We start from the raw sequence: 51647 nt of genomic DNA, 5'->3' as shown, positions 1-51647 counted from the left end.
AGGGATCGTGCGAGTTTTCTCCCACGATGCGTCTCAAACTGTCCTCCTTGGACAATTTTCCTCCTCCCCAAACAGATTTACAGCGGATCTCGACTGGACAAACAAAAACAAATATAAGGCGGCCCTATGCCAAAACAAACGCAGTAATCAACAACACCTTGAAGTCGAAAACAGAACGCTCGCGCCCTATCTGCATGCCCCTCACCCCGTGCCTATGAGCGTTTTTTAATACCCGATACTCGTAGAGTAAAGGGATATACTAGATTCGTCGGAAAGTATGTAACAGGTAGAAGAAAGCGTTTCCGACCCTATAAAGTATGTGTATTCTTGATCAGCATCACTAGCCGAGTCGATCCGTCTGTTCGTTCGGAAGCTACAAAAGCTAGAAAGTTGGGATTAAGCATGCAGATTCTAAAGATTATTACGCAGCGCAAGTTTATTTTAGAAATGTGCCACGCCCACTCTACCGCCCATAACTGCGCAAAGCTGAGGCGCCCACAGTTTTGATGCTAGAAAAAAAATTCAACTTTGTCAATACCTTTCGAATGGCCAAAAACAAAGTTGCCCACAAACCTCCCAAGAAGAAAAGGAAAGACGTCAGAGCCAGACAATAAAGAATGTATTTATGCATGTGTGTGTGTAAATAGTTGCATGCCGAACTGCGCGGCAAAGCGAAAAGCGCTGACTGCGCTAAGAGCGGTCGTTTTAACATTTTAGCTTAATTTTAATAATTTTCAATTTAAAAGCTTAGTAACGGGTATCTGATAGTCGAGACACTCGACTATAGCGTTCTCTCTTGGTTTTCTAATTGCTTTGATAAGGCATTGTGCAAATTGGAACGGCCTTCTATTTACATAATATTTGGCCTAACATTTACATTTTCTTAATTTAAAGTTTTGATTAAATCTTCAGCACAACTTCGAATGGGCTTGTGCTTTGTAAACCATTTCTTAAGTCTCCCTGATCTAACTCTATCCCTCCCATATCTTCCTGATTAACAGGGTTAAGTTCAACATTATCCTAACATTCTCCGAAATTTTCTCGACCTACTTCCAAATTTTCGTGAACTTCTAAATTATCCTGACCTCCTATAACTTTTTCTGACCTCCATCTAAATTTTCGTAAACTTCTAAAGTATCTAAATTTTCGTGACCTTCATTTAAGGTTTTTCTGGTTAGCTTCTATTTCCTCCTGATTCGTAATGTGTATTCAAAAAATATTTAAAAGGAGAAACATCGATAAGTAAATACAAAATAAATAAAGTCAATCTAAGTACTACAGCCGGAGAAACAGATGTTAAACAAAGGGTATAATTTCTAAGAAAATAAATATTTAATTAGTAGTAGTACTTGTACATCTAAAAACATTTCCGCCAAATAAAAAATGTGACCAAAAAACGGTGTATTACATACTAAATACCAAATATTATAAATACTCATTTCTAAATACCAAATATACCGAATCCCACTATTCGGTATTTTAGGGATTTTGCGACAGGTCACGCTAAAGTTTTTCATTGGTGAATAGCCACTCATTCAACCTGCTCTCATCTGAGTAGTTGGAATCGGACCATTCCCGAGAAGTGGCTTAGACCGAAAATGCGCCGGCGGAACTGAAATGGTATTCGATTATATTTTATTGTACTTAAATCGCAGACTTTTATTTAAAACTTAAACTAAAATATAATTATGAATAGAAATAATTTATTTTAATTTTTTTTTTTAAGAATGACTAATATGTAGCATTCAACCTTGCAAGCACTGCTGCATGACCCGATGAGTAGTTCTTAGTTCGACTCAAGGCGCCGGAGCAAGTCCCATATAAATGGGCCGCTGATTGACCCCTGCGGACAGCCTCTCTTCTATCTGAGAAAAAGCTCTGCCACAAGCCCATCTCTCGGCATCCCAGTTCGGCTAATCGGCGCAGTGCAGCACTCCACTCCACATTGTCGAAGGCTCTTTTGAAGTCCACGAAGATTCCGAGCACGTATCTCGCCGAGCTGGCTTCAACGCTGCTCTTCACGTGTCTTCAAGCATCCTCCACACAACGTCCTTGCGGTTCGCATTTATCCTTGTCGGGCCCCTTGAGCAGAGCCACGACACGTGGGCATTTCCACTCTGCAGGGAAATACCCCGACCGGATGCAGCTTGAATACAGCGCCGTCAGATGCTGAGGTATAGCGCGCCACACAGCCTTGCAAATCGTCCCGTTGATACCGTCCATGCCAGGCGAGCGTTTGCTCTTCAACCTGGCGACACAAGCATCCACTTCTGAGACATTCAGGGGCGGTGGGATTTCCTCCACGAAGACAATCGGTGCGTCAGACTCCGCAGCTGGGAAAAAGTTGCGGAGGAGCACTCGCGCACAGTCACCCCAATTGGTGACCAGCTCGCCATTCACGCGGAGGATCCCAATCTCCGTCCGTCTCTTGCGACCTCGGCACATCTTGTAGACGCGCCCCCACGATGCGTCTCCAACTGTCCTCCTTGGTCTTCACGATGAGCTTCTTGTAGTCGGCTGTGGCATGCCTCAGCTCGACCACAATCTGCTCGGCCACGTCATCATCGTGATGGCGTCTGGCATCCTGAAGACGGCGCCTGAGTCTCCTGACTTGGCGGCGCTTTGCGCAGAGGTCAGCGGTCCACCAACCTACCCTCGTTCTCGGCGGTCCGGGCGTTCTCCTACCCAACGCAAGGTCGCACACATCGTGCACCATCCTGCGAAGTGTGGAGACTTGTTGGTCCAGCGGCGATACTTGGAAGTCTTCCGGAATTTCGGCTGCCCTATTCACCAATTCCTGTTCGGACGGTACCGGAGATAATCTCCCAACGGCACTAGTGGTCGAGGTGTTGGCCACAACAGAAATAATGTTGTGGTCACTCAACTCCCACTCGTCCACTCTCCATTCATATGTGGCTAGCATATCTCCTGCGAAGTTGGCGAGTGTCACGTCGATATCGCTGTGCGATCTGTTGTTGTCGAACGTGTAGCTCCGACTGGGTTGGTTCAAGACCACCGCTCCCTTCGTCAGTATCCACTCGGACAGCAGCTCACCCCGGGAGTAGTTAGCTAGTCCCTCCGCGTGGAGGATGCCACATGGGGGATGCTGCGTTCGCATCGAGTCCAAGGATTGCTGGAGTACTGCTGGCCAGCAGCGGGACAGCATCCAAGTAAGCTACATACGACTGGAGGCTATAATCATCATCGCTTTCGAACTGGCAGTATGCGGCGCAAAGAAGATTGAGCCAAAACTCCCCTTTATGTGCACACACACTCCGTAGTTGTTGGTGAGCGGCTCTACTGGCATGCAGATGACATCCTGGTGGTTCACATAAATGGCTGCCTTCCCTCGTTGATCAACGAAACTCCTCACTCCATCCGGCAACACATTTATCCTCTCGACGCCCACGTAAGGCTCCTGCACCAGTGCGAACAGACTCTTGCTTTCAAGCAACCGGACTCCGAGCTCTACGGTCGCAGCTCGTCCTCGACCACAGTTAGCTTGGATGAACCTAAACATTAATGTCTTGAGTTCACCCTTGCAAGCACCGCCGCGTATACAGGACATCCAGGGGACAGCATGTGGTGCCCCGACTGGTAGCCCTTAAATCGGCAATTCCGGTATCCAATATAGGCCTTTCCGCCATCGAGTACGTCGAGGGCCGTGGTGCTGAATTCCAGCGTCACAATAACTGTGGCGCCGTCCGCCTGCGGCCACTACTTCTCCAGTCGCACCTGCTTTTTAAACAACTCCAGACTCATTTTATCAGCGAAGTTGTTTTTATACAACTCGCTCATAAATTCATCCGGCGGCGTTGCAGTGTCCATGTTGCTGACCACAATTTTCGGCGTTTGCGCTGGGCTTTGCTTCACCTTTAGGCCAGCTTCTACAAACTTTTTGTTGGCGACCACCTTTTGGATCTCGCCGGACGATGGGATGCGGATGATGGCACCGCCACGCGCCAACCCTCTCACCTCGTGCAGACGCACTCCTAGCGAGGGAGCAATCTCCTTCCTGACTTTATCCGCCAGCTCCTTACCCGAGATTTTCGGGTCGGAGCTGTGGACTATGGCCAACCAGGACTCGCGCGGCTTTCGCGGCATCGGGACCGGAACGGCAGATGGCATCGGGAGGCTGGGGTATGCAGAGGCATACGCAGAGGACATCCGTGGGGGAGCAGGTTGAGTAGTCGGCGGCGGCGGTGGTGCCTTCTTGGACTGCCGATGTCGGTCCTCCAGGACCGCGTTACGCAGCGTGAGCGCCGAGATCAGGGTCTCATACTTGGCCACGACGAATAGCAGCTCCCTGGTGGAGCTCCTCACAATGACTCCGGTATCCAGTATCACCTCGGTCCGAATCTTTGCGACTTCCGCGGAAATCCGGCCTAGGCCACCCCTCACCACCTCCATTGCGTGGTCGTACTTCGCGGCGTCTCCAGCAGCGGCGACAGCAGCGGCGTCAGCGCTAGCAGCGACGTCAGCGTCGGCAGAGGCAGCGGTAGCGGCGGGAGCACCGCGACCAGCGGGAGCGGGCGGCGGCGGCATCTCCAGAGAAGAGAGCGTCTCCTCTACAAGGGGCTCCGGCCCGCCTCCAACTCCATCGACGGCAACAATTTTGGCCTGCGAGGCATCCCGTGCGGCAGCACCTCGTCCTCGCTTCCCCTTCGGGTGGCCTTTCGGCCAACACTTACGCTACCGCGACTGCTCGCAGATTCGCTGCCCGAGCACCCACCTTCCGTCTCCTTCGGAGACGGAGCCATCGCCCATCTACCCTCTAAACTTTCTCGAGCAAGTTCACTTACCCGATAACCGAAAGCTTAGGCGGTACACGCACAGCTGATGCGCGAGAGAAATCCCGCGCGGGAGAGGGAACACCTAACGCCAAGCGCTCTCGCGAAAGCTCTCTCACGAAAGCGCTCTCTCGAAAGCGCTCTCCTAAGCACACGCGGCGCGCTCACGTGTGGAATTTTCCAAAAAGGAAAACACCGATTACACCGCTCACCGCTGACTTTTCCAAAATGTTTTTGCACCACCGTATTCCTTTCACTTAGGCACGAATATTAACGCAAATTTAAGCTTTGTACACCAAGTACTTCCCGAGATATGACGAAATGATTGGGACCACGATAAAACACACGTCCGTCGTTAATCCATTCATACGCGTCACTAATTAGATGACAAGGCATTTGGCTATTTTATTTTACTTTTTTTTTTTATCGCTAAGTCATGGAAACCTTCCAAAGATACTAGATCTGCCATCACCTTGTGTAATCAGTATGTCTAGCATGCACGATTCATTGCTCTATCTGAACCTTCTTCACATTGAGGGTTCCACAACGCATACGTACTAAAACCATCCTTATATGTTGTTATTGTGCGATGCTTATGCCTTCTTGATGTTATGCCAAGGCCACCGGCATTTAATATTCTGAACCAAGAGCATAAGCTACGTCCAGCCTCTTGAGTATCCACTTAAGTACGAGATCTGTCTAAAGCAGCCATGACTTCCTCTCATTACCTGAATACTTATGATATGGCTATCATATTTGTTAAGAAGACCCTTTGCAATCAACCGTTTGACCGATTGACCACTCCAGATCCCCCTTCAGTTAATAGTGGCAAAGTGAAACTCAATGTCACTTGTAGCTACGAATTTGCGCCGCCATTCACGACTTATTTTTGGTGTATCGTATCTTTGGATCTTGCGCTGGTGCGCATTGTCCAAAGAGTGTCCGTCTGTTGTCACCTGAACGTCAATCACATCCATGTGATTTGGTCGGAGTACCACCAGGCCAGATGCGCCCTGCAGATTTGGCTCAACAATGTCTACGCAGCCTCTCTTCTCAATTCATGCCTTCCCCTCGAAGTACGAGACTTCGTGGGTAGGGCATTTATTCGCAGTTTGATTCCGTCTATGTATTCCTTTCCTGTTAGCAAACGCTTGGGTTAACTAACACATCCGTGTTGTGGGCCATAATGACCCGCTTCACGGAGACTGTTACCATCTACAGACCAATGTCCTCAGCCGCACTGCACTTCACTCTCCCGTTTGCATTGAAAATTATGCCTAAATACTTCCACTCGTTAGTACGCTTCAATGCCGGACACCCGTATAAGCCTACGGAGAAGGTCTGTGCATCTAACACAGTACACTTCTGTTTCTGCTGACTGTTAATACCGATGGTTAAACAATTGTCGGCGTTAAGACCAATAGTAGCTAGATAGCTAACTGCCTTGTCCGGCAATGTTTGGGGCCCCATTCGAGTTTCCGCATTTGCATGAGACAAAGAGCCAAATGCCTTGCGTACATCCAGATTGGCTCTGTACCACGATCTAATGCTGTTATGGCTACTTCTCAGGACTATCGGCGCATCCGTCTGTAGCTGAATTGAGCTGAATTTATTTACTTTGCCAATCAGAGCACTGAGAAATCACATTGTGTCAACACGCACTAGGTCCATCACTAGCTTTGTTTGTTTCACCCAAAATTCAAGGCTACTGAGACGGAAACTATAAAAGTTAAAAAATTGGGATTTTGCATACAGATTCTTAAGCTTCTTGCGCAGCACAAATTTATTTCAGCATAACGCTAAAACCTGTCTAGCTCCTACATTTTTGAAGATTTTGGACCTGCCACCGTCCAAATCAAACTATTCATTAACAAATCATAAGCAAATAAAGTGCGCAATCTAGGGAACAGTCGCTTTGTTTATATTTTTTAAAACTTTAAATGAGAGTTTGTTTTTTTATACCCGTTACTCGTAGAGTAAAAGGGTATACTAGATTCGTCGGAAAGTATGTAGCAGGCAGAAGGAAGCGTTTCCGACCCCATAAAGTATATATATTCTTGATCAGGATCACTAGCCCAGTCGATCTAGCCATGTCCGTCTGTCTGTCCGGATGAACGCTGAGATCTCGGAAACTATGAGAGCTAGGCTATTGAGATTTGGCGTGCAGATTCCTGAGCTTCTTACGCAGCGCAAGTTTGTTTCAGTAGAGTGCCACGCCCACTCTAACGCCCACAAACCGCCCAAAACTGTGGCTCCTACAGTTTTGATGTTAGAATAAAAATTTTAACTGAAATGTATTAGTCTCATCAATACCTATCGATTGACTCAAAATTTGCCACGCCCACTTTTACGCCCACAAACTTCAAGAAATCGTAAGTATGAACGTGGATATCTCGGAAACTATCAAGGATAGAGAATTGGGATCTCAGATTTAGATTCCGTAGGCTTGTGCGCAGCGCAAGTTTGTTACGCAAATATGCCACGCCCACTCTAACGCCCACAAACCGCCCAAGCCTGTGGCGCCCACAATTTTCATGCTAGATACAAAATTTTAACTGAACTGTATTGGTCTCGTCAATACCTATCGATTGACCCAAAAAAAAAAAAAAAACTCTAACGCCCATAACGCTTAAATCTGTCTACCGCCGATAGGTTTCGCATTTCAATCTCGCTTTGCTGCTTGCATATCTCCATTTCCCTTTGGTCCCTTTAGCTGAGTAACGGGTATCTAATAGTCGAGGTACTCGACTATAGCGTTCTTCCTTGTTTTTAATATCAATTCCTATCTACATGCGAAATATTATTGAAATCGGACAACTCATTAAAACGTTATAAAAAAATAATAATCAATATTTGGCAATTCAATCGAGATTGCACACTACATGCAGAAAATTAGCTGCTTTCACTAATACGCCACCAATCCGCTAAAGGCGCTATTGGCTAGTTGGCGCTGTAGGCCAAGTGGCGCTATAGAAAAAGTAGATATATAGGTGGCGCTATAGGCTAGGTGTGTTAGTGAAAAAAGCATAGTTGCTTTAAGTATATCTTCATCCCTCTCCCACTCCTTTAAGCTGAGTAACGGGTATCTAATAGTCGAGGTCATCGACTATAGCGTTTTCTCTTGTTTGAGTTTAGCTTCGTCTAAGCGAGGATGCTTCGGCGCATGCGCGTCTGTTAGCGTATCTGATGCCGTCCGGTTGCGGCGCGCTCGGTAGCTTCTGCAAAGCTTAGCAAAAACAATTTAAGAGATGCACTCTCAAGCGCACCAATAGTTCGGGTTGTTTACTTTTTCTGAAGTGCAGCTGCTTGTTTAAAAGCTTTTCGTTTAGTCTATTTGTTAATTATCATAATCATAAATTATTAGACTCGGAACATCGAAAGCAAACCTAAATCGAGTTCATAATTAACAAATAGACTAAACGAAAATGTCCCTTTTAATTATCGTATCTTTATGTTTCGTGTACCTTGTAGATTTTAAGTAATAAATATTATAATGTTTAGCAAATAAATTATTCACGTTAAACTCAATGCTGTCTCCGTCCGGTTGATATGTTCGTGTCTAGGTGTACTTAGTACCTTCATCGTACCTTTAGTTGTCGCAAGCACCCTCAATGTATAGCGTGCGCTGCTACTAGATAACATCAGCCCAAAGGTTATTGCTTGGCATAACCAAAAATTTAAAACATAATTTCTTATAATGGCGCCCAACGCGGGGCTCAATGGTGGAAAAATTTATTCTTCGTTAAACTATGAGACTCACCAACGATAGTCAAACAATTTCATTATTTCATTTTTATTTTTCTCAAACCCAGAATTAATATGGTCGTTTTGGAATACAGATTTGAGAAATTTTCGATTGATCTTCTGGCCATTATCATAGTAAGTTTATGGTTTGCCTAAACGTGTATTCAGACAAATTTATATTGACATTTGGAATTTCTAACATAACGCCCCAGAGCCCAGGTTTGAACCAGGTCATACTAGTTGTCTGGTGCACGAACGTTGGCCACTTCATGTTTTCAGATAACCTGGAATTTTGGCAATCATTTCAGAATTTTACCATACCAGCATTCTGATAGAAAATGATGAGTTCATCGTAAAATGCTTTTGTAGGGTGGCGGAGTTTGTGCATAGGTTTACAAGCCTTAGCAACCACACTATACAATAGCATATTCTTTTCTAAGCTTTATAGATACTTTTTTTTCAGATATGCAAATGTTTTAGGGGTAAAGTCATGCATTGAGTTTAACGGTTTTTAATTTGATTAAATTTTTTTTGGAATTTTTAATATTATATATATAAAACATTTTTTTTATTTTTTCCCCTTTTTATTATTTTTTACCTTATTTGTGTCATTTATTATTTAACCATTTTCTAAATTGCGTCAGAATGGGGCTTGATAGTACTGATGATGAGGCTGGCGGCAAAATCACATGCACGCTGTGCAAAACTGTGATTAAAAGCGAAGGGGATGCCTACCATACAGTTTGTGTGCATTCTTTTCATGATGGCGAAAACAACATGTCCCAATTGTGCCACCGTTTGCATTAGCAAGCTGATAGAAAGAAGTTCGTCAGTCGGATTAAACACAAGATCGCAAAGCCAGTTTAGCTTACAGCCAGGACCGGAAATTGAAATTTCGGGTACATCCACTCCCACTTCCAGTAATACGGATAATTCTATTGGTCTAGATAAACTCAACAGTATGGAAACCAGAATGTTGACCACCTTGACGGATAAATTGGCCCATTTAATAGAGAACAAGGAAGAACGCTATAGTCGAGTGCGTCGAATATCATATACCCGTTACTTGTGGGCGTTAGAGTGGGCGTAGCAAACTTTGTTTTGGTCAATCGATAGGTATTGACGAGACTAATACATTTCAGTTAAAATTTGTTATCTAGCATGAAAATTGTGGGCGCCACAGGTTTGGGCGGTTTGTGGGCGTTAGAGTGGGCGTGGCAAACTATTTTTTGGATCGATCGATAGGTATTGACGAGACTAATACATTTCAGTTAAAATTTGTTATCTAGCATGAAAATTATGGGAGCCACAGATTTGGGCGGTTTGTGGGCGTTAAAGTGGGCGTGGCATATTCGCGTAACAAACTTGCGCTGCGTACAAGGCTACGGAATCTAAATATGAAATCTTAATTCTCTATCTTTGATGGTTTCCGAGATATCCGCGTTCATATTTACGATTTCTTGAAGTTTGTGGGCGGTTTGTGGGCATTGGGCGTCGCACCGTGCTGAGACAAACTTGCGCTGCGTAAGAAGCTCAGGAATCTGCATGCCAAATCCCAATAGTCTAGCTCTTATAGCTTCCGAGATCTCAGCATTCATTCGGATGGACAGACGGACGGACATGGCTAGATCGACTCGGCTAGTGATCCTGATCAAGAATATGTATGGGGTCGGAAAGCAATACCCTTATGCTCTATCAGCTTCAAATTTTGTAAATTCTGAAATAAGTCAAATGCTAAAAGAACAAATTATAAGGCCAAGTAGAAGTCCTTATAATTCCCCTGTACTAGTGGTACCAAAAAAGGGTTTCAATGAAGACGGAACTCCAAAGCTCAGACTCGTAATAGATTATACAAAACTTAATGAAAATACTATACCTGATAGATATTCAATCCAGGACCCTTCAGTGATTTTGTTAAATATTGGAAAAGCCAAATACTTTTCAACAATTGACTTGGAATCTGTATTTCATCAAATTCTCATGAATGAACCAGATATTCAAAAAACCTCATTTTCAATTAACAATGGGAAATACGAATTTATAAGAATGCCTTTCGGTTTGACCAATGCTCCAAGAATATTCCAACGAGCGATGGAAAAATCAAAGTTCTTTAAATTAGAAACAAATTTTCTCGGTTGTTTCTCACAATGGGATCAAAACCGATCCCGAAAAAAATTCGGGAAACTTAATTGCACAAGTAGAACTAGTACAACCGGACTATAATAAAAAATTTACCCTAACAACTGACGCATCTGACTTAGCAATTGGTGCTGTTCTTTCTCAGGAAGGAAAACCAATAACATTTATTTCAAAAACTCTGACCAAAACACAACAATTATACGCAACAAATAAAAAGGAACTTTTAGCCATTGTATGGGCTTTTACAAATTTTCGAAATTACTTATATGGGGTTAACAACATCGAGATCTATACCGATCACCAACCTCTTTCATTTTCCATTTCTCAAAAAAATCCAAATGAAAAGATGGTATTCCTTTATTGAAAGCAACAAAAACAAATGTTGTTGCGAACGTGTTAGCACGGATCCAAATTAATAACTTAACGGAAAGTAATGAATCGGTCTCAGATCAAAATACTCAGCAGACAGTAGTTTTGAGAATGTTATACAAGAAACCCGAAAACCCTTAAACCAGTTTAAGCAACAATTGCTAATAGCAACGGGGAGGTATACAATACATGAGTCGATTAATGTATTCGAAAATACTAGACATATAATAGAGTATGACACTCCAGAAAATTTAGTATCAATCTTAAGGGAATATAATCCACCCAATATAACAATAGGAGTTCGCTGTACTCTAGAAGATTTTACAGAAGATTTTACAGAATTCAAAAACCACTTAAGACAATTTTATAAATACATTTTTATACACTAAGACATTTGTCCAGGATGTCGAAAACGCAGATCTCTCATTATCACAGAAACTCATTGTTGTAGAGCTCATAGAGGGCTTGATGAAAATTTTAAACAAATAACTAGACTTTATTATTGGCCTAATTTATACAAAAAGCTTAAGGATTTTATAAAGAATTGCACAATCTGCAATCAAAACAAATACAACAGACACCCAGTACAGATTACTATCGGTCAAGCACCTATTCCAGAAAGAGAAGGTGAAAATTTGCATCTTGACATATATTACGCCCAAAATCTTATATTCATTACCTGTATAGATTCCTATTCGAAATACTTAGTCGTAAAAGAAATCCCTAATAAACTTAATATAGAAAATAAAGTTTCAGACATTTTACAACAATTTCCATTAGCCAAATCTTTGATGGTAGATAACGAACCAAGTTTTTCTTCATCCCAATTGAAATCTTTTGAAAAAAGAAATGGGATATCTCTATTCTTTGCAGATCCTCGACATAGTACGTCCAACGGACAAATAGAAAGGGCACACTCTACCTTAACAGAAATTGCTCGCTGCATTAAAGATTAGCTTAATTTAATTGATTATTCCGAAATTATATTTAGAGCAGCACAAAAATACAATTTAACAATTCACTCAATAACCAACCATCGACCTTTTGATATATTATTTAATAAAATCAAACACGATGATATTCCTAAATTATTGCAACAAGCTCAAGAGAAAATGTTGCACTTTCACAATAAAGATAGACAAAATAAGAATTATCGCGTAGGAGAGGTAATTTACGAAAAGAAACACGGGGAAAGAAACAAGGAAGAACGCTATAGTCGAGTACCTCGACTATTAGATACCCGTTACTCAGCTAAAGGGACCAAAAGGAAATGGAAATATGCAAGCAGCAAAGCGAGATTGAAATGCGCCACCTACCGGCGGTAGACAGACTTTATCTAGCATGAAAATTGTGGCGCCACAGGCTTGGACGGTTTGTGGACGTTAGAGTGGGCGTGGCATATTTGCGTAACAAACTTGCGCTGCGTACAAGGCTACGGAATCTAAATCTGAGATCCCAATTCTCTATCTTTGATAGTTTCCGAGATATTCACGTAAATAACAGAAACCGTACGATTCATAAAGATAATATTAAACAATTTGTTTCAAATTACAGATAATGATTTCAATAATGTACTTATTATTGCTGGTAGCTACGACCAAATCCGAAATTATGGATTACACTAACCATGATTTCCTTCTTTATAAGGATACCAAAGATGTTCTTAGTTATGAATCATACGCAGATTTATTTCATATAACTAATATAAGCCTTTATAGAGATATAATTAATCTTGAAACAGAATTTCTAAAGAGTCACGACAGCAAGAATTTTCTTTGGGAAATATCCCACGATTTAAAAATTATCAAAATACTTATCTCTCAAATTATACCCAGTAGATCGAAAAGAGGCATTGATGAAATAGGCACTATTTGGAAATGGATAGCGGGAACACCAGATCATGACGATTTCATATCAGTCCAAAATAAAATCGATGATTTAATACAAAATAATAACGATCAATTCGTTATTAATTCTAAAATATTTAAAGAGATAAAATCTTTATCTGAAGAATTCAAAACAGCCTTTAAAGATCAAGAAATTTCACTCAGAAAATATAGTCCGCGCTTGCTTACTTACGATCTTATGAATTTAATAAACACAATTACACTCGCCAAAATTGATGTATTTAATACTAAAATTCTAAACAATGATGATATACAAGAAATTTATAAGCACGAAGATAGACCTGTAATCATAACAGACCTTTTAGATATATCTGAATTTAAAATCGCTTTGCATCAAGATCTTATTATAATTTACATAAAATACCCTATTATTACCGATCGTTGTGACGTTTACAATTCAAGATCCATTTCACATAATGATGGAAAATTTTAATTGATAATCACGTCGCAAAATGTAGAAATAAGTACTATGTAATGTCTAATTTTAAGACAGAAATATTTAATAATTATTGCGCATTTAACCCAGAAGGTTCTTGTTTCACCAGATTACTAAATGGAGAAAAATCCTTTTGTAACAAAATCCGAGAAAAAAATAAAAATGTAGATGTAATCCAAGATGGAGCCATTTTTGTAAATGCAGAAAATACAGTTAATGACACTCATTTAAATGGGTCATATTTAATAACTTTTAATGGCACCACTAAAATTAGTCAAATTTCCTACACCAATGTAGACAATAAGATATTGGAATACATCACAGCTCGAAAATATACAGATTTTATAGTAAAAAGTAGTGGCGAACGCGCCTTTAACAAAAATTTCTGATATCAACAGTTGTGACGAAAAATGATATTACATTCGATAAAATAAATAAACTATATTAAATTTATGATTTCGGCCCGCAACAGTAAATATTTATTAACCTACACGTAAATTTTCTGTTGTAGCGTGCCGAATACATAAATTTAATATAGTTTATTTATTTTATCGAATGTAATATCATTTTTCGTCACAATTGTTGATATCAGAAATTTTTGTTAAAGGCGCGTTCGCCACTACTTTTCACCTCGTTAAGATGTGTTTTTGTTTGATATCAGAAGTTTTTTTTGCACAAGAGTTTAAGAACCTCAACACTATGACTAGGATTCGTCCCCATATGGCTTGGCTAATCTTAGCTGAACGCCACCTTAAATTAGGCATAACAAGTTTTATCGCTTCAATTACCTATTTTAATAGCACATGTTTGGAATCTCAAGGGTTGTATAGTTTCAGATTCCAGGAGAAATCTGTCGTTTCTTACATTTCCCGCCGAACTATCGGGTGTTTCCAAAGTGGTAGAACAAATAGATCAAGTTTCCTATTTCGATTAGCTTCTTGCAAGTAAAGGACCCTAAAACCATAACAGATTTTCCGTTTGAAAAAATCGAATAAGAATATTTTTCATCAAATTGGGTTTTTTCTCGTTTACTCGAATAAGTATGAAATATTATGTATACGGAGCTGAAACGAGTTGCACTTTTTATCGCTTAATATCTTCCAAACGGTAATTTTCAGGGCGAAAAGTGTTATAAATTAAAAGTTGAGGAATCTCAAGAACTATATGATTTGAAATTGAAAAAGAAATCGTTTGACTCAATTTTGAGAAAATAGTCAAAAAGTGGTTCTAAAAAATAACTTTTTATCAAAACTCTAAATCTATTATATTCAGACAATTTTACTATATGAAGGTTATATAGCAAATTAAATTATCTTTTCAGAAATATATTGCACGTTTCTCTAGCATTAGTTGTTTAGATACTATAAGCATTTTAAATCTGGCTTTATTTTTTGATTTTCCGCTAAACTAGCGGGTTTTTCCAAAAGTCATAGAACAAACATTTTCATATTTCAAACTACTTTATACACCCATAGGGTTTCCAAAACCCTAAAACTAAGATGGGATGCATACAAACCCACAAACAAAGGGACAAACATTTGCATTTTGGGAAGAAGAAGAAGAAAATCTTGTTTTTTGAATTACTTTTGAACGGAACATCGGATTTCAACAAATGAGATGTCATTCGACGCGTATTCTCAGTAAGAATAAAACTAGCTAAACAGACGGGGGCTTTTATCCCCACCGTATCCAGAAGCTTCAATTTTCTAAATTTTTATTTTTACACTTTCACCGCTTTTACTCCCAAACAAATCTATATTTCGAAAGTCTTGGTATGCAATCTTCTTAGTTTTTGCAATACCTTTCGATTGGTGTATCACTCGTTGCAATCGGATTTTCAATTCTGCGGCTATATATAGTAGTTGTCTTCGCACGCTCTCTTGCGCGCTTCGCCACTACGTGTACTGCCGTCCACAGTGATCTAATGATTCGGAACTCTCATTTGATAATATTAACATACTAAATCCATTTATTCAAATTAAACAAACTCAAATACGAGTTACGCTAATATTAATCATATTTACATTTATATATTTAACTATTATGGTTATAATCAAATTCAGAAAATTTTTAATATTCAAGCCATGGCAAATTCATATAGAAATTGAACCAGAAAGCAATATTTTAGATAATGAAATAAATAATATCCCCGACAATAAAAAACCCTAGAAGAAAATATCATTGTCGAATTAACCAATCAATTACATTCAATATAACCATCAGTTCCAATGAATGGGGACGATTCAATTTAGAATGGGGGGAGTCATATGACACATTATTTAGGGGCTCTTACCCAATTTATAAACAACTTTGAGCCGAGAGCTAATTTCCAAATAACTCAGACCCGAGATAAATCCGTGGTCAGCTATTTCTGTCAACCAGGCCTCCGAATCATTCCTACCCAGATCAATTTCACGCAGCCCAAATCAAACGGATGCTGTAAACATCCAAAACGATATTGTAAACATCGGAGTCCGAAGCGAGCCCTGAGTCCGCTAACGTAAGCAAAAGATCCCCAAAGCGAGCCCCGAGTCCGCTAACGTAAACAAGAGAAAAAGTAAACGAGCAGTGAATAAAATAAGTTCGACATATTAAAAAATTGTAATAGTGAGTAAGTGATCAAAAAATAAAAATAAATTTTTTTAATTAATTCACAAAAGAGAAACTCAATTTGCATATCTCCATTTCCCTTTGGTCCCTTTAGCTGAGTAACGGGTATCTGATAGTCGAGGTACACGCCTATAGCGTTCTTCCTTGTTTAATTATAAATAAACTTACAAATGGCGATTACTTTCACTTGTTTTTATTCTTGTCGCGTTCTATTTTTAAAACAAATTTTTTTTGTAATACTAAATGCAATCGCTCTGGTGGAGCTCTCGGAGCCTCCCGAAAAGGCACTGCAGAAGGCAATGCGGTGCGTAAAGAACCTAAGCTGCATTAAAAAGAAGGCAACGCAGACCCCAGATGATGGCGAAGAGGTGCCAACGACTCCGACAGGACCGGGAACCCCCGAGCAAACATTTTAAAATCATGACATAAATAAATACAAAACATGAAAGGAAGTTAACTTCGGCAAGCCGAAGTATACAAACGTATACCCTTGCAGTTATAATTATTAAATTTAAAAGTACAAAAAATGATATTCCCAATAGTATAAGATAATATGTCAAAAAACATCGAAGCCATAATTTGTTTTATATTATTTTCCCACCAATATTCCGATCTTTCCTATGGCAGCTATATGATATTGTCCTCCGATTTTGATAAAATTAGATTCGAAATTCAGAACTAATTAAAAAATGTTATTTCCAAGCGTAGGAGGTTATATGTTAAAAAACACCGAAGCCATAATTTGTTTCAAATTATTTTCCCACCAATTTTCCGATCGTTCCGATTTTGATAAAATTAAATTCGAAATTCAGAACTAATTAAAAAATGCTATTTCCAAGCGTAGGAGGTTATATGTTAAAAAACACCGAAGCTATAATATGTTTCATATTATTTTTCCACCAATTTTCCGATCGTTCCTATGGCAGCTATATGATATAGTCGTCCGATTTCGATAAAATTTAATTCGAAATTTAAAACTAATTAAAAAATGTTATTTCTAAGCTTAGGAGGTTATCATGAATATAAATACTTTATGGGGTCGGAAACGTCTCCTTCACTGCGTTGCAAACTTCTAACTGAAATCAATACACCCTCTGCAAGGGTATAAAAATATAGAAATTCAATAAAAGCGTAAATTTATTTGCTGCTACGCGATGATGTGCTGAACGTGTGTTTTTTCTGCTGCTTAAACAAGCGCTCAACGTGTGCTGAACGTGTGCTTTCAAAAAAGCGCTCAATGCGTGCTAGTTCTTGAGCACTGATGAACCCTAGCATAGAGTATTGGGATTTCAGATTTAGATTCCGTAGCCTTGTACGCAGCGCATGTTTGTTACGCGAATATGTCACGCCTACTCCAACGCCCACAAACCGCCCAAGCCTGTGGCACCCACAATTTTTATGCTAGATAAAAAATTTTAACTGAAATGTATTGGTCTCGTCAATACCTATCGATTTATCCAACAAAAATGTTGCCACGCCCACTCTAACGCCCATCACGCTTAAATCTGTAAACCGCCGGTAGGTGGCGCATTTCAATCTCGCTTTGCTGCTTGCATATCTCCAATTCCCTTTGGTCCCTTTAGCTGAGTAACGGGTATCTGATAGTCGAGGTACTCGACTATAGCGTTCTCCCTTGTTTTCTAGTATGAAAACTGTGGGCGCCACAGTTTTGGGCGACTTGTTGGCGTAAGGAGGCGCGGCATGTTCGCGTAAAAAACTTCCGCTGCGTATGAAGGGAAGGAATATAAATCTCGAGCTTTTATAGCTTCCGAGATATCAGCGTTCACACGGACAGACGGTCATGGCTAGATCGACTCGGCTAGTGATGCTGATCAAGAATATATATACTTTATAGGGTCGGAGACGCTTCTTCTACCTCTTACATACTTTTCCCCGAATACAATATCAAACAGAAATTCCTCTAAACGAGGTAAAAATCTAGTGACGATCGCACTTTCAACAAACAAAAGTTCTAATATCAACTTTTGTTTTAACCGAAAAATTAAAAAAAATAATAAATCGAAATAAAGAAAAGTTTGCCCATAAATATAAAACGGTGGTATTTAGACAAATCATGTTCGCAAGACGTACAAAGTATTTTAACATTCCTTTCCAACGACATATAGCACAAGCCTGTAGCGTTAGAAGTTCACAAGATACGGGCGTACCAAATTTAGCTATTTATAGCTGTTTTCCCGCCAAACTTGCGAGTTTATCCAAAAGTGGTAGAAGTAAAGTGTGTTATATTAGGCTGTTTTACATCGTCTAGATCTTCGGGACCCTAAAATAACGTTTCGCGACAAACTGACAAACTATCAGTCTGACAAACTGTCAAACAAAATAAAATTTTCATTTTGAGAAGTCCGTAAAAATCCTGTTTTGCGTATAACGGAGCATCGGATTGTAACAAATGAGGTGTCATTCAACGCGTATTTTAAGTAAGAATACAAAATGTCTAATAAACTTGTGCATTTATCTTCATCGGCCCCAACAGACCAAATTTTATAAATTTTCACTTGTACACTTTTATTGCTCTTTCTGCCAAACCATTTGATTTTTTTTAAGTCTTGGTATGCAATCCTTTTAGTTTTTGCGATACCTTTTGATTGATGTATCACTCGTAACGGACGATATATATATTTATGTTATAATAGTCGCCTTCGCACACTCTCCTGTTTCGCTTCGTCACTACGTGGGCTGCCGTCCACAGTGATCTTCTGGTGCGCTTCGTCACTACGTGGACATCCGTCCACAGTGATATACCTTTATACCCTTTTACTCTACACAAAAAAAAAGTGGTTGGTAAAATTGGTCAATGCAGATAGTTTATTAGCTATAAACAAGAGATAACGCTGTAGTAGATTTTGTCAGCTTGTCAGTTTGTCAGTTTTTCAGTCTGTCAGCTTGTCAATTTTTTAGTTTGTCAGCTTGTCAGCTTGTCAGTTTGTCAATGTGTCAATTTTTCAGTCTTTCAGTTTGTCAGTTTGTCAGTTTGTCAGTTTGTCAGTTTGTCAGGTTGTCAGGTTGTCAGTTTGTCGGCTTGTAGGTTTGTCGGTTTGTCGGTATGTCTGTTTGTCGGTTTGTCAGTTTGTAAGTTTGTAAGTGTGTAAGTTTGTAAGTTTGTCAGTTTGTCAGTTTGTCAGTTTGTCAGTTTGTCAGTTTGTCAGTTTGTCAGTATGTCAGTTTGTCAGTTTGTCAGTTTGTCAGTTTGTCAGTTTGTCAGTTTGTCAGTTTGTCCATTTGTCAATTTTTCAATTTGTCAATTTGTCAGTTTGTCGGTTTGTCGGCTTGTCAGATTGTCAGTTTGTCACTTTGGTCAACTTGTCAGTTTATTAGTTTGTCAGTTAATCCCAAAAAAAAACAGCTATAAATAGCTAAATTTCGTACACCCGTAACTTGTGAATCATTAAAGCTATATGTTATCGTTAGAAAGGTATTTCGAAATTCTTTGTACGCCTTTCTATCTTGATTTGTCTAAGGACTAGCGTTTCAAAATAATGGGCAAAGGTTTTTTTATTCCGATTTTTTTAGGTTTTTTATTGATTTCTCAAAAATGGCTCAAACGATTTTTGGTTATTCTACATACGCGACGTGGTTGAAAAAATTTACGTTTAAAGTTATTAATCAACAAAAATTTCCACATTTACGAGTTTAGAAAACCTATATTGCATTGCAATGCATGGCATTCAACATTTTTGTGCGTATCCAAACTCTATTTTAAGGCCCTGGAAATTTTAGAGGATTTTAAACAGCTTAATATAAGAATCTATAACCACTTTTGGAAAAACTCCCTAGTTTGGTGAGAACACATCTATTAAAAGCTAAATTTCGTAATGTAACAAATTTAGAAAGTGTATTTATTTAACAAATTTTATCATATATTTTCGTCACAAAAGTTGATATCATAACCTTTTTTTGTTGAAGGTGCGATCGTCACTAGATTCTTACCTCGTTATGAGGTGGTTTTGTTTGGTTAATTTAACCTCAGAAAATATTTTCTTGTATTTAAAAAACTTCTTAGTTTGGCGAGAAGGCAGCTATTTTATGCTAAATTTCGTAATGTAACAAATTTAGAAAGTGTATTTATTTAACAGATTGTAGACAGTTGAATCTGAACAGTTGATATCAGAACTTTTTTTGTTGAAGGTGCGATCGTCACTAGATTCTTACCTCGTTAAGAGGTGGTTTTTTTGGTTTAATTTACCTTAGAAAATATTTTCTACTATTTAATAAATAAGTTTAATGGCGATTTTCTGAAATTTAGGATACATTTTATTTTGAGTGCATGCAATTTCGTGCATGCGAATCATCAGAGTGTCACGCCCACTTTAGCGCCTACAAACGACCAAAACGCAAAATAGGTCTGACTGGCCCCCACCTTTTTAAATTTTTTTTAAAAGTGTAAATGAAATATGGTTTTTACAATTAATACCCATCCTCATGCCAAAAATGTTTTTAAATCGGACCAATCATTAAAAAGTTATAAGTAAGTAAACGAATATACCCTATGTGGTGTGTTGATGTTATGTGAAACTTTTGAAACAGCCGATTTCGTGCAACCTCGCACTCCCTTTAGCTGAGTATTTGGTATCTGATAACCATTTACCTTAAAATGAACCCTTTTAAATTTCACCTGTGATTGCCTCGTTATACATTTAATTACAGGCTGAAAATATTTTATTTAATTGTACTGGTTGCAGTGTTTATAAAAACTGTAGAAAACTTGAAGTAACCCTAAAAGTCCTCATCGCTGTGGTGTTCCGGTTTATTGGCCGTCTTCGGTCGCAGCGGCAGCTCTCCAGTTAACTTTGAAATGCTAATGTCATCTATCGAGTTGAGATCAACTGGGGGTAAATAAAATTACACACTATTTTAAATGAAGGGCGAAGTTCTCAACTTACAGTCGTCATCGCCGGCTCCCAAAGCAATATTGCTCAACCCACTCATCCCCATGATCTCCCCCACATCCAGTTCACTTTCCGAGCTCCCGAAGCTGCTGTCATCATCTCGTGAGTTGAGCATACTGCTTCCGGGACCATTGCGGCCATTTCGATGGGTCCCACCTGCATCTCCTCCAACCGCTTCACTTCTTCTGGATCCCCGGTTTGCTCTGACATCGCCACCTCCTTCTGGTCCTGCTGCGCCTCTTCCTATTGTTTGGATTGTAATAACAATTAACTAACAATAATTAACAATAACATATTAACTAAATTCAATTTCATCGAATTTTATTCCCATTCAGTCAGGCACAAAAAAACCTTACGGAATCTTTGTGGTATTTTAATCACATTCATTTTTATAGGGTCGGAACGCTTTCTTCTACCTTTTACATACTTTCCGACCATTTTAGTATACCCTTTTACTCTAGGAGTAACGGGTATAAAAATCAAAAAGATAATTCCTTTATAGCAAATCGTAGAAAAGCCTACTTGATATTTTTGGCACAACGTTTAGAATCGTAGATGAAGAATCTTTGCTTTAATACACCCAAAAAAATTCGTCATCAATATGCCCCTATTTAGGTTTCAATGTGACACACTATCACAGATCACCGCAGGTATATATACCCATATCTCGTAGAGTAAGCAGAGTGCCACGCCCACTCTAACGCCCACAAGCGCCTATAACGCTAGGACCTGTCTAGCGCTGGACGGCAGTCCACTTAGCGTCGAAGTGCACCAGGAGAGTGGTGGAAGGCGACTACTATATATAGGCGCAGAATTGAAAATCTGCAGCGATGGTCCGATCATAACGAGTAATACACCAATCGAAATATTGGTGTATAGATGAAAACTATGTATAGAAAACTTTTCTTCTACGACTTTAGGAAAAACTCGCTAGTTTAGCGGGATATTTAAAAAAGCCAGATATTAAAGGCTAATATTATCTAAACTAATAGTACAAATATAAGACGTTCAAATGATAATTTAATATGCTAATCTCGATTTCTTGCTTAAATTGTCTTAATACAATAGACTTATGTTAAAGCTAAACGTTTTTTTGAGCACTTTTTGCCTATTTCCTCAAAATTGGATTGAACGATTTCTTTTTAAATTTTAAACTATGTATATAGCCCTTGAGATTCCTCAACTTTTGTTGTAAAACACTTTTTGTCATCCAAATTACCGATTGGAAGATATTGAGCGAAGAAAATGTGCAACCCGATTCAGTTTTGTATGAAAATCACTTCATGCTTACTTGAATGGCCGAAAACTATACAACAATAATTTGATAAGGAACTATTCGTATTAAATAACTTTTAAGTAATAGAAAAACATTTAGAAGTTTGTCATCGAAAACTAAGGACTAAACATTTTTTTAAAATAAATAAGTTATTAAATGCCCGAAAACTACAAAAATGTTGTCGGTTGGATTTCCGAACAATGTTTTAACGGGGTTTTTAACAGGGACTCTACAAAAGTAGACCGATAAGGAAAGCAAACTGCGAGATGCTTTTTCCCGCAAGGCATGGTTTGCCATTTCATCATAGAAATTTATACGATCCAAAAACGAGTTGAAATTATTAAAATTTACTACCAAAATTGGGAGTCAGTGGCCTCAACTTTAAGAGCGCTACATTCAATTTATGGTCGTCATTCTCGTCCTGTCAGATCAGAAAAAGGGTGAATCCACAGGCACAGAATAAAATGTTTCCGTGCCATTAAGGCAAATAAGTGCCCGTAGTGTTGATAATGTTGATGCCGCTAGCGAATCAATTAAGGAAGACCCAAATCGAACGAGAAATTGTCGGCGTCTAGACTCTAGACTTATGCAAGCCCGTGGTGGCCATGCAAAAGAAAAAAAAAGATAAAACGCTATAGTCGATGGCTACTACTAATATAAGATACCCGTTACTTAGCTAAAGGCTAGCCTACAGCGCCACCTAGCTTACAGCATATGTCTGTAGACTCCGAAAAAAACACTATGCCAAAATCAAGTACAAACAGTCTTGACTTAAGAACGATTAAGCGACGAAAGGTCTTCAATGGAGCACAATTTTGCTTTAAATAATGATCAACTCTAAAAATTCCCATCTTTTCATTCTGTAAGTGCTCGGTACATAAGGCGCAAAAAAACACGGTGTTAATGCCCGTGGCCGTCAAGTCGTAAGTAAACTTATAAGGTTAATATAATTTAGATATATCTCGATTATCCACTTTCAATTTCCAATATTTATGTATTTTACAAGCACATAATTTAAGCCCAATTTAAATTTACAATATATGATGTGTATATTAATATAAGAATAATTCGTCCTTATATTATGCCTTCAACATTCTTACTTTATTAAAAAGTCGTACTTGTTATACCTGTTACTCGTAGAGTAAAAGGGTATACTAGATTCGTCGAAAAGTATGTAACAGGCAGAAGGAAGCTTTTCCGACCCCATAAAGTACAAATATTCTTGATCAGGATCACTAGCCGAGCCGATCTAGCCTTGTCCGTCTGTCCGTATGAACGCTGACATCTCGGAAACTACAAAAGCTAGAAAGTTGGGACTTGGGATGTAGATTCCTGAGCTTTTTGCGCAGTGCAAGTTTTTTTCAGCAAGGTGCCACGCCCACTCTAAGGCCCACATGCCGCCCAAAGCTGTGGCTCCTACAGTTTTGATTCTAGAATAAAAATTTTTAACTGAAATGTATTGTGCCCATCAATACCTTTCGATTGACCCAAAAAAAAATTGCCACGGCCACTTTAACGCCCACAAACTTCAAAAAATCGTAAGTATGAACGCGGATATCTCGGAAACTATCAAAGATAGAGAATTGAGATTTCAGATTTAGATTCCGTAAATCCAAAAAATATCCAAAATCCGATTGATCCAAAAAAAAAGTTTGCCACGCCCACTCTAACGCCCACAAACCGCCCAAGCCTGTGGCGCTCACAATTTCCATGCCAGAAAAAAATGTTAACTGATATGTATTAGTCTCGTCAATACCTATCGATTGGCCCAAAAAAAAGTTTGGCACGCTCAGTCTAACGCCCATAAAGCTTAAATCTGTCTACCGCCCACATAACCATATATTGAGATCACGGGTAGGTGGCGCATTTCAATCTCGCTTTGCTGCTTGCATATCTCCATTTTCCTTTGGTTCCTTTAGCTGAGTTACGGGTATCTGATAGTCAAGGTACTCGACTATAGCGTTCTTCCTTGTTTTTAGTATAAAGATGACTTGATTTAAGAGTAATTTATACTTGACCGAAGACCGAAAGGTTCTATAAACGTACTGAAATCGAGCATTTTCTGCCTTACAAATTCGAACTTGAAAGCTGTATTTTGTTCTCGAGATCGGGATTTTTCATGCTTGGCGAAGTTTTGACACTGATTTTGATTCAAGCTCGAAATACTTGATTTTAGACTGCACCCAAAAAAAAAAATCTTTGAGTGTTAATTTAAGAAGTGTGGGTGAAAATGACACTACACCTAGGATTATATTATTGGGATCAAAAGTATACTACATTGTATGAAAAATCCTTTTTGACCCTAAATTTTGTCATTTTGACAACAACCGTGGATACTTTGATACCGATTAAAGCTTTTTTTGATGGTTCGAGTTTCGAACTGCGCTCAAGTATCGGTTATCATGGCGTTTTAACTAAACACCCGCGGGAAACGTGGTGCGATAGACCAATGGGTAAGGTGTCTGTCTCTAATGTGAAAGGTCCCCAGTTCAAGTACGCGCCGATGCTGCAAGATTTTTAAGATTGCAATAAATAAGTTATATCTAAAACGTTATCAGATTAAAAAAAAAAAATAAAAAATAAATTTGTCACGAGCGGGACTCGAACCCGTGCAGAAAAACAATGCGCTAGCACTAGCACTCTGAGTCATGCCTACACTGGTCGGCATAAGTATTTTCAACAGAAATGCCGTTTGAATGATATAATACATTTCTTAACCCATTTAGTATTTATTTAAATCTACTTATTAAAATTTTTTCCTCTACTTGAAAACTGAAATTTTTTGATGCAAAAAGTTTCTTCAAACAAAAATAATAGCAAGAAATGTATTGTATTATTCAAACGGCATCTAAATTACCTTTCCATTGATGCCAAAGTTAACAAGAAGTAAGTTCAAATTATGAGTATATTTAACATATGTTTTGTCAAAATACTTATGCCGACCAGTGTATGTCTTATTATCGCGCGGCAGAATGCTTTTTGGGACAAAAAAGCTTTTTCGTAAAAAACTTATTTTCAAGTGGCAAAGTTATCCTTTATTATTGCCAATTTGATGTTCTTCGCATCAGAGATTTTTTGACACTCAATAGTGTCACATTGACACCTGTATAGGGGCATATTGATGACGATATTTTTATGGGTGTGGATTCTATATTACTGAGCTTATTTTCTAGGCGACCCCTCTAATCCCACCCCGTTACACTTAGAGAAAAAGAGTATACTAGATTCGTTGGAAAGTATGTAACAGGTAGAAGAAAGCGTTTCCGACCCCATGAAGTATATATACTCTTGATCAGGATCACTAGCCGAGTTGATCTAGCCGTCTATCCGTATGAAAGCTGAGATTTTGGAAACTATAAGAGCTAGAATGTTGGGACTTGGCATGTAGATTCTTGAGGGTGTTACGTCCACTCTAACGCCCACAATCGCCCATATCGGTAAAACCCGTCTAGCGCCCACAATGTTAAATATTTAGTAAATATTTAAATAAAATTTTGTTCCTATTGTCAATACCCATCTACATGTCAAAATGATTCAAATCAGACCATCGCTTTTTTGGTTAGCTGAGTAACGGTTATCGAATTCTCTTGTTTGTGTCTAGTAACGAATTAATTTCTTTGCGTATTTTTTCAAATCATTATTTAAGAGAAACAATGAGAGCAAAAACTTGAGCATGTACTTCCTTACCTCCGATCGAGACAGCTTTTCTGCTTCTACCCGTTGTTGGTCTTATTCTGGAGGTGGCAGTACCAGGACGCTTTCCCTGTGCCGAAGTGACGCTGTTCTGCTGCATTAGCTTATCCTCGTCTCGTATATCGGGTATCTCAGAGTCCAGGCCGAAAACACTCCTCCCATTTACCACCATGTCCAGGCCGGAAACGGCATCGCCGCCATCATCGCCCTCATCCTCGTCATCTAAATCATCGTCGTCGTCATCGTCTTCTATGAGACCCTCCGGAATAAAGGGCATGGAGCTCTCTAAGGGCTTCTGCAGAACGGGCGAGGCAATGGGCGTGGCACGTTTAGTACGCAATTCCAGCTGGGACTTCAGAGCATCGCGTACATGCAACCTTAGGAAGAAGCGCTGGAAAAGCTGCTGTAATTCCTTTTCACAGTCCTCGAACTCCGCCATGTGAGCCGGTCGAATACGATGCAGTGCCTCCAATCTTTGGCGGGTTCTTTCAAGCTCTGCTCGGCGACGCTGCAACTTGGAGCCCAGTGCATTGGACTCCACCTTTGCTGCCTCCAGTTGAGCTTTACTCGACTGCAGGCGAACTTGGCTGGCTTGGATGGCGTTCTTTAGAGTTCTCTCCACACTGAGGAGTTCTAGGGGCCGTTGGGCCTGGGACATCCTGGTTTCCTTGTTCAGCAGTTCCTTCGAAAGCAGCTCGTATATGGTCGAGCCTCGCTGAGTTAAATCTGCTGCCAGCTCCCTAGCTTTACGCAACTCATCCATCTTGTCGCCAATATCGACGGGATTTAGGCTTCTGTACTGATCCCGTTGGTCCTCCTCGTCGCGATCTTCTTCGTTTTGTACGGGGGCTGTCAAAAGTCGGGTTACTTTCTGTAGTTCCGCTGCCGTTACCGCTGCGGCTGCATATAATTTCTTTGGATTCAGACGTATGGCCGCCTTGGTCACAAAAAACTCCGTTGCCGAACGAACGAGGAGAACCCGCTGCTCCTCTGACTCCACGCCACCGGGTAAAGTGGCACCCGGTTCCATCAGCCCAGCCAACCATTGAAGAAGCTCGGTGACTATGTGAAAACTGGCCAGGCTGCCATGCGGATTGGCCAGAGATTGCAGGGGAAATACCCGGGGAAAACCCAACAACTTAAGGTGTTCCCCCAGATCTAGAGAAGGGAAAGTTTTTCGTCGTAAGATGAGGAAGCTAAGGGAGAGTCAGTACGCACCTCGCACATCCTTGAAGGACATTCCAGTATTCCGACGTGTTCACCTTTTTTAGCTGCACTGGCAATTGCTATTTCCACACCGTCATTTGTTGTGGCCTTAGGCGCCTTTGTTTGCGCCACCGAATCCAAAATTTAAGGTTGCCAAGCAACGGAAAGTGCACAGTCAAAAAAAAATGGTTGATGCGTTATACAAATTATCATAGTACTAATAACAAAAAAGGAAGCTAGCATCGGCTCTCCGAAGTTTTTATACCCTTGCAGGTCGCTCCCGCGGGAGCATTGTATGTACGAGTTCTAGAAAACTAAAAACAAGCTACAGAAATTTAAGAAAATGTTCCATTTTAATTTACTACCGTATATGTTAACCGACAACGAAATATACCGATCCATGTATTATTTCGACATTAAATATCCGATCGTTCTTATGGCAGCTAAATGATGAAATCGGCCGATTTAATTTAAATATTTCGTTTTCGGTAAACAAACACGGTAGTAAATTGAAATGGAACATTTTTAAAAATCGGAAAGCTCTGTACATACAATGCACCCACGGGAACGACTTGCAAGGGTATAGAAACTCGGAGTGCCGAAGATGATTTCCTTTCATGTTTTACCTTTTTTTTAAATATTTATTTGATAATTTCTATTAGAGCTATAGGACTTAGTTGTCCGATCCGGCTCGTTCCGACTTATATACTACACTCAGAAAAAAATGAAGTATTTCGTGCTTGAATCAAGTTTATTCGGTGTTAAAACTTCGCTAAGCATGGAAAATACAGAGCCCGAGAACAAAATACAGCTTTTAAGCACGAATTTTCAAGACCGATAATTCTGGATTTCAAAACCTTTCGGTGTACAATCAAGTATAAATAATTTTTAAATCTAGTCATATTTGTACTAAAAACAAGAACGATTTAATAATAAAGTAAGAAAGTTGCAGCCATTATTTAAGGATGAATAATTCTTGAATCAATATACATATATTGTATATTTAAAATGGGATTTAATTATATGCTAGTAAGATAAATAAGTGTTGGAAACTGAAATAAACGAGATATATCTACTTGTAAATTTTTTTTTATTTTAAGTTTACTTACGACTTGCCGCTCACGAGCATTACACATGTGTAATTTATGCGCCTTATATACCGAGCACTTTCAGAATAAACAGTTGGGAATTAAATGATATTTAAATCCAAAATGTGCTCAATGTGAGAACTTAAATGGTAAGCATGAAATCGTTCTTAAATCAAGGTTGTTTGTACTTGATTTTAGCACGGTGTTTTTTTCTGAGTGTACCTGCAAGAGAATTACGACTTTTGGGATGGTTTCATCTCGACAGCTTTAAAATTGAGAGACTAGTTTGCGTAGAAACAGACAGGCGGACAGACTAGCTAGATCGTCTAGTTTATGGGGTCGGAAACGTCTCCTTCACTGCGTTGCAAACTTCAGACTGAAATCAATATACCCTCTGCAAGGGTATAAAAATGTAAATAGTTTGTTTTTTAACTTTTAAGATGTTTAAGACTGAGAAATAACTAATGCTGTTGTGTAATAGTTTTTTGGTGGTTCTTATTGATTTTTTTGCAGTGTCCTTCTTCCGACTGTGAGAAGTTTTCATATAATTGCTGTTGTGGTTCATACATACATAACTCACCTAGGAAACGGTTGCTCGGTTGCCTTTTCCCTTGAAATCAAGGGGGTGCGTGTCGTTTGGTAATTTTCACCCGCAAGACTGCACCTGTCAAGCTAATACAGCGACAGAATTTTACCTGTTGCCCTTTACTTTCAAGTTTTTTCTATATACATTTTAATTACCAAGGAATGGATTTTTTTCTAATTTCCGTCCCATTATAATATGGCCATAATATGCCATTAACAGATTTTAATTAACATGAACGCACTAGTTTTTATCCTCTTAACGAAGTCAATATGGTACGCCATAGTCGGGTAAATTGTCTTTTGTAGATTAAAAGCGAAATTTTGTAATAGTTATTGAAACCTCTTAATACAGGCGAGCTATTGTTTTTTCTATACCCTTGCAGAGGGTATTATGATTTCAGTCAGAAGTTTGCAACGCATTAAAGGAGACGTTTCCGATCCCATAAAGTATATATATTCTTGATCAGCATCACTAGACAAGTCGATCTAGCCAAGTCCGTCTGTCCGTCCGTTTCTACGCAAACTATACTCTCAGTTTTAAAGCTATCGTTGTTTTTATACCCGTTACTCGTAGAGTAAAATGGTATACTAGATTCGTCGGAAAGTATGTAACAGGCAGAAGGAAGCGTTTCCGACCCCATAAAGTATATATATTCTTGATCAGGATCCGTCTGTCCGTCCGTCCGGATGAACGCTGAGATCTCGGAAACCATAAGAGCTAGGCTATTGAGATTTGGCGTGCAGATTCCTGAGCTTCTTGCGCAGCGCAAGTTTGTTTCAACAGAGTTCCACGCCCACTCTAACGCCCACAAACCGCCAAAAACTGTGGCTCCTACAGTTTTGATGCTAGAATAATTTTTTTTTTTAACTGAAATGTATTGTTCTCATCAATACCTATACCCTAAAAAAAGTTTTGCCACGCCTCCAAACCGCCTCCAAACTTTAAAAAATCGTAAATATGGACGTGGATATCTCGGAAAGTATTATAGATAGAGAATTGGGATCTCAAACTTAGATTCCGTAGCCTTGTACGCAGCGCAAGTTTGTTACGCGAATATGCCACGCCAACTCTAACGCCCACAAACCGCCCAAGCCTGTGGCGCCCACAATTATCATGCTAGATAAAAAATTTTAACTGAAATATTTTGGTCTCGTCAATACCTATCGATTAATCCAACAATTGGCCACGCCCACTCTAACGCCCATAACGCTCAAATCTGTCTACCGCCGGTAGGTGGCGCATTTCAATCTCGCTTTGCTGCTAGCATATCTCCATTTCCCTTTGGTCTCTTTAGCTGAGTAACGGGTATCTGATAGTCGAGGTACTCGACTATAGCGTTCTTCCTTGTTATATTTAGGGTATTCAATTGCGTTGCAAACGTTTGAAAAGTGTAAAAGTGTAAGCAGTTCCAACCACAATTTCCATACAAAATAGTTTTCAAGGCCTACAACACCCCAGCCTACGTATACAAATCTGTTGTACTTGTGTAGAAATAGGGGGTTAATAATGGGTGGGAATTTTATCTAAAATACTAAAAATACACTGAAAGGTTGGGTTTAAATCCATGGTAATGACAGTGAGAGGAAAGAAACAAATTTTAAATTTTAAATGCAAAAAAAAAAATTGTCTTCTATAAAACAAAATCATTGAATAACAATTTCAATGGAAGAAAAACCCTCAAGAAAGCGAGCCAGGGAGGTCGAAACTAAGCGATGGTCTGAGAGCGAAGTTAATAAAGTCCTAGATTATATGTTGGAGCAATACCAAAATTTAAAAGTTATCTTTCTTTTGTACGTCAATTTCCTGCAACGATGTTTTAAAATAGAGGGCGTTCACAATTCTCGTCTGGCAAACTTACAAAGTTTACACTTTTGCAACGCAATTGAATACCCTAATTGTGTTCGTTGTATTTGTTGTAACTTGTTTTTGCTCTAACGTTCTAACTCTGCGTTTTTAATGTTTTAAAAAATGTTGATATTTGATTTGTATATGCATTAATAAAAATTTTATTATTAAAACAAGGAAGAACGCTATAGTCGAGTACCTCGACTATCAGATACCCGTTACTCAGCTAAAGGGACCAAAGGAAAATGGAGATATGCAAGCAGCAAATGCGCCACCTACCGGCGGTAGAAAGATTTAAGCGTTGTGGGCGTTAGAGTGGGCGTGGCAAACTTTTTTTAGATCAATCGATAGGTATTGACGAGACCAATACATTTCAGTTAACATTTTTTATCTAGCATGAAAATTGTGGGCGCCACAGATTTGGGCGGTTTGTGGGCGTTACAGTGGGCGTGGCATATTCGCGTAACAAACTTGCGCTGCGCTCAAGCCTACGGAATCTAAATCTGAAATCCCGTTTCTCTATCTTTGATATTTTCCGAGATATCCGCGTTCATATTTACGATTTTCAGAAGTTTGTGGGCGTTATAGTGGGCGTGGCAAACTTTTTTTTTAGGTCAATCGGTAGGTATTGATGAGAACAATACATTTCAGTTAAAATTTTTGTTCTAGCATCAAAACTGTAAGATCCACAGTTTCGGGCGGTTTGTGGGCGTTAGAGTGGGCGTGGCACTCTTTTGAAACAAACTTGCGCTGCGCAGGAATCTCAGGAATCTGCATGCCAAATCCCAGTATTGTAGCTCTTATAGTTTCCGAGATCTCAGCGTTCATACGGGCAGACGGGCATGGCTAGATCGACTCGGCTAGTGATCCTGATCAAGAATATATATACTTTATGGGGTCGGAAACGCTTCCTTCTGCCTGTTACATACTTTCCGACGAATCTAGTATACCCTTTTACTCTACGAGTAACGGGTATAACTAATCTTCTTAACCAAGTAAAAGAGCTGAAACTCCATTTTGGCCTAGCAGCGAGCAAGGATTTTCCGAAAAAGAGATAAGAGACTGCTGCTCTAAATTTTTAGCTGAGCTTACTGTTTTCTTAATTGGCTTAATTGTTTTCTACTTAAAATGAAAATACAAATTATGCATTTACAGATATGGCTTGCGCAGACTTGACAAATGTTGCCATACATATAAGCTTCCTAATAAATTCCTAGAAATGATAGGAACAGGATGAGGAGAGTAAGGACAGTATTGATGAAATTCTCCAAGTATTGTGAACATCAGAGCAGCTGCTGTTCAAATTCTATACAAATGTTTCAATAGAACAGATTTCGAGCGCTCACCCTTTCAGAAAAATAAATTGAACCTAATAAATTGAAATTTTTTAATTTTGCAGCTTTTTTGCATCGTTCTTCCCGTCAAAATCAGATTTTTTTCTCAACAAACGTTGGCAACACTGCTTGCACGGTAACACACTGGAAAGGGCATTTATTAAACTAATTTAGAAATTAATAACGGCAAAATTGAACCCACAGATTTCGAGAAAATCAAGTGGCTTCAAAGCTGTCGTCTTCTTGCTCTGTCACACCGGCCAGCCTTACTTCCCGTGCAAGACGACAGCTTTGAAACCACTTGATTTTCTCGAAACCTGTGCGTTTGATTTGGCTGTAATTAACTCAGAAATTAGCTAAAATTATGCCCCTTCGAATGCGACACCGTGCAAGTTGGCACAACCTATGTGAAAGTTGTAAAAAGTTATAGAAAGTTAGCGTCGGATGATTGTCATGTCTAAGCTATTTACATTGTGGTTCATGTCTTAGTATCCAATGGTTCAGTTTCTGGATTAAACGGCCTTTTATTAACCTTTTTAACACCCCCAACTGTAAAGCAATTTCTCAAAATCTATGGGTTTGATTTTGATAAAACTTTCACATAACGCTCCTTAGATTATCCCCTATCCCCATATACCGTGCATGTTGGCACAACCTCTAGGAGTGGAGCCGTAGGTAATTTCATTTTTGCCCCCCATTGTAATTGCAGTCGATTTCTCTAATCGTGCCGACAATGTGTTTACAATAATTGTTTCAAGTTTGTTTCAGCAGGGTGCCACGCTAACTCTAACGCCCACTAACGACTATAACACTAAAACCCGTCTAGCGCCCACATTTCTTCATATTTTGTAAAAATTTATATGAGAGTTTGTTTTTATTATCAATACCTATCTACATGCTATTATTAAATTATTAAAATCGGACTAGTCATTTAAAAGTTATAGCCAAATAATAATCCATATTTTGCAGTTCAAACGCAATCGCATGCAGCAAATATGCTGTTTTTACTAATAAGCGCTAGGGGCGCTATATGCTAGTTGGCGCTGTAGGCCAAGTGGCACTGTAGAAGAAGAAGATAGGTGGCGCTAAAGGCTAGGTGTGTTAGTGAAAGAAGCAGAGTTGTTTTAAGCATATATTCATTCCTCTGGCACTCCCTTAAGCTGAGTAACGGGTATCTAATAGTCGAGGCCATCGACTTTAGCGTTTTCTCTTGTTTTAAGTGTACAGATTTGAATGCCATTATTTAACAATTTCAACTTTGCTTTAAGAAAAAAAAAATAATTTTCACATCTGGATAAAGTTTTAGTGTGTATTTATCAGTTTGTCACTTTACCCTAAAACTATTTAAAGTAAAAATTCTTTGGTTTACGCAAAGAGCTGTGGTACTTAACTCAGCTAGAAGTTTAGGTGGCAGCCCTATTCCTAAGATCTGATGAGCTAGTAGGCTATTCGTTTTCCTGTGACAGCTGAATAATTACAATCGGAAATTTTCGAACAAGTCAAGCGCCTTTCTGTAAAAAGTAAAAAAGTCTAAACAATCTCGGCATATTCTGAAAGCCACAGCAATGGCCCCAAGGAAACGCATTTCGAAGATCGTATCGCGGAGTGTAGTACCGGTAGTGCAGACGATGGAGAGCCCGTCCCGTCGTTCAGTTGGCACCCAAACTAATGTCCTGGCAATGGGTCCGTCGATACCGCCGTCCCAACATTTGGCCACGCACCTGCTGCCGGCGGTCAATCCGCAGGCAGTACCGTTGGCCGCTTCCATTATGATATGTAAACAACCGGCGGCTTGTCCACCGTTTGTCCCCGATTTGAATGAGAAGGCCTGCCAGGCGGTGGACGACGGTACTCTGGATCATCCCGGTACGGGGATCATCCCGAATAACGGCGAGCGACAGATGAATTATCTGAAGTCCCTGATGACCAGTCGAGGCCGAAAGGCCAATCACTGGGATCGCAAACGTCTGGAAACTCTGATGGTCCTAATCAACAACAATCCACCGCCGCGTTGGCACCTGGCGTCCCAAATGTGGCTGGAGGTCGACCAACTGGAGGAGCGTATAGAGGCCTACAATCAGAGGATGCTGCTCAATGCCAAGAAACGTAAGATGGACAAGGAGCAGGACAATGGGCAATACGGGGGGCAGGACGGGCGGCAGGGCGAGCAGCAGAACGAAGAGGTTCTTCAGCCTCCAGCAAAGACTTAGGAAATCAAGCCATATGTTTGATGTCTAATTGTTTATATTACATCAGCAAAATAATGTATCACACATCCAGTAAACCGAACCAATAATACTTTTTTTCGGCCAAATCCTGATACATGTATTTACTTATTTATCGAATAGTTTACGTAAAAACAATACGGCAAACCAAAAATGTGACCCAAAAAAAGGTGCTCGGCTTGTAAATCAACCACCCATATATATGTACCTCCGGCTTCACTTTCCATTATAATTGGATTACAACAATTAATTCAAGCGCCTTGCGCAATAAAAAACAAATGTTTATTATAACAGCTGATTAGTAAAACAACTAGGAATTTATATTTTAAGTGCGCATAAAAACCAGGGCTGGCGATATACGAAAGTACGGCAAATTTATTTAGAGTTTTCATTTAAATATCAAAACTTTAAAAAAAAAGTATTGTAGCTTTAATAGTTTCCGAGATCACAGTGATCACTAGCTGAGTCGATCAAGACATGTCCGTCTGTCCGTCTGACCGTCTGTACGTCTGTCCGTATGAACGCTGAGATCTCGTAAACTATAAGAGGTACAATACTGGGATTAGGCATGCAGATTCCTGAGATTCCTGCGCAGCGCAAGTTTGTTTCAGCAGAGTGCCACACCCACTCTGACGCCCACAAACCGCCCAAAACTGTGGCTCCTACAGTTTTGATGCTAGAATAAAAATTAACTGAAATGTGTTGTCCTCATCAATAACTATCGATTGACCCAAAAAAAATTTGCCACGCCCACTTTAACGCCCACAAACCGCCCACAAACTTCAAAAAATCGTAAATATGAACGCGAATATCTCGGAAAATATCAAGGATAGAGAAACGGGATTTCAGATTTAGATTCCGTAGGCTTGAGCGCAGCGCAAGTTTGTTACGCGAATATGCCACGCCCACTCTAACGCCCACAAACCGCCCAAGTCTGTGGCGCCCACAATTTTCATGCTAGATAAAAAATTTTAACTGAAATGTATTGGTCTCATCAATACCTATCGATTGATTTAAAAAAAGTTTGCCACGCCCACTCTAACGCCCACAAACAGCCCAAGCCTGTGGCGCCCACAATTTTCGTGCTAGATAAAAAATTTTAACTGAAATGTATTGGTCTCGTCAATACCTATCGATTGATTTAAAAAAAACTTTGCCACGCCCACTCTAACGCCCACAACGCTTAAATCTGTCTACCGCCGGTAGGTGGCGCATTTGCTGCTTGCATATCTCCACTTTCCTTTGGTCCCTTTAGCTGAGTAACGGGTATCTGATAGTCGAGGTACTCGACTATAGCGTTCTTCCTTGTTGTAAAATGAATTCTATCGTCTTTCTATCGCCCAGAAGTGTCTCAGAAGTTACTTCTTCGCGATCCGGACCCTTTTTGTTTTTGTAATATGTGTACTATCGTCTTTTTACCGTCCAGAAGTGACTTCTAGGCGATATACGTATATTTTGTTTTCCACACCCAGAAAAAAGATGGACAAAATTTTAGGTCACGCATGAAGCAGAAGTCAACCTGAACACCACAACAGAAAAGATTTAAGTATTTTAGAAATACTTTCTATCGATATTGTTAAACAAGTTGGGTTGGACTACATGCATGTTATTTGCCTTGGAGTAGTAAGGACTCTCCTTAAGTCTTGGGTAAAGAAAAAAGGAGAACAGTATTCCTTAACTCCATGGAAAATTGGTGAGCTTTCAAGCGAACTAAAAAACTTAAAAAAATCTTGCCGGTATGAATTTTCTCGTAAGTCTAGGCCTATGGACGAGCTTGATCGTTTCAAAGCCACGGAACTTAGAAAATGTTTGTTGTATTACGGGCCGTTTGTTTTAAAACCAATTCTATCCGAAAAGAGGTACGAACACTTTTTAAATTTATCCCTACCAATACGTATATTGTTACATAACAATTGTTCTTCGGCAGATACTAAAATGGCCCAAAATCTCTTAATACATTTTGTAATAGAAGTATCCTCGTTATATGACCCTTGCTTCATGACATGTAATTTTCATTATTTGCTCCATATTCACGAAGAAGCAAAATCTTTTTGGTCGATAGAAACAATAAGCGCTTTCCGTTTTGAAAATTACCTGCAAACTATAAAAAACAGGTTAAAAAATCAAACAATGCTGCTGCGCAAATTTACAACAGACATGTTGAAAAGAGTTATACCCTCAAAAGGAAGCATACAAGTATTGATATAATATTTGGAAGGAACTGTATAGTTTTTTAAAAACTGAAAACTTTTACTTCTCTATTGACAAAATAACAATATTTGTTATGCCAATGAAAATGTTGTTCTTATTGACAAAATTAAAAAGATAGAAAAAGTTCCGTTTTTTGAAGGGAAAATTATTATAAACTTACAACCACTTTTCAACCAACCTTACAATTCATAAAATTTTGAAATTTGTAAGGTAGATGAGATTATAACTGATAAAAGTATTAGCTTTAACCTTAGCAATACAAAGAACAAAGCTATAATATTAAAAAACACACAAAACACTTTCGCTATTTTTCCATTCGTATAGAAAATAAAAACATGGATTTTAACACCGGTGTAGGTAAGTATTAATTGTATCATTAAATGTTTATTTATATTCTAAAACCAACTATTTCATAAAATAGTTCATAATTCATAAAATTCATGCTCTCTAAAAATTTGTGGCAAATAGTTTATTGAGTGTATACATATTACACAATAAAACCTTTTGTTTTCTTAGAAATTCTTATCCGTCTCAGTTCGACGCAATTTCGCCCCATAGTATGTGTATATTTAAAAAAATATTTGCCCAGTCTTAATAACTATTGAACAAATTTCAGATTACCTCCTTGAAAGAATATTGAGTGAGTCGACACAGGGAAGACCAAATTTTAAAGCAATTGGAGGAAAGTAGGCGCAGGGAAGAAGGAACTCAAAAGCTGCTGAAAACGCTTACGGAGCAGGTCTTTATGCTCCGTGGCGAAGTAAGGCAACTTAAGTCAGTACCGGTTCCGGAGCCTGTGGCCAATAATCTTCAAATGCTGCCCTTCAAAACCCTGCCCGATTTTCAAGATTTCGACGAAAAACTTTTTAATGATGATGCAATGCGGAGAGATCTGGTAATTTACTTATATTGTATGTCGTTTACGGTTACCTGATAAATAATTTTTTGCCTTTTTCTAGAAATCAAAACTAACAAGAAAGGAAGTTAGCTTCGGCAAGCCGAGGCTTATATACCCTTGCAGCTATAATTATTAAATTTAAAAACACAAAAAATGATATTCCCAATAGTATAAGATAATATGTCAAAAAACACCGAAGCTATAATTTCTTTCATATTATTTTCCTACCAATTTTCCGATCGTTCCTATGGCAGCTATGTTATATAGTCGTCCGATTTTGATAAAATTAAATTCGAAATTCAGAACTAATTAAAAAATGTTATTTCCAAGCGAAGGAGGTTATACGTTAAAAAACACCGAAGCTATAATTTGTTTCATATTATTTTCCTACCAATTTTCCGATCGTTCCTATGGCAGCTATATGATATAGTCGTCCGATTTTGATAAAATTAAATTCGAAACTCAGAACTAATTAAAAAATATTATTTCCAAGCGTTGGAGGTTATATGTTGAAAAACACCGAAGCTATAATTTGTTTCCTATTATTTTTCCACCAATTTTCCGATCGTTCCTATGCCAGCTATATGATATAGTCGTCCGATTTCGATAAAATTTAATTCAAAATTCAAAACTTATTAAAAAATGTTATTTCCAAGCTTAGGAGGTTATATGCTAAAAAACATCAAAGATATAATTTTTTTTAATTTTTATTTTCGATTATTCCTATGGGAGCTATAAGATATAGTTGTCCGATCCGGCTGGTTCCGACTTATATACTACCTGCAAGAGATATAAGACTTTTTTTCAGCCCGATAGCTTAAAAACTGCGAGACAGGCGGACAGACGGACAGACGGACAGACGGACATGGCTAGATCAACTCGTCTAGTCATGCTGATCAAGAATATATATACTTTATGGGGTCGGAAACGTCTCCTTCACTGCGGTGCAAACTTCTGACTGAAATCAATATACCCTCTGCAAGGGTATAAAAATGGTTGGAGGAAACGATGTTCCCACTTTTACAAGGCTGGCTATCAAATCAGTTATTTCGGACAATCTAGCTGTGGACATAACGTGGCGGGGAACTCCGGAGAAACCCAGCATCCAAATATTCTCAACATATGTTATTATTAAAGGTAACGCGCCAAAATTTTTTTTTTTTTTTTTGGCTGAATAAAAACCCATTTTTGATTCTGTTCTCTTTAGAAATGGCTTAGTAAATTTCCAACGTCAACGAAGCTGCACATAAACAAAGTTATCCAGCAGCATTTCCTACATGCCAGAGACCGTATCTACAAGCGGCAAAAGCCCTTGTAAGAAAAATAAAGGCAAAATAAGATAAATAAGTCAAATGAACATTTTTTATTTTTAGATTTTCCAATTGGGAAAATCTTCTAGGTATCATCTACAAGCGTCTGTTAAGTCACTTCTGAGTTACTTCCAGAAGTGACTTCGGCGACCTTCCAGAAGTAACGCAGAAGTGACTCCGAGAAGTCCGACGGGAGTCACTTCCGCGATCCGAATGCGATATCGCCAAAGTAACTTCTGGAAGTGTCGCCGAAGTCACTCCTAGAAGTGTCGCCGAAGTGGCACATTTCTTCCCGACGGGAGTCACTTCTGCGATCCGAATGCGATATCGCCAAAGTAACTTCTGGAAGTGTCGCCGTAGTCACTTATGGAAGTCACTTAAAAGTGACTTTACATATGCTTGTAGAAGATACCTAGAAGAGTCTTTCCCAATTGCAAAATCTTGAATTAAAACATATTTTTTTTACTTTTAATATCTTGCATTAATTTTTTGTATAAGTGCTTTGTCTGCTTGTATACACGGTTCCTGGCATGTAGGAAATTTTGCTGAACAATCTTATTTAGCTCCGTCGACATAAGAAATTTATTAGGTAAATGGGTGTTGATAAACCAAACTTAATCCCATTATCACATTAACAACATCTTTAAAACGGTGGGGAACAGACGAAGCGTTAAGCGTTAATAGCGTTTGTGGGTGTGGCAATCTTTTTCTAGGTCAATCGGTAGGTATTGACCAAACCAATAATCCTTTTTTTCAGCCAAATCCTGATACATGTATTTACTTATTTATCGAATAGTTTACGTAAAAAAAAATCCGGCGCATAAAAACCAGGGCTGGCGATATACGAAAGTACGGCAAATTTATTCAGTTTTCACTTAAATATCAAAACTTAAACAAAAACGAGGAAGAACGCTATAGTCGAGTACGTCGACTATCAGATAGCCGTTACTCAGCTAAGAGGGGCAAAAGGGAGATGGGGATATGCACGCAGCAAAACGAGATTGTAAAGCGTCACCTACCCCCGATTTCAATATACGCTTATGTGAGCGGCAGGCAGCGTTATACGTTATGCGTTATGGGCGCTTGTGGACGTTAGAGTGGGCGCGTTAAACTTTTTTTAAATCAATCTATGGGTATTGACGAGACAAGAGCGTTTCAGTTAACGTTTTTTTTTCTAGTAAAAAAAAACTATGGGCGCCACAGTTTTGGCGGCTTGTGGGCGAAAGGGGCGTGGCATTTTCGCGTATAAAACTTGCCCTGCGTACAAGGGAAAGGAATCTAAATCTCGAGCTTTTTTAGCTTCCGAGATCTCAGCGTTCATACGGACAGACGGACGGACGGACATGGCTAGATCGACTCGGCAAGTGATCCTGATCAAGATATGGGGTACTTTATGGGGTCGAAACGCTTCTTTCTATCTGTTACATACTTTCCGACGAATCGAGTATGCCCTTTTACTCTACGATTAACGGGTATAAAAATTAGGAAAATTTTATTGGCTTAGTCCGTTGGTGATACATGCCTCAGTTGCCCATGCAACTATGCTTCGTTGTATCCTTACTGAAAATAAGCGTCTAGTGACACCTCATTAGTTTATATCCGATGCGCCGATCAAAAGATAAACGCAAAACAAGATTTTAGGGAACTTTTCAGATCAGATACCCGTTACTCAGCTAAAAAGACCAAAGGGAGATGGAGATATGCAAGCAGCAAAGCGAAATTGTAATGCGCCACCTACCCGCGATCTCAATATTTGGTGACAAACTTGTGCTGCGTACAAGGCTACGGAAGTTAAATCTGAAATCCCAATTCTCTATCTTTAATAGTATGCGAGATATCAGTGTTCATATTCACGATTTCCTGAAGTTTGTTGGCGGTTTGTGGGCGTCAAAGCGGGCGTGGCCACATTTTTTTGGTCAATCGATGGGTATTGATGAGAACAATGAATATAAGTTAAAATTTTTATTCTCAGGAATCAGAAATCTGCATGCCTAATCCCAGTGTTTAAGCTTTTATAGTGTCCGAGATCACTGCGTTCATACGGACAGACGGACATGGCTAGATCGACTCGGCTAGTAATTCTGATCAAGAAAATATATACTTTACGGGTCGGAACGCTGCCTTCTACCTGTTACATACTTTTTGACAAATCTAGTATACCCTTTAGACCGTGAGATTCCTCAACTTTTGACTTATATGTACATAACACTGTTATTGTTATATTTTTTAAATTTGATCCATTTATTTTAATTCTCATTAAAAAGAAAATTCAATAAATAAAAGAAAAACGCTAAAAAATAGTATTGACCAACGTAAGGAGGATCAAGTTATTCCCTTAGGCAGAAGCAGTCAGACGGACGAACCCTTTATCACATTAAAAGACCTAAAGACCTTTTTTTATACCATTTGATCCAAATATGTTTAAAAAAATATGTTAAAAAGTTAAGATCAAATTCAACTTGAAAATGGAACACAATCCACTCATTTCACTTGTTTAGTTCCTAAAAACTCGTTCTAAAATTAAGAACATTCAGCTCATAATAAGAACAATAATGTATACAATACAAAAGTATACTTTCATGGTTCTTGATAACGAATGTTCTCGATTCAAACACAATGTACTTGGTTTTTCCTTTCTAGTCACCACCTATCTTCTTCTTCTATAGCGCCATTTGGCATACAGCGCCAACTAGCCTAAAGCATCCCTAGCGGCTTGGTGGCGTATAAGTGAAAACAGCTTACTTGCATGCAATGTGTAATCGGGATTGAATTGCAAAATATTTATTATTATTTGGTTATAACTTGTAAATGACTGTTCCGATTTCAAAGTATTTAGATTTTTGGCATGTAGATAGGTATTTATAATAAAACCAAACGCTCATTTTAATATTTAAAAAATAATTAAAAATGTGGGCGCTAGACGGGTTTTAGTGTTATAGTCGTTTGTGGGCGTTAGAGTGGGCGTGGCACCCTGCCAAAACAAAGATGCGCTGGGCAGGAAGCCCAAGAATACACAGTTGGACAGTCGGATAGACGGACATGGCTAAATCGACTCGACTAATGATCCTGATCAAGAATATATATACTTTATGGGGTCGGAAACGCTTCCTTCTACCTGTTACTTACTTTCGGACGAATCTAGTCTACAAGCAAATAAGAAACTTTAGTTTTACCACTTTTGGAAAACCCCGCTTGTTTATCGGGAAAACAGCTATATATAGCTCAATTATACGCTTGTAACTTGTGAACTAATTTAACTGCAGACTGGTGCTGTATGTCGTTGAAAAGGTATTTTGAAATACTATGCACGCCTCCCTAACATCATTATATCCGCATCACTAGACGAGTAGAACTAGCCAAGTCCGGCTGTCCGTACGTCTGTCCAGTCCTCTCAGTTTTAGAGCTATCGGGATGAAACCTTCCCAAAAGTCTTACTTCTATTGCATGTAGTATGTATATAAGGCGAAACGACTAGGATTGGATGCCATATTCTATAGCTCCCATAGGAATGAAAAAAACAATATTTTAAAAAAATTGTAAGAAATTATAATTTCGGTGTTTTTTGGCATGTAACTTATACTCTTGGGAATATCATTCTTTAAATATTTTAGAATTTCGATTAAAATTAAAATCAAATCGGACGACTTCATCCTATAGCTACCATAGGAATATTCGGATAATTAATATCAAAAAAGTAAGAACGCTATAATCGAGTACCTCGACTATCAGAAACCCGTTACTCAGCGAATGGGACCAAAGGGAAATGGAGATATGCAAGCAGTGAAGCGAGATTGAAATGCGCCACCTACCCGCGATCTCAATATATGGTTATGTGGGCTGTAGACAGATTTAGGCGTTATGGGCGTTAGAGTGGGCGTGGCAAACTTTGTGTGAGGTCAATCGATAGGTATTGATAAGAACAATACACGTCGGTTAAAATTTTTCTTCTAGCATTAAAACTGTAGGAGCCACAGTTATGGGCGATTTGTGGGCGTTAGAGTGGGCGTGGCACACTGACAAAACAAACTTGCGCCGCTCAGGAATCTCTAGAATCTGCATGCCTAATGCCAGTATTGCAGCTTTAATAGTATCCGACGGACAGACGAACAGACGGACAGAGTGACAGACGGACATGGCTAGATCGACCCGGCTAGTGATCCTGATCAAGAATATATACACTTTATAAAGTCGGAAACGCTTCCTTCTTCCTGTTGCTTACTTTCCGACGAATCTAGTAAGCCCTTTTACTCTACGAGTAACGCGTAGCTGTATATGCAGCTGAGGCGTAACTTAACCATATTTAAGATTTTAGCTCATATATGACTTAAATTTTGGTATTCTTAAAAATTCTCAAATGCTTTCTCATGATAGTAATACAATTTATTTATTTTGTTTTGTTTATTGTAGTTATTTCAAATAAGTTCATTTTGTCTCTTCCAAAGAAAATTATTATACCCGTTACTCGTAGAGTAAAAGGGTATACTAGATTCGTCGGAAAGTATGTAACAGGAAGAAGGAAGCGTTTCCGACCCCATAAAGTATATATATTCTTGATCAGGATCACTAGCCGAGTCGATCTAGCCATGTCCGTCTGTCCGTCTGTCCGTCTGTCCGTCTGTCCGTCTGTCTGTCCGGATGAACGCTGAGATCTCGGAAACTATGAGAGCTAGGCTATTGAGATTTGGCGTGCAGATTCCTGAGCTTCTTACGCAGTGCAAGTTTGTTTCAGTAGAGTGCCACGCCCACTCTAACGCCCACAAACCGCCCAAAACTGTGGCTCCTACAGTTTCGGTGCTAGAATAAAAATTTTAAATGAAATGTATTGATCTCATCAATACCTATCGATTGACTCAAAAAAAAAATTGCCACGCCCACTTGTACGCCCACAAACCGCCCACAAACTTCAAAAAATCGTAAATATGAACGTGGATATCTCGGAAACTATCAAGGATAGAGAATTGGGATCACAGATTTAGATTCCGTAGCTCTGTGCGCAGCGCAAGTTTGTTACGAAAATATGCCACGCCCTTTCTAACGCCCACAAACCGCCCAAGGCTGTGGCGCCCACAATTTTCATGCTAGATACAAAATTTTAACTGAACTGTATTGGTCTCGTCAATACCTATCGATTGACTCAAAAAAAAATTTGCCACGCCCACTCTAACGCCCATAACGCTTAAATCTGTCTACCGCCGATAGGTGGCGCATTTCAATCTCGCTTTGCTGCTTGCATATCTCCATTTCCCTTTGGTCCCTTTAGCTGAGTAACGGGTATCTAATAGTCGAGGTACTCGACTATAGCGTTCTTCCTTGTTTTTATTTTGGCCTTGTTGTCCGTCTGTCCGTCCGTTTCTACGTAAACTTGTCTTTCAGTTTTTAAGCTATCGGTCTGAAACTTTCCCAAAAGTTTTCTTTATTAAGCAGGTAGTATATAAGTCGGTACCAGCCGGATCGGACAACTATATCTTATAGCTCACATAGGAATAATCTGAAAATTGTTGTTTTTTTTAATTACGTCTTTAGCGTTTTTTAGAATATAACCTCCTACGCTTGAAAATAATATTTTTTAATTAGTTCTGAATTTCGAATTTAATTTTATCAAAATTGGTCGACTATATCATATAGCCGCCGTAGGAACGATCGGAAAATTGGTGGAAAATAATATGAAACCAATTATAGCCTCGGTGTTTTTTGACATATTATCTTATACTATTTGGAATATATTTTTTTGTATTTTTAAGAATTTCAAATTAAATTTAATAATTATATGTGCAAGGGTATACAAACATCGGCTTGCCGAAGTTAACTTCCTTTTTTGTCTGCTATTGAGCTTATCGCTTGCTTTTTGTATTTTCTAGCCTTGGGTTGTTTTAACTTGTGCATAGCTTTCCACCTGCGTTAGAGCTTTAACCACGAGCGATAAAGTAAAAATCCATACAAAAAACAGAAATTAATTAATAGGTTAGGTTAGGTTAGGTAGGAGTGGTTGGAGATTAGATACTAATCCCCACACTTAGGCCACATTGGGCCCCTTGTGATACCACATGATCTCTGATTAGATCCTTTTCCCTAGCTCATGGGTTATTTGCTTTCGCGAAGTATTTTGTTCTTCTTAGGAAACATAAGAGTTTTTAGATGCTTACGCCCTGAATGGCCGCAAGGTTCGGAAGTGTGTAGCTACCTAGGGTTTGAAAGCGCTTTAGGTTATGCGCTGGGCAGAAACTTAGGAGGTGTTCGATGCTCTCTTCTTCGTCTATCTGTTTGGAGCTGCGGCAGAAGTCGTGGTTACTCAGTCCCAGCCTGAGCGCATGAGTCCCTATAAGACAGTGTCCCGTGAGGGCATTTAGGAGAGTGGAAATGTCCTCCCTGCTACATTGTAGGAGAGTTTTTGTTATTTTCGAGTTGTAGTTTGGCCATGTGAGTCTTGAATTGTGGCATGTTGAGGTTGAGTTGAGTCCAACGGTTGTTGGAAAGTGTGTACAGTCTCTGCCTGAGATGGAGCTTGCAGGTAGCCATGGGCATGCCCACCGTGTCCTTATCGCGAAGTATGTCGGCGGTTGTTCCCTATCTTGCTAGCTCGTCTGCTATGCAGTTGCCCTCAATATTGCGGTTTCCAGGCACCCAGATGAGGTTGATTCTCAGATGAGTGGCCATCTCGTTAAGAGATTTGCGGCATTCAGAGATTGTTTTTGAGTTCGTTGTGTAGGAGTCGAGGGCCCTGAGGGCTGCTTGACTATCCGAGAAGATGAAAATATCTATGTCATGATGTACTGACGTGTCCAGGTGGGTCATGGCTTCCTGAATTGCCATGACTTCCGCTTGGAAAACACTACAGTGGTCTGGTAGGCAGAATGAGACTCTTATGTCTAGTTCGAGGGAGAAGACTCCCCCACCTGTTTGGGAGTTAAGCTTGGAGCCGTCTGTGTATATGTTGACGGCGTTTTCGAATTGGTGTGGGAGGTTCTCCCAGTCTTTACGGGTGGGTATGAAGATCTTGTATCTTCTTTCGAAGTTGACTATGGGTGGAACGTAGTCTGTACTACGTGGTAAGGATGTATGTTTTGATAGGATATTGGAGTGACCCGTGGAGCCTGTTGTCCATGCCGCTGCTTCACGGAGCCTCAGCGCTGTTGCAGATGCCCAGCTTTTGGCAAGTAGGTCCAGGGGTTGGAGGTCGAGTATTGTGTTTAGTGCTTCAGTGGCGGTGGTGCGAAGCGCCCCACTGATGCAGAGTTCTGCGCTTCCTTGGATCTTGTGAAGGATCCGGAGGTTGCAATTTTTTTCTAGGGAAGGCCACCATACAATGTTTCCGTAGAGGAGAATGGGCCTGACTGTTGCAGTGTATAGCCAGTAAACTATCATGAAGGAGAAACCCCACTTCCTCCCTATGGCTTTTTTACAAGCGAAGAGGGCTATGGCCGCTTTGCGTGTGCGATCTAGGATGTTGTCTGTCCAGAGGAGCTTTTTGTCAAGGATGACACCTAGGTACTTTGCTTGGTTGCTACGGGTTAGGCGCGTTTGGTGTAGTTTTGGGAGAATTAGATTTGGTACCTTATACTCCCTTGTAAAGGGAACTAGTTCGATCTTTTCTGGGTTAACTCCCAGTCCACAGACAGCCGTCCACCTGGAGAGGGTGGATAAGGCTGTATCCATTAGATTGCTAAGAGATTGCGGGGATTTTCCCTGCAGTAGGATAACCACGTCGTCCGCGTAGGCTAGCACTTTAGTGCCCGTCTCTTCTAGAAGTGATAGCAGTTTGTTGACCACTAAAACCCATAGAAGAGGTGAGAGTTCGCCCCCTTGTGGGGTTCCTCTGCTGACATTCCTGGTCGAGTGGGTCGATCCCATAGTGGAGTACTGCTCGTTAGCATGGTGTGTATGAGTCCCACTATGGGCCGCTCAATGCCCAGTTCAGTCAGAGCACTAGTAATCGCCGTTGGGGTGACGTTGTTAAAGGCGCCTGCTATGTCTAGAAACACTGCCAGAGAGTATTCCTTATTGCGGAAACCTCTTTCTATACTGGACACTAGAGAGTGGAGGGCGGTATCTGTTGATCTACCCTTACGGTACGCGTGCTGTGCGTCAGAGAGTAGGCTTTGGTTAGCCTGATATGGATGTCAATTAGCCTTTCCAGGGTCTTTAACAAGAAGGAAAAGAGACTAATCGGGCGGAAGTCCTTTGGGTTGGTGTGGGAGGGTTTGCCGGCTTTCGGTATAAAAATTACCTTAACGTCCAGCCACCTTGTTGGAATATGGTTTAGAGCAAGGCAGCCGTGGAAAATGGCTGTCAGCCAGAGTAGGGAAATATCTAGTGTCCGTTGTAGCTGGGGGTTTGAAGGGCTTAAAAAAGTTAACAGCCCACTGAATGCGGCCACACTCTGGTCGTCTAAGTTCTCCTCTATGTAGAGGTCCTCCACTACATGGATGTTTATAGGAAAGTGGGTGTCTAACAGCAGTTCAAGGGTTTCCTGACTGTTTTCCGTCCAGCTGTCAACACTGGTTTTTAGATAGCCAATGGTTGCTGGAGATTTTGCTAAAATTCTTCTGAGACTGGATGCTTCCGCAGTAGATTCTATGCTACTGCAGAAATTAGCCCAAGCTCTTCGTTTTGATATTATAATTTCCTTTTTGTATAGGCTTAGTTTTGTATAATATAAATTCCAGGAAGATTCGCTATTGTTGTATTTATCTCTATTAAAGTAAGTTCTACACTCTCTTTTAAGGTTCGCCAGGGTTGCCTTCCACCATGGTGGTTTGTGCTTTGCTTTGACTGTTCTGCTTGGGCAAGCCCTTTTTAAGGCCTCACCGCAGATATCAGTAAAAGTGTTAACTAGGTTATCTAATTCTTGACCGTTGCGTATGTGCGTCGGTGTAGGTTCCTGTTGAGGAGATTTTTGTAGTATCCCCAGTTGGTTAATCTTAGATTAGTAATGTTCTCGGCGGGAGGACAGTCTAGAGTTATTGTAAATTCTATGTATCGGTGGTCTGAGAATGAGTGCTCGATCCCCACCTTCCACGCTTCTAGCTGGTTATGTAGGGGATCAGATATTAGTGTAATGTCTAAGATTTCCCTTCTATTCCTAGTGATGAAAGTTGGGTCATTACCTTTGTTGCAGATGAATAGATTTGATTGAAGGAGATAATCGTAGAGTAACTCACCCCTTTCGTTTGTGTTTGTACTTCCCCATTGTGTGTGGTGTGAGTTAGCGTCCCCACCCAGGATGAGTTCCTTAGATGAGTGTGTATGTATGAGTTGTTGTGTAATGATGTTTGGTAGTGGCACTTCGTAGTCGTGAGCCAGATAGAATGATGCTATGGTGTGATGAGTGCTTTCGTTTAGCTCCAGTCTAACCGTGGTGAGGTCGCCTTCGCTAAACTGTGGAATAAGAAATGTGTTAAAGTGTGTCTTTGTAAGAATGCAGGTTCTGGTTTTACCCTTATCCTTGGAGTAAAATAGCTTGTATAGGGGGGTTGATAAGCCACAGATGTTGTTACCAACAATCCATGGTTCTTGAATGAGGACTACGTCTATGTTGCCTGTTGCCAGGCGGGTGAGGAGGGCAGCGGATGCTGCCTTGCTGTGGTGCAGGTTAATCTGCAGAAACTGCACCATCTTTGGGACCGAGGTCGGGCTGGGTACCCTCCGCTTCCTCCGCTATGTCCTGGAGAACAGTGCGCCCTGGTCGGGCTATGTCCTGAGTGCACAGCTGCTTCAGGCTCTCTGTCAGCTCCGAGTCGGTTGACACGTAACCGGTGAGGGTGGCCTCCTCATGTTCCAATTCGTCGTAGCTCGGGGGTTCGTACGACGCACAGGCAGCAAGGTTGTCTGCCGCTAGCTTATCTGTGTCATAGATGCGTAGATGCACCTTATCGAACCCGTAGTTCACCCGGTATTGTTGGGCTGCGAGTGGTTCCAAGCAGGCCTGGTTCAGGAGGATAACCACGTTCATGGTGACGCGCTCGGTTTTCTCCACCTTGACCACCTTCCAACCGTCTGTTGGAAGCTTCGGGTTGAACCTGGTCAGCAGACTGAGTATAGCCTCTGGTTCCGACGGCAGCCACACCCTCGCTCTCGGTCGAGACGGGATGTCTGCGGCCTCGCAAACTGCCAGCTTGGCCCCGGGGTAGACCTCGCCGACCTTGTTAATTGCAGCCTTGTAGAGTGCTGCCGATCTCTCGTCTTCGCAGGCGATCAACTTAACATTGCCCTGGTACCACCCTGCATCTGTGCAATCGGGTGGCGGACCTGGGTTTTCGTCCAGCACTTTCAAGGCCACTGACGCAAGGGCCCGTCTAACCAGACCCCATTGGTTCCTTGGGATCCTACCGCCTTCATCGCTCTGGTCGATGACTCCAATGATCTTCCGATCCTTTACCACTTCCGCAAAGGATCTCGCCCATGTGCCGCGGTTGGTTACTTTAGCCTTCTTGCTCGCTGGTTGAGCTGTCTCCATCGACCTCTCCCGCCTGTTGCTGTTGCTGGTAGTCATTGCGATGTCGAAGTCTGGGATTACCGCCTTTGCCCAGGCTATGTCCTCTTGGATTTTTAGGTAATCCAATTTTGACGTCTGATCCTCACGTATCGGGTTGGTGGCCAGCCGTTTAAGGATCCGAAAAGCTTTCTTTCGTTCATGAGGTCCTGCCTGGTTAGGTGGTATCCTCTTAAACTCCTTTGCCCTGGTACTCACCACGAGACCGGTGGGAGGCTTGGGCTTGTCGCTATGGCGAGTTGGGCTTAGCCGGCTGCGTTGTTCGCTGGCCTTGGCAGGGGTAGACGTCACATGGACTGGGGTAATCGGAGCCGTGATCTTGCTCTTCTTATCGTCGCTGGTTACGACTTCCGACTTTTTGAGAGTGTCGGGCTCTTTTTTTGGTGCTGTCTGTTTTGTTTTTAGTAATTAAATTCTCCATGTTAAATCCCACGAGCTGCGGAGAAGGGACAGGTCCACCCGGGCAGAGATCCGCTGTACCCGGGTAAGGCTGACTTAGAACAGGCGGTCGCCACTTGCCTGGCTCCCAGCCAGAGATGGGGTGAGATGAGTTGTGTGGGTAGGGAAGAGGTAGGTTCAAAGAGTGTGGGAAGGGGGTATGTGTGAGCTATTTGTCGGAGGCGGCAGCACAAGCGCGACGTCGGTACTGCTACGGCGCAGATACCCGCTGACTGTCTGGGGCTACTTATTTACGCTTCGTGTTGGGGGCTTGGCGGTAGCCGGGCCGTGTCATACTTTCACGCTTATTCGTAGCTACCCTGGAGAACCAGGGCGCTCGCTATCCGCAACCTGCGACCCGTTCGGTAGCCTTCAGCTCGGCGCCCTCAGAACCATCCCACTAACTCTTTGGCCGAAGGATCAGGATTTGGCCGAAAACAAAATTATTTTGTTTGCTATAATTTTTTAAAATTTGCAAAGAAACGCCAATTTTCGAGATACACGTGTTTACCTGTTTATCTAATATGAAAAAAAAAAAGTCAACTTAAAAAAGGAGTTTGGTATATGAAAGAACGACCCTAGTCATGGTATTGGGGTACTTAAAAAAAAACTTCTGATATAAAGGTTTTTAAATTTTATACCCTAATTGTTCATTAATTTATAAAAAATTTCGCAATAATTAAAATCTAAGACGAGGACTTGTATTATTACAGGAATATACAAAATATAAATAGATTATCTTGTTCTTAAAACGTTTATTTGAATCTAGGATTACGTTGCCAAAATTGTCATTGTTTTTCTTTTCAAACTCTCCGGTCATGTGGCGCTTTACAACGGTCGTCTTTCCGCAGCCGCCATCGCCGACGAGAACGCACTTTAATGTGGGTAGATCTTGACCCTCCTGAGCCATGCTGATACTATGCTGAAGCGGTGTACAAGTGTCTTTTATATTATAATGGAAAGATTTCCATGGAAAGATTTCTATTATAATATAAAAGACACTTGTACACCGCTTCAGCAAAGTATCAGTATGGCTCAGGAGGGTCAAGATCTACCCACATTCAAGTGCGTTCTCGTCGGCGATGGCGGCTGCGGGAAGACGACCTTTGTAAAGCGCCACATGACCGGAGAGTTTGAAAAGAGGTACGTGGCCACATTGGGCGTGGAGGTGCATCCATTGATCTTCCACACAAGTCGCGGCGCCATCCGCTTCAACGTGTGGGACACCGCTGGCCAGGAGAACTGCTTACTGGGCCACGACTGGTACATCCAGGGCCAGTGCGCTGTCATTATGTTCGACGTGACCTCGCGTATTGCCTACAAGAACGTTCCCACCTGGCATCTCGATCTGGTTCGCGTCTGCGAGAATATCCCGATAGTCCTCTGCGGCAACAAAGTGGACATCAAGTATCGCAAGGTGATGGCGAAAAACCCCGTCTTACACCGCAAGAAGAACCTGCCGTATTACGACATCTCTGCCAAATCGAACTACAACTTCGAGAAACCATTCCTTTGGCTGGCGCGCAAGCTGGTTGGTGATCCCGACCTGGAGTTCCTCGCCATGCCGGCCCTGCTGCCGCCCGAGATCAAGATGGACAAGGATTGGCAGGCGCAGATCAAGCAGGAATTGAAGGAGGCTCAGGCGACCGCTCTGACCGACGAGGACGAGGATATGTAGGACTTTTTATTGTTAACTGGGAGATATGGCCGACCTACACACTACACAAATAAAAGAAAATAAATAAAAATTGTTTTAATGGATACAATTTTAGTACTCATATACTAAGAAAACTAGAGAACAAAAAATCAAGAGCAAACCTCATTGATTTCAGTATTCGTTCCATCATTTTTGTAGTACAAACTTCGGCTTGCCGAAGTTAACTTCCTTTCTTGTTAATTATAGGATTATATATTGAAGGACGATAGAAAGGGGAAGAATGCTTGTAAGTTTATTTAATTTAAGTGGGGTAGGTTGACTAAAAAAAAATGTAAGTATTAAGATACGTTGAGGCTTAGAGAAATTATTGAAATTTAAAACAGGGACTGCATCACAATCTATTATGTTTGAAATAATTTCTTTACTGACCAAAACAATAACATCATCCATAAGGATGCAGAAGGCAAATATAAATCCAGGGGCGGCACC

General features: G+C 40.3%; 3 protein-coding genes across 3 annotated transcripts; 2 read left to right on the top strand and 1 right to left on the bottom strand.

Annotated features, from left to right (window-relative positions):
• Positions 1-20667: 20667 nt before the first annotated feature.
• On the bottom strand, positions 20668-27148 carry LOC119557058 (clusterin-associated protein 1). Its single transcript, XM_037869606.1, has 4 exons — positions 27090-27148; positions 25866-27029; positions 20897-21145; positions 20668-20839 (listed from the first exon to the last, which is right to left on the bottom strand). Exons 1-4 carry the CDS (start codon positions 27109-27111, stop codon positions 20730-20732), a joined length of 1545 nt encoding a protein of 514 aa, XP_037725534.1. The 5' UTR covers positions 27112-27148; the 3' UTR covers positions 20668-20729.
• Positions 27149-33495: 6347 nt separating this feature from the next.
• LOC119558301 lies at positions 33496-34140 on the top strand. Its single transcript, XM_037871699.1, has one exon. The coding sequence runs from the start codon at positions 33496-33498 to the stop codon at positions 34138-34140; it is 645 nt and encodes a 214-aa protein (XP_037727627.1).
• Positions 34141-50531: 16391 nt separating this feature from the next.
• LOC119557051 (GTP-binding nuclear protein Ran-like) lies at positions 50532-51179 on the top strand. Its single transcript, XM_037869597.1, has one exon. The coding sequence runs from the start codon at positions 50532-50534 to the stop codon at positions 51177-51179; it is 648 nt and encodes a 215-aa protein (XP_037725525.1).
• The last annotated feature ends 468 nt before the right edge of the window (positions 51180-51647 follow it).

Source organism: Drosophila subpulchrella, chromosome X, assembly GCF_014743375.2.
Source record: "Drosophila subpulchrella strain 33 F10 #4 breed RU33 chromosome X, RU_Dsub_v1.1 Primary Assembly, whole genome shotgun sequence".
NCBI lineage: Eukaryota > Metazoa > Arthropoda > Insecta > Diptera > Drosophilidae > Drosophila > Drosophila subpulchrella.
This window is presented reverse-complemented; position numbering and strand designations above follow the sequence as displayed.

What these genes read in the sequence shown, in the direction of transcription:
- LOC119557058 (XM_037869606.1), bottom strand. Translation starts at nt 27,111, where the DNA reads ATGTCCTTCAAGGATGTGCGAG. An exon ending in GTCCTTCAAGGATGTGCGAG is followed by an intron (nt 27,030 to 27,089) that starts GTGCGTACTGAC and finishes TCCCTTCTCTAG; the next exon opens with ATCTGGGGGAACACCTTAAG. An exon ending in AAAAGCTGTCTCGATCGGAG is followed by an intron (nt 21,146 to 25,865) that starts GTAAGGAAGTAC and finishes TCCAAACAATAG; the next exon opens with GAAGAGGCGCAGCAGGACCA.
- LOC119558301 (XM_037871699.1), top strand. Translation starts at nt 33,496, where the DNA reads ATGGCCCCAAGGAAACGCATTTCGAAGATCGTATCGCGGAGTGTAGTA.
- LOC119557051 (XM_037869597.1), top strand. Translation starts at nt 50,532, where the DNA reads ATGGCTCAGGAGGGTCAAGATCTACCCACATTCAAGTGCGTTCTCGTC.